Below are 72,089 nucleotides of genomic sequence, written 5' to 3' on the forward strand. Positions count from 1 at the left end.
TAAATGAATAAAGTAATGTAGTTACACAATTTGAAACATTGAGGCCGTTCTATTTTTCAAAGGTCATTTAACTGTTAAATGTAGTGGACTATATCACGCATTGATAGGTAGCAGGTGGAGCAAATTTTGTCAGCGGTTTTTGTTGCCGTTTGTTCGCAGTGCCTATTTATCTAAAAAAATAAGAAAATTAAAATTAAATTAAAAAAAAAATCACAATATTCGTTCGTAAAATGGGCACAAAATCCAAACACATTTCTTGACCCTTCTTCGCATAAAAGTGGGGGCATGCAGAAATCAAGATTCGAACAAGTACCATTCGCCATTCAAGGCGCACCCTCTACCGACTGAGCTAACGGGTCAGACAATAGAAGGGTGTAATTTTGAACTGAAGAATATTAAAAAAATATGAAGAAATTACAATGTTATAAAAAGATTTACCAAAATGAGTTAGGTATAACGTATGAAGCGATTTACAAATTAAGTCCAATGGCACTTTGAGAAAGAATACCTGAAGAAACCCCAAAACATTTGCTGCTCTAGCAACTAACCTAATGACCTAAAGTATTGGGTCATGTCACGATATTTTTTCTGAGGCATTATGTCCAGGTTGCTCAATTTAACATACACGTATCCTTAATGCTGTTGAGATTTTACAAGGATGGCGCTTTCACATTTCTAAGAATCCAAAAGCGCCATTAGGCGAACGTTTACGGTAATGTATTGTGTAATGTGCATGTATGAGAGGCCCATTTATTGTCGGATTTCTGTATGTAGAACACGCAGTTATTAACAATTGAGCACTTTTAATACACATTAACGTTTTAAAGCAAATAAAATTCCAAAATATGGTTTTCTGTCTTTGCTTGTCACGTGGTAAGCCTATGTTGAGTTTGCGACGGTGAATCAAGTACCCGAGATGACCTCGTTCAGTCCAACTTTCCAGAAAGTGACTTTTGCCTGAGACAGCTGCTAACAGGTGTCATGATGGAAACCTTTTTTGGTCATAGAATTGCGATTGTGAGACTGAAAATTACACAGAAAACCATTTCTGCGTTACTGTAGCCTGGTATTATTCAATGTATTTTCAATGTGGCTATTGTCTGCTCGTAATAAGCTATGGTCCATGAGATAAATTTCAATAACAATAGCATGGTCCAACACATTTCAGTGTGATTAGCACCATTTCAGTAGGAATAATGTATGGCCACTCATTTTCAGAAGTGGTTTAGTCCATTTTCAGTGTGATTGGACTGTGACCTAAATTAACAAAAGAACTCTTTTTAAGTGTAACTCTGCAGTTTCAGTGTGATTTGCATTCGCAATATTTCATAGTATGGTTGAGTTATTACCCCCCCCCCCCCCCTTAAGCTTAAACGTCGGTAAAATGAAGCTGAACATCTCCAATAAAAGTAATTACTCCCCCCCTTAAAGTTGCACTTACAACAATACAAAAACACTCAGATATTATTACACAAATTAATTTCCATTATACTGAATACAAATCAATTGATTTTACTGCAACTTTCAAATCTTGTGTTGCATTGATTTAAATGTAAGCTATGATGTCAATATTTAGACAATTGCTACAAATGAGGTGTCAAAATGCGCAGAAATAAATTCTGCTTCCAACGTATTTTACAGATTTGTAATATATACAATAGCCCGTTTTTTAATAATGGCCATTATTTTACTTCATTACTTTTTTTGAGATGTTTATGTAATCACGGTAATGTTGGTTTCTACGGCAAAATTGCATTACCCGACATCAGTCTCGTCTGATATTGTAACATGTTTAAAGTCATATATACAAAGGTTCAGTATTTAAAAAAGGCCCAAAGCGATTCTATTATCAAACGACAAGAAGGATGATTGTGTCCCATGCATATGCCAATATTATTTGTTAGTTTTCTGCTTCGAGAAAGGAGATATAATACAGAATAATCATTTTATTCAGGTTTTTACTAATTTCATATCAGTTTCAAACGGGTAATACAATGAACTTTATAAAGTCTGCACAAAAAGTAACTCAGCTGTTATAAATACGCCTATAGATTCAGAACAAATAATTGTTTTCACAATAGTTCAACATAAAAAGAATGATGATTTATTTTCACGCATTTTGATACCCCATTCGTCAAATGTCGTTCAATATTAACAACACAGTAGTGCTTTTACAGAAAAATACCCGAATTTAAATGGACAAATGGGGTATCAAAATGCGCGTAAATAAATCATCCTTCTTTTTTATGTTGAAATATTGTGGAAACATTTATTAATTCTGAATCTATAGGCGTATATATAACAGCTGCGTTACTTTTTGTGCAGACTTTAGATTGAATCAATAAGCCATTTATAAGAATATTCAGAAACTGGATAAACGTTAGTATTTTCAATTTAAACATCCCGTGACTATAAAGTATTATTTCGACTTATTTTAAAGTCATTCTCTTCTAATTTGTCACTGCTGCGAGAGATATTTTAAGGCTTGTCGTCGACACTACTGCCAGACATATTGCCGTCGACACTGCTGGGAGTGATATTTTCAGGCTTGTCCTGGACACTGTTGCTAGAGATATTTTCAGGTTTGTCCTCGACTATGCTGGGAAAGATATTTTCAGGCTTGTCCTCGATATTAATGCGAGAGAAGTCTGGGATATTTCCAGGCTTTTCTTCCACAATAATGGGAGAGATATTTTCAGTGTCCTCGACACTTTTGGGAGAGATATTTTCAAACGTGCCATTCATTTCAATGTCGACGCCATTTTCAATTTCACGACCCTTATTCTCACCACCATATGAAGGCATTTCTTCATTGGGTGCAACATTATCTATTGGTAAAACATCCTGCAGATTATATTCCGTTTTGTGATCTCTTGGGTGACTTCCTGTAGATCTTGGGCGTCTTAGAGTTTCGCGAATGCTGGTTATAAGTGTCGAATTTCTGTTACCATCTTCGTCGACTTTGACACACAAAAGCGCCCACAAGCGGTACGCTTCGATAATAAGGTACATGAAATTCTTGCCTATGAAAAACATCGAGGCTTGACTGAAAATTTTGAAGTAGAATAGGAAGAACAATCGCATACAAATAAAAGGACCATCTTGCAGAATCATCACAGTCACGATTTCCCAAACTTTGGACCTGGCAAAACGATTTAGAGTTGATCTTTTTTCTAATGCTGACCGTGCGGCAGCACTCAACCGGTGAATTTCTGTTGTATCGAAGTAGATTGGGAATTGTAGCAAGCTAACAGTCCACAATACCATCACACCAATGAGGACAGACTCTAAACAAACTCCTTCGTCACTTCTTAATCCAGCTGATAGGAACTCTAAGATGTCTGCTGCCATGACAACATGTAAAAGTACAATATTGGCCATTTTATTACCGTTAATACCATGTGAAGGCAAAATCCAGCGGCCGGCGATAAGAAAGAACATAAGGAATTGCTGTACCGTTATAGCCCAATTATCGGAGCTAAATTCCTTAAAAAAATCCTGAAACGAAAAACAAATTGATTGTAAATACTAGTAAATGTTGTATGTACATTTTGTTTTGTGTTGATATTTTAATTTAAACATATAAATTACATCTCTAGTTACATCAGTCTCTGGCGTACAGTTTTCGAGCTATAGGCAATAAGGTAAAATGTCAAATGGTCAAATTTGAAAAATGTTTTAAAAAAATGAGCGTGGATGTTAATGTATTGTCATCACAGGATCCGGTGTACATGAATGAATGAATAAATGAATGAATGAATGAATGAATGAATGAATGAATGAATGAATGAATGAATGAATGAATGAATGAATGAATGATGAATGAATGAGTGAATAATGAATTATTGAAAATGAATGAATGAATAGATAATAATTGACTAAATGAATGAATGAATAATGAATGAATGAATGAATGAATGAATGAATGAATGAATGAATGAATGAATGAATGAATGAATGAATGAATAAATGAATGAACAAAATAGTTCTTTGTTCAGATATTCTAAAAACAATAATTGAAAGAAAAATTAATGATCATCATCATTACCTCCAGGCCGTCTATCAATGATGCATTACGCCTAAACAGGTTGCCCAATTCATTGTCTTCAGTATATTTAGTAGAGCACATGATGCCGTCAACCCCGGGCCCAGTGATACGGCCCTGTAGTATCTCATACTCCATCAGCCAAACATTGGAAACCACACTGGCAATGTAGATGAAAATGCATGGCCTGAAACTGAAGGTTGCATAGATTGACAGGGAAGGGTTACATTATTTAGAATTGTTATTAGTTAACTAATGCCTGAATCTAACACGAGTTTTAACTTTGTGGCTACATAGGGTTCCGTGCATTGGTGTCCTTTGGACACAGGGTGTTGTGATGCGTCTAGTGCATTAGCGAGGTATATTAGTTTTTAGCATGTAGTTTAGTGCTTGCAATTTCTGCTTTCAGCTTTTGCTGCTGACCCCCCCCCCCGGGGGGGGGGCACTTAACACAAATGACCATACGCATACGGGTATGCTCCCCGGAAAGACCCCCTTTTGGATTTCGCAGCTCCGAAAGACCCCCTATATTTGACCAAAATATACATACTACAGTTACTGTCCGTTTTCCTATACACAATACACAGAGCTCTCACAATTGACGCGTGACCTCTACAAGTAGTGTATGTTAGAAGTATAGGCAATTGCCTAGTTAACGTCAATGTGTGAAAAATAACCGGCCAATATTTAAAGTATTCTCTGAAATTCTAGAAAAATATAGTTCTGTAACATGTCCTAAATTTTTAGCTAATTTAGGTGTTTGGAAATATTCGCACTTTTGTGTTTTAGGAAGGATATGTAAACGACAGATAACACCAATAAATATGAAGAAATTATTTCCAAACCATTATGCTTCTCATTTTCAAGAACGCTGGTTAACAATAAGCAGACCATTGTCTCATTTTGTAAACAAAAGCTCACACAGAATTGTTACCTTGTGTTCGCTTTATAATCGTTCACCCAACTGAAACTATAATACCAGCTCATTGATCATTGCACAGGTAAAGCAGAAACATGTGTAGTGTGGATTTAACCAGAGAAGATCTGATTTAATCAGTTGAGCTGTTTTCAATGAGTGTTATCTTGGTTTAATAGCTTTTAATGGGGTTTAAGTCCTGCAAAGGTCGTGGTGAATTCTACTGTAGACATGACTGCATCATGAGCTCCGAAAGACCCTTGATTTTGATCATTTCAGCTCTAAAAGACCCCAAAATTGCTTATTCCTCATATTTCTGTTTTTCGGGCCATTTTCAACCAAAAAGCCAAGAAAGACCCTTGATTTTGACTGTTCGCAGCTCCAAAAGTCCCCATTTTACTTGTTCGCAGCCCGGTTCGTAGCTCCAAAAGATTACCGGTACGCCGTCAGCTCCCAAAGACCCACCAACTTAAAATTCCGGGGGAACATACCCACCAAAAATTTTGATGTGTCCCCCCCCCCCCCGGGCTGCTGGCTAGCCGTAAAGTGAAAAGAGAAGCAGATTGCGTAAGCCTTCCCCTGCCAGTACATAGCCTCCCAGCGACAAAACACGGGTACCCCAGGGGCCCTGTAAGGGATCTCGAAGTAGCATTGGGACAAAGATGTTTTACTTTAGTAAAACCTAGATACGCTGATGCGTATACTGATGCACGGCAGTAAACGTAACCGTTCCGGCTGAAATCCAGAAATGACGTCATTTGTTCTGGTGCTGCCACTTCCGGGTAACGCGGGAGAAGAACACGCCTTTTGCAAACAAAATGGCCGACAAGTCCCGGCCCCTTTCCAGCGAAAATGCAGTTTATTTAGCCAATGTGAACATGGCACAGTGTCATCGACCCTATATCTTCATGGCAGAAATCGCCATGGTAGGTTGAATCCACAGCCACGATTGGCCATTTGGTTCAGACCTTTGAAGCTCTTTGAGACGAATAATTAGTCGAGGGACATGACTAAGGCTATTCACAATAGCCGGGTAATTGATCTTGGTTGTGCGTGAATAAGCTTGTATACCCCATTGAGGTCAATGGTCATCGACTTTTATACTGCCTAGTAGTGAGTGCAGCTGTACTACACGATGTAGTCCATACAGGACCAACGCAATATAAAATTAGAGTTTTGGTCCGATTTTGAGTTCAAAGCGCACGGCCAATTTTCAAAGCACATTCTAGCGACCATCATATCTGTTCAACACGTATTTTCAAGTGTATGAGACCACATCTGGTTTCTTGAGAAAAATTCATTTATGGGAGATATTCATCATTTTCTAACCCGGTATCCGAAGATTTTCGTCTGATATCAAAATCATGCATAGCAATTCACGTGTATCGATCCCGTGTATTCATTTTAGTGTCTCTGCTGCACCAAATAATTATTAGCCAGGCGGTGTCGGTGTGCATGGGGTCATCGCCAGAAATATTTTCCTATCATATTGGACTAACACGTCAGCTATATGGTATTTCACGATATAACAGTAATAAAAAGAAAACTGCAAACGTTCGTTCGTCGGATTTTTGACGAAGTGACCAGCTCTAATAACGTCACTATGTAAACAACATAGAGGTATAATAATTAATTAGGTAACCCCAAATATGGAAACCTCCAAAACTATGCAAATTAGGTGTTCGACGAATCAGAATACGATCAGCCCACCTCCAAAATTATGCAAATGAGTTGAGGCGGTTACGTGAACATGTTCACTAATGCGACTCTTGTGTATACCGACCTCTGTGCATTGGGACCAGAGATGCGGCGTGCAGTGGTCAAGATTACTGAAGGAGAAGTGAACTGGTACCAACTAGCACAAAACAGAGATACATGGAAACATCATGCTGAGGCCTTCATCCTGCAGTGGATTGATAATGGCTGGAAAAGTCAAAAAAGTAAGGGTTCCGTGCAGCTGGTTTGGACAAAGGTGACAGGCAGGTTAGAATTAATCGTTAGAGTGCCCTCTTTCTGTTTAACCCGACTGTCAATTCTGAAAAGTGAGATATTTTGGTTGAAAAATGTGTTTTTATTACTTTTTTATCAATGTTTCTCAATTTTACTTATGACCTCTGGTCATTTCAGCATGAAATGCATATTATTTGGATTTTCCATTTAAATACATTATAGGCAAAAAGCAGGGAGGTCGCAATAACAAATCCTTTCGTGCAACATTTTTGGACAAAGCTTCTAATGGTGTTAAAATTTGTCTACACACTCTGATCGTCTCATTTACCCCATTTACCTGGCTGTCATTTCCGACACGTGACGCAGGCTGAGATATTTGGGTTGAAAATGCATTTTTTGTGATTTAAAAAAAATTATTTACCAAAAAATGTGAATATTCAAATAGCTATAACTTGAAAGTAAATTTCAAGGTAAAGTATGAACTTCATATTTGCTGTGCAGAATACATGTCACATTTATATTCAATATTTAACAAAAAAATCTTTATATCTTGATGAAATATTTTTGGGGAAAGTTAATTTTACATGGTTAATAATGGATTTTTTTTTAGTTTAAGATATTTGAAATACAAAGGATACAAATGTGAATATAGCCTTTTAAACGTCACGTGTATCCACTTATCTTCCATTTTTCAATCTTAAATCTTTGTGAATTTTGCGATGTTTGGATAAAAACTGAGAGCCTTTCACTCACACGTCACACTGTCACACATACATACACACATAAAACATTCGGTGAAGGACAGTAAGATGTACGAATGTTAAGAAATCCCGAAAAAAAGCTAGTAAATGAAAGCTTACGTTTGCCATTCGCCATATTTGGTAAACTTCAGTGTCAACACACATTCTGGTAACAGCAACAATGGAATTAACAACATACACCACAAGTAAATAGAGTCGTAAACCGACACGACTCGCCATGTACATACTACAGCATGAGCAAAGAAGATTAGACGCATCCCAACGGCTCTAATAAATAATTCTGCTGTAATTATCGCCATAGCTGATAAAATATCTCAAGTAAAATAAATTTTAAAGGTTTCTCAAAATACAATTTTACATGAACACTAAGCATGTAATGTAAAGTAATGTAATACTGTACAAATCAATATTTTCGCGAGAAGATATTTTCGCGATTTTGTCAATTGCTCGAGAATTAAATTTCGCGGTTTTGATATTGATACAATAGAAACCTAATGCAAATGGTTATTTTCGCGAGTTTTTATTTTCGCGATTTTATGTCCACTTGCGAAATTCGCGAAAATAAAAACCTCGTGAAAATTTCTACAGGTAGAATGACCTGATTAACCTTCTGTCATAGAAATCACAATGAAGTCATTCTCAGTTTTCATGCTTGATCACCGAAGTGTGACAAGTTCAACGATACGCAAATGACACGAGTTAAAAAACAAAATGTATTCATTTCGGATATAAAACATTGCAATATTGTCAGCTCAGAGACGGAATTAATATGAGATTTACAATTTCAAAAACGCTTAAATTTAAAAACAGAAAAACATACTAAAAATTGCAAATGTTATGAGTCAAGTTTGTATAGGTATTTCACATGAAATTAATATGATTCAACTTGCATCACAATTACAAGAATGGGTCAACTTTCACATACTAAATAAGTATTGTAGTGCACACACATCAACATTATCATGCACCACATATCATGATCATTGCACATATTGAGCAATGTGACATAAATTATTACGCCACCCCTTACAATTCTTTAAAAGCAAAAGAACTTCATATAAACGAGCCAAAAAAAAAAGAAGAAAATTCCAGGGCTCATGTCGTATACCCTCTTGGATTGGGAGCCAACACTATACCAGAAATAATTTCCAAATTAGAAAGGGTGTTTTTGTTATTCTTGCACCTTTGATGCAACTTGTGTTTTTAACTTTATAGACCAATAGTAATTGTCCAAATTGCAGGCAAATTTAACTTAACCTGCATTTTCCCCCTCTGATTTATTTTTCCCTTCCCTTCTTTTTGGATTTGGTAGGGTGGTCTTAGAGGTTCATAGCAACTGTTTGCTCCAGCCGTCACTGGATTTTTTAAGTGTTCCTTTTATGATATTGTGTCATTTTTTATGTATCTTGTGTGCAATATAATATTTTTGATTTTTGAAATTCTGTGCCAGTGATATAAGTGTAATAAATAAATAAATAAATAAATAAATAAATAAATAAATAAATAAATAAATAAATAAATAAAATAACATGGAAAAACAGTGGCATGATCGACGGGAAATACAGTAAATCCCCAGCTAGCCAAAATACGTTTTTAGAACGGTAAAAAACGTTTCACTTTGGTTTCAAAAACGTTTCAAAATTGCGTTTTATAAACGTAAAAGTGTTGAGTTTTGAATGCGTTTTAATAACGGTTTCATGTAACGTTTTCAAAACGCCATTATAACCTTATAAAAACGTATCACTTTGGTTACGAATACGTTTCAATATTACGTTTTAAAAACGTAAAATGTGGCGCTTTATAAGCGTTTTAGTGACGTTTTAAAAACGCCATTATAACGTTAAAAAATTGTTAAAAAACCGTTCCTGGAGGGTGTGTGTTACCTTTGGGGAACAACAATGTAACAAACATGGAAGTTTGTATTTATACATTTTTGTTAAGCATGTTAAGTATCGCAAAACAGTTAACATTACAACAATTCTTTAGAACTTCTGCAGCAAACGATGCGACGTTATGGCTATATCCGTACATGATCCGTATAATGTTTTGTGATTAGAGTCCAGACGAAAACTCTGTAGAAAAACATGAAGCCGTTAGCTAACGTATGACCCCGACAGCTCCATGTTCCTATATAGGCTATTGTAGTTCCCGTGGTTAAGTTTCTTCTTACTGCCTGCAATATCAACATGTACTTGTCTACCCCGGTGTCTATACCTGTTTGGATTATAATAAACTTGGGCTAAAATATACACGATAATGTATATTATAGGAATATACTACGACCGCGAAACTACCCACTTTGCAGCTTGAAGTCTGTGATATTGAATATAGGCCTATACATGTAGGATGTGTTCGACTTAAATATCCAGATCCAGAAGCTCGCATTTCTTTGACATGTATGGTATATTGGTAAGCAAAAATTGAAGGAAACTCAAACTTACCCGAAAATATCACTCAGTTTTTTGGAAAATATTAGAGTATCCGATCCCATCAGTTAGTCATGAGAGTGTAATGCAGAAACAATACAAAAACTACAACGATATAAAAATAATTCCAAAAGCAAAAGAACATCATGCTGATGTGATATGTGTATACGCCTATTATACACAGACATTTATGTCATTTCTCCTCAAAATAATCCTGCAGCGGCCGAGCGACGTGTTGATTTAAAATATAATAGGCCTACTATAACTATTCAGTAAAAGTAAGATCATAAACTGCCAGTCTGTCCAGTGCGACATGTACATGTTTGTAAAGGGCGTATTACACTAAATCACTGCGCGAAAGGTGCAATGGTGATGAGTTCCGGTTAAACGTATATGGCTACTGGAGACAACGTAGTGTCCTTAGGGACCATGTTCTTCGTGAGGTTGACATGTTCTGATTTAAATGAAAGATGCTAGCCTATTAATGACTAAAATAGATATGAAATTATACAAATCGATTTCACAAGAAAAGTAGGCCCTGTCCGAATTACTGCTAACGGAACAAGTTTTAATGCTAGTTTTGGTGTTGAAATAGCGGCGTCGCTTTTCAACATTTTTAAATAAAAAACTGATTCTATAAAGTTCCCCAAAATTGAAGCTTAAATAAAATTTCAGTCCTTAATTAATACAGGGATGACGTAAAAAAGTGACAAATATTGTCACGCCTGGTAGAAAACGCCGTTTGAAAAAGTTGATTTTTACGTGCTTTTCAATGGAGAAGTTATTTGGTGGTTTACGCCCTAAACCGCTAGCTGGAGTTCAAATGTTTCAAATCTTAGACCCTATCAGGGTCAAGAACGTACCGTACGAACTCATTCCCAGTACGCGAATTGCCTGCATACGTGTTATCACTTTGCAGCCAGAGCAGAGCTACGAGGTTGAAAAGGTTATTTGAACTCTTGCAAAAACAATAAATTTACGATCTTTCATAATTACAAACGGCAATGAGACAAAGCGTTCAGAAGTTCATCGATTTTTGCAGGTCAATACAATGTATAGTAGGCATATGTTTTCCTATCAGTCTGTTCATGATACATTTCATCGAAATATTTGCACATCATTTAATAAATGAATATATGAATACAAAAGCCACCCAAGTCCATACTTTAGCCAAATTGTGTTAAGCATGGGAAATTGTTGCTATACATAGGCCTGTCATATGTATGAAAGAACAACTCAAATTCATCCTCTGTGTCTATTGAGCATGTGAAAAATAGCATGTATGAAAGAATCACCCAATTCCATGTTTGAGTCTTGTAACACATTGATTGAAATCCAGTATGTATAAAAATCCACTTGTAACACATTCATTGCTAGAGAGTGACTTTTGAAAAAAAAATGGGTTTAATAAAGGAAAGTGTGTGGTTTATATTACATGGCAGAATGCTTATCAACATTAGGCCTATACATACCTGTGTGCTTTATTTAGTATTATCTTACTAGTGGTAATCTCATTCTAACATTGTTGTCTCTGTATATGATTCAAAAAACCACCCATGAACCCCACGAAGTCCCTGAAATGCTAATCGTCATCCCTAATACAGGTTAATCCACTCATTTGCATGTAAAACTTACCATATTGACCAGGTAAATCTAACTGAAGGAATTAAAATGATACACAGGTTTTTCTCTCAAAATCACTTCCCATGGACTTGGGTGGCTTTTGTATTCATGTATTCAAATACTTATTGAGGATTAACTTTCAATTCTACATTTTGGCAACTGACTTTTACCATGATAATAATGTTGATGATGATGGTGTTGATGATAATGATGATGATGTTGATGATGACGATGATGATATGATGATGATGAATGGCAACATACGATTAATTTAATGATGACAAAATAAATTATGCCTTAACTATGTTTTTACGAACATATTTGGTTATAATTATATTCTGTTCAATATGCTTGTTTTGTGAGCATTTTGCACACGTTATTTTTTCGTTATTAACACGTGCTGGTGCAACCAGTCAGCAATCAAGAAACCAACTATTACAAGGCTACGTTTTTAAAACGCATTTAATACGTTTCACAAAAACGAAACCAAACTAAAACCAATTTAAAACGTTTTAAATTCTTCTATAATTAACTCACTCTTTCTTTCACCTATCGAATTCGATGAAGTAGTCAATCTTTGTATGTCACTGAAGTCTGGAGCAAGCAATGGTTATTTTTTTTTTTTTTTTTTCATTTTTTTTTTATTAGAAAAAGCATCGTGGCCCTAAGGCCAAATTGAGCAATTTTTACAATCATTAAAAGACATCAAAATATTACAAAATTACAAATACAAAATATATAAACAACAAATTTAAATTCAAATAATGCAAGATAAGAGATGAAAAATATTGCACAGTATATAAATGGATATTGCTACATATTAAAACATCAGCATGCAGGTGTGAGTCGGTTCCGGGAGTCGGTGTGGGTGGAAAAAGGGTACACAGGTGAAGGGTGCATGAGTGCACGCATGCAGATGCACGAACAGTGGCATGCCAGCACTCATGGTCCCTTCATCTCTGAACACATACAACACCCAACCACCACAGAAAAACAGCCACTCACACCTGCACACCCCTACTCACACACACACCCCCACAACCCTAATTCACACCACAGCCACACCACACATATCACTGGACTCAAACAAACTCCAAAAACACCTGGTACTCCCTCGTGCTCCCACTCACACATACAACTAAAGAGATCATATATAAATAATGACACCTGCATACATGTAATACATCAAAACTGTTTAAAATCACTAAAAATGGCAAGTGCAAAAGGATAACTACTGATTCAATAAATTAATAAAATATGGTACTGGACTATTAGCAAACCTGGATGTTCTGACTGGAATTTTTGATATTGCACTTGAATTGCGGAGATTTCTACCATGGGCTTCAAACCTAGTGGGGGGAATGAGATGACTAGTACGAGCATTGGTTGATAGCCCTTCAGCAAATGAATGACAGAGTAATTCTCTTCTGTTAGTTAAAAAATCAAGATTGCACGAAGTAATTGCATCATCATAAGATGTATAGTTCCAACCAAGTATTGTCCTACATGCCCGTTTTTGGATTCTTTCAATATCAGCAGATTGTTTTGATGTAATACTTGAGTGCCAAACCACAGCAGCATATTCGAGAACTGGTCTAAGGTAACTTTTAAGAACAATGGTGAGCTCATCTTGAGAGAAGCCAAATTTTTTAAAGTGCGAAGCATAAAAGACGCCTATTGGCTCTGGTTAGCATGTCATTAACCTGGGCGTCCCATTTTAGGTCATTTTGTAACCAGAGACCGAGCACTTTCGCTTTGTAAGGAAGAGGCTCATTACCAATTCTCAAATCTGTGTGTAGTGGCTCTGATCTACCAAAATTAACAAGTAGAGCCTGGCATTTGGATGGGTTTAATTTAAGGCTATTGTTTTTGGCCCACTCAGTAAAATCATTCAAATCATCTTGAAGACAGCCTTTAACATTACGATGACGGTTCTCACCAAAGGTCATGTCATCAACGTATTTCCAGTATTGTGATTTGGCATCTGTGGCAGCATCATTAATAACAATTTGGAATCCAATAGGACCCAGTTTTGTGCCTTGAGGAACCCCCCCCCCCCTTGACCGTAACATACTCAGATAAAGAATCATTGAATTTCACACACTGCTGCCTGTTGTGCAAAAAATCACAAATCCATAATCACAATTATGATGGCATCAAGCCTGAGGTTATTAAAGCAGTCAGCACCTTAATCGCATCCCCATGCTCATATTTTTCTGTCTTCTGGTTTTGTTCCCCATCCACTCAAGATCACTAAAAGTTGTTTCCATTTTTAAAGATGGTGATCGCCATAATACTTCGAATTACAGACCAATTTCAGTTCTTCCTGCTTAATTTCTAAAATTCTTAAGCACCTGGTCATTAGAGGTTGTTCAATTTTATTTCCCGATTTAATTTACTTCATGGCTTCCAATTGGTTTCTGCTCTAACCGTTCCACATAGCCATCATGGAAGTCAACGATAAAATTGTTACCAATCTCGATAACAAAAATCACGCCCTTGGTATCTTCCTGGACTTCTCGAAGGCATTCAACAAGAGTAACCATGATATTCTATTCTCTTAACTCGCCCATTACTGTATTCGTGGGAATGCCTTCGATTGGTTCAGGAGTTACCTTACTGATAGGTCCCAGTTCGTTAACTTTAATCATCACAAATCAACCAATTGCGGAGGTCCACAGGGCTCGATCGTAGGACCCTTATTGTTCATTTTATAATCAAATGACATTGTGTTTTCAAGTAAGTAAATTCTTTCATTAGCCATTTATGCTGATGACACCAATTTATAGGCTTCACATAAAAATTTCAATCACCGCATACATTCAGCTAATATCGAACTAACATGGCTCAAAATAAACAAACTTTCCCTTAATAATATTAAGAACCACGCAAACACAACACATGCTTAACGTATCATGACACTGTTTTAATCACTATTGAAAATAAACCTATATAATTATATCAATTTCAAGTGATAATTCTTGATGATTATAGATGAAGTATACAGGTATCCTTTATCGTCTTAAACACTGGTTCAACGTTATTTTCTCTTTATTCTATATTCTATTTTACCACCACACATTCAATATTGTAATAGTATATGGGCTGACAATGATAATTGCAACTTATTATGCTTAGGCCATCTTAATTAAATCCTGTGTCTCAGAGCTGCCGCGCGCGTTAGTAAAATCCGTAAAAATCATGCGCGTAGTCCTCTTTGAAAATCAAGAAATTCATTTCTTTTATCTCTTTTTATTTTTTTTTAAACAAAAAGGCGAAAATAAAACTCAAAATTCTTATTTGATTTCAAGTTTTCGATTTTTTCGCAAACTTGGACACGAAAATAATAAAAGAAAAGAATAGTAGTTTGTAGCAGTGACTCTTTTTTTCTGCTATTCCAACATTTGCAACATTGGGTATTTTTTGCACAAAATGCTTGTCCGAAATCCTGTACTGACATATAATAAAAATTAAAATAAAGAAAAAATACAGTTTAAAACACCGCATTCCGCATTAGGTTTTCAATTTCTCAAAAGCTTTGAGACATATGATTTAATTAAGATGGCCTTCTCTATTCACATCTATTTATTACCTCCCACACACACACAAACCTTTGTTTAACCGTTTAAATACACCTACAGTTTATGATATATACAAGTATCAAATTTCCCTCTTTATGTATAAGTTCAAAAATGTTTAACTTCAAAATATTTTTACTGATTATTTTTAGAAGAGTAATACCTTCCATTCTTATGGAACCAGGTCCGCTGAACTGTATAGACCTCACAACTTCAGATCTTGCAAATAACACAATTGAGTTGGAATGTTGGAACTGTATTTTCACTAGTGGCAGAAACAGTTTCAAAGTGTAAAGCGCTCCACAGACTCCGAGTATTGTACGTACAATATTGTATGCAACATATCTACGTTATTTAATCTATTGCCATTCTATTTCCAGTAATGTTTAAGTTCTAACGAATGTTTGATGACGAAAAATCGATAATATGTTACATACAATATGTAGCAGAAATATATTATCGATTTTACGTCATCAAACATTCGTTAGAACTTAAACATTACTGGAAATAGAATGGCAATAGACTAAATAACGTACATATTGTACATACAATATTTTACGTACAATAAAAAGTCTGTATACTGCTTTAGTGTCTTCGCCAGATTCCTTTTATGCTTCTTGTTATATACGCTGGCGAAGTTACGTAATTAATCGGATTAATTACCATAGCAATAGGTGAAAACAATTTTGAACATATCGCGCTGCACTACAAGCAGGTTACACTCATCACCTGTGTATATGTCTGCAATCATAGATTGAATACAATACTGGTCTTTTCAAAGATACTATTCTTACAGGTGCAAGTAATCAGAATAATATGGTTCAATGAAGAGGTACCGCCTGAACGTATCAGTGCAGCGCGGTATATTCAAAAATTGTTTTCACCTATTGCTATGGTAGTTATAATCCATAGTGTGCTTCATAAATTTAGTTCAGTTCATTAGTTCCTTAATTCATCCTTAGTTCATCTTCCTTAAATGCCATCAACCCATAAACTAAATTTTGTTAAAATAGTCAAAGAGTGAATGATGCAAAATTATTGATGTCATACTGACAACACTGATATCTTATGAATTAATTGGCTACTTTCTAAACATGCTAAAAAACCTTTTAGACCCGGAGCTCCTCTGAAAACCGTTTTTGCATATCTTAACTCTTAAAAAAAGGTTCAAAGTAGTTTATAACCCGTATTTATAACCTCAAATAGTTCTATGAAGAACTAATATAGGTTTGCGCGAAGGTCAGAAAGAAGAACAATTTCAGATATTAAAATGGTTATGTAACGGGCAGAAAGAACCTTATTAATATATTTCCAAGAACCCTTTTCTTTTGATTGTATTGTATTTAGAACCTCTTTAGAATTTCTTAAGTGTGTGAAGGGAAAAATAAGTAATTTGAAAGATTTACGTAAATGTTTAAGCAAATCGCATTTATGAAAATAGTCAATATAATTATATTATAGCAACACTATAACTGCATACTTACGTTGCCCAAGATGCAAATTCATATAGGGGTTTACCAAAGACAATTATACATAAAATCATAATTAATTATTGTAACTGTAATGACCTAAATTTTCATGGTTGGAAAATTGGCGTAAATGTGGAAAATCGGTGTTAAAATTTCTTTTTATTTTTGAAATGTCAGCCCCAATACCTACCGTACCACATTTGTCAATATGAAGCAACTTGATTTTTTACCCGCCACCAAATGATATTACCATAAATCAGTCTTAATAAACTAAATGATCTTAAAAACAAAAGTGGAAGAACACTGTAGTTCTACCTTGTTTTATGCCAGTAATTTACGCATAATATAATTATTACTACTGTTTTGTATAATGATCCGTTGTCTGAATATATATGATGTCATAATATGTGATTCAATGTGATTTGGCGGCCATTTTGAAAAGCGCCCTATATAATAGTCTTCATCTTAAGGTTATATTGAATCATGGTGCATTCCTGTACCTTTGACATTGATAAATAGTTGGAAAAAGATTCAGTTTGTAGTCAGCAGTGTCTTAATGTGTAATTAAATGGAATTTGGCGGCCATTTTGAAAAACGCCCTCTAGCAGAGTTGTTGATAGGTTACAAAATTTCTACCCTCACTTTTTGTCATGTCTCAAGTTACTCATGAAGAGTAACTTAGGGTAAATTTCGTGCACACGCAATCTGTCTCAGACAACGGATCATAACACAATTGCGATTTCTTGATAAGAAATTAAAATTATTATTGGAAATGATTATCTAATGCTCTTGAAAGTTAATATAATCTAATCTAATCTAATGTCTCAAATAATAACATATCTCATAAAATGACATTACAAATCTTTATTGTTAAATAAATGCTTATACAGGGTGTCCCATGTTTGAACAAAATATCAAAAATATATAGTCAACAGTATATCTAATTTTAATAAGTGCAATACCTGTGACTTTCATGGAAATAGCTTGATTCGTTTTGGCGTGCATGCCATTGCTATTACTGAAAATGGACGAAAACTGCATGTGTGTAATTTACAGCGCAACGGCTTCATAACACATGGATTCTTTATCACCATCGTCCCGCCGCATTGTGCAATATATTGGAGAAATCCTACATTCTTTTATACGAAATACACCAAATTTGGCACAGATGTAGAGCTTACAACGCTGAATAATTCTTGATATAGGATTAAGTGAAACATTTCAATATGACTTTGGATATTTAGGTTGAAAAACGTACTTTTTATGCGATTTTCATCACAATCTTTACCCAAAAAATGTCATTATTAGAGGATAACACTACCTCAAGGATCCCCTGCAGGAAATGTTCATTTTCTCCGTTACATAGCTGTGGGTTTGTCAATATACTGTGGCATAAATACATGCTGTGACACTAAGGACGAGCCTTCACTATACTTTTATGAAAACCCCATCTCTGCCGGCATTTAAAATGATGAGACTCACACACTGCAATAATTGTCTTGAAAACTGCCGCCAAAGAAAGAATAGTTTCAGGTCACTCAAGGTGTAACAAATCCTTTATTCCATACAAGGATTGCTTCCTAACATCATAAATAATTGATAGATATCGACTATTTAGTTGAAGTAAGAACAGGACACGAGAAATATACTGCTTAACATTTTCCAAATAACTTTGTGCTGAATTAGGGGTTCATTCATAGGATTGAGGGCATAAACAGCGATCATGCCCGAACATACCCGTTCATACATACCCAACATTCTTAGCAATTCAATACAGATGAAAATAATAAGGGTTTACAAGTTTAAATAACATTTCCATACCGTTTCCTTCATAAATTGGAAGAAAATGAGTACGTCTACTTGCAGGAAGCAGCTCGGCTCATGAGGTCAACGACCGGGAGTCAACGCGTGATACGCGTCATCTTTTGCGCTCCGCGTGAGATGGGCGCGGTGACATGCGCGTGTACGCAACACTAGCAAATCGTGGATCGTGTTAATTGGGTTCCAACGCTGTGACGCAGCTTTTTTATGCCCTGCGTACTGGTCATAAACGGAATTTATGACCAACAAAAAAGGGCACAAATCCAATCAGAAACGTCGTTATATCGTGAGTATGTATGAACAGTTAGTAATTTTACAGGTTTTCAAACAGGTAATTTTGTCAAATTTTTACACAATATCATGTAACTTCTATTAGAAACGTCCAATTTCTAAAATCTAAAATTCCCATGAAAACTAAATATATGTTAACATTAGAATGTAAAACAATACTACCAATAGTAATGCCCTTCATACCTAAAAAATACAACATTACCGGTATAAATCATTCTGGGACACCCATCCGTCGCCTTGATAGTATGCTTTTCTCCATGCCAGATCTTCTTGTGCCGCCATTATCTACACAGGAAAAACACGAAAAGTGTTCATTTATTTTCTTTAAAACTGTAAAATATGTTGCATCCTGTTTTATTATTTGGCCTATTACTTAGCATACTTTGCATATCTATTTGGAGCGATTCTTACTTTTGAGCAGGCGGTGAAATTGACGGGCTCAATAAGCTTCAATTCGCCGTAGAAGTGACGTCATAATCGGATTAACTACCATAGCAATTATAGAGGAATACAATTTTTGAATGGATCTCCCTGCGCTACAGGCAGGTTGCACTCATCAGTTCTGTATGTGTGCAATCATAGATTGAATACAATACCGCTCTTTTCAAAGATACTAAATGGTGCAGTACTTATACGCTAATATACGCTAAATAACGGATACGGTAGCGCACTATAAAGACTGGAAGGTGGTGGGGCTCTTCCAGCCTGCTGCGCCGAGCACCTCCCTTAAGGACGTCCCAGAATGGAAGGCCCAAGAGGCCGCTTGGGAACGAGAGTTGTGACACCTGACTGTGACACTCTCAATGAGTAGTGAAGGCCTTCTCGATATTTTTATACGTTGCTCGTACAATTAATTACCATAGCAATAGATGAATCCACTTTTAAATCGATCGCCCTGCACTACAACGTTCACGCGGTACCTCTTCATTGAACAATAGATGTCAAAGAAATGTTAATCACTCGCACCTGTAGGATTAGTATCTTTGAAAAGAGCGGAATTGTATTCACATCATGAACATGGAGCTATCATATCCGTGAAGGGGAATTATGAGCTTGTCACTCAAATTGACCATAAAAACGATTAAAAACAGCCGGGTCTAAACACGCGATATTCAAAATTCCCGCGCCGAAATCGTCTAGTGGAACGACGTCATGGTTATTTGTGCTCAATTGTTGTCAGCCTTCATTGTATTACTAGGACGTCATTGCAATGGACAATCTCGGTGCCCGGGAATTTTGAATATCGCGTGTTGAGAAACGGCTGTATTATATATCGTTTTTATGGTCAATGTGAAAATTAAACCACGTGATTCGTGCTTGATAATTGCTTTTCTAACATATAAGGCATAATGTTGTGATGCGTAGTCATCCTTTAATTTACCTGTAGTGATAAGAAGTTGGGAGTAATCTGGCAAGCGTCAATCTCAAGTGATCTCGTCTCTTTGCGTCGTCGATAACTTATACAGATCCAGCATGCACCCATCATTAATATTATCAAAATTGGATCGACAATGATGAAAATCAAGTTGAGTGTTGACATACCGTCTGAAATACACATCATTACACATTTTGTTTATTATTACACAAATATTCATCCGGTGTAAAAGTCATGATGGTGATGAGAGAGATAAGGAGAGTGCGACACTATCTCAGCGTCACGTTAAACTATACACACTCCATGTTTTTAGTGACGTAAATTATTTTTGAGATCATTTAAACCTCACCAAAAAGCTCAGCCGTTATAAAATATACATTATACAGTCAGTACTATAATATACTAGATTTCGCGGTTCTCGGGTCGGGCGGTTCTCGTGATAGGCCTATTTCTAATTACCCAACACCCGTTACCCATATACCTGCCCTGACGTTTTAAACTACTATGAAATGCGTATCTCAATGATCAAGACCAAACTTGACACAACAACTCTCTTTGTTTTGTAGCTGTGATGATGCTTAGGCCTACTTCGGTAGTTAGGTAGGCCTACCCATAATCTGGAAGCCCATCATTCGCTCCTTCCAAGCCCTGTCCTGCTACCACATTGAAGGACCCAAATTAGTATCTGGACATGGATATAGGCCGTTACTAAAGTAATGAAATCAATCGGGAGAAATAGGCCTATTGGTCCGATGAGATGCACCTGTTAGTCACACTGTAATGCTTTCCGATGCGCGCACTGTACTCCGCGCCCATTGATACTCCGCGATAGCACACCGCGAGCACGCGATAGTGCACCGCGCGAACGCGATAGCTCGCGGACAGAGGGACGGACGGACGGACGGACGGACGGACGGACGGACGGACGGACGGACGGACGGACACGCCATGATTAGTATTATGATTAAGCGTGTTTATATACTACAAGACTGGATTAGGTGTTCGATATTCCCCCCACTTTCCCCGTGAGTATTATATACAACGATTTATGAAAACCTACCGTCGTCATCATCAGAATCACAAGCATTACCCATCCCGTCTGAATCCGTACTTTGGTCTAAGCTATCGGGACAATTATCACAAAGATCACCAATCATATCTCCATCCCTATCCAACTGATCAGGATTGGTGACATCTGGACAATTATCACAGTCATCGCCTATAGCATCGGAATCAGAATCGGCTTGGTCATTATTGGTAACATTAGGACAATTGTCACAATCGTCACCATGGTAATCAGAATCCATATTGTTTTGGTCAGTGTTGGATGTACTGAGACAATTATCACAAAGATCACCAACCAGATCTCCATCCATATCCAACTGATCAGGATTTGTCACATCTGGACAATTATCACAGTCATCGCCTAAAGCGTCGGAATCAGAATTGATTTGGTCATTATTGGGAACATTAGGGCAATTGTCACAATCGTCACCATGGTAATCAGAATCCTTATCGTCTTGGTCCGAGTTGGGTATATCGGGACAATTATCACAAAGATCACCAATGAGATCACCATCCATATCCATCTGATCAGGATTTGTCACATCTGGACAATTATCACAGTCATCGCCTAAAGCATCGGAATCGGAATTGGCTTGGTCTTTATTTGGAAAATTAGGGCAATTGTCACAATCGTCACCAACCAGATCTCCATCCCTATCCATCTGATCAGGATTGGTCACATCTGGACAGTTATCACAGTCATCGCCTAAAGCATCAGAATCAGCATTGATTTGGTCATTATTGGGAAAATTAGGGCAATTGTCACAATCGTCACCATGGTGATCAAAATCCATATTGTCTTGGTCCGTGTTGGATGTACCGAGACAATTATCACAACGATCACCAACCAAGTCTCCATCCCTATCCAACTGATCAGGATTTGTCACATCTGGACAATTATCACAGTCATCGCCTAAAGCATCGGAATCAGAATTGGTTTGGTTATTGTTGGAAATTGCAGGACAATTGTCACAATCGTCACCATGGTAATCAGAATCCTTATCGTCTTGGTCCGAGTTGGGAGTATCGAGACAATTATCACAAAGATCACCAATTAGATCTCCATCTCTATCCAACTGATCAGCATTTGTCACATCTGGACAATTATCACAGTCATCGCCTATAGCATCGGAATCGGAATTGGTTTGGTTATTATTTGGAACTGTAGGACAATTGTCACAATCGTCACCATGGTGATCAGAATCCATATCATCTTGGTCCGCGTTGAATACTTCGATACAGTTGTCACACATATCGCCCAAACCATCACTATCCCAATCCTCTTGACCTGGGTTGGCTATGTTAGGACAATTGTCACATGCATCAGCCGCATTATCGGTATCGGAATCATTCTGATGTTGGTTCGGTATATCGGGACAGTTGTCACACACATCGCCCACACCATCACTATCACCATCTTCTTGACCTGGGTTGTCTATGTTGGGACAATTGTCACATGCATCACTCACATTATCGTCATCCAAAATATCATCCTGATTTGGGTTCGGTATATCGGGACAGTTGTCGCACACATCGCCCACACCATCACTATCACCATCTTCTTGACCTGGGTTGTCTATGTTAGGACAATTGTCACATACATCACCCGCATTATCCCCGTTATCCAAAGTATCCTCCTGATTTGGGTTCGATATATCGGGACAGTTGTCGCACACATCACCCAAGCCGTCACTGTCAGAATCCTGTTGATCTTGGTTGGCACCGTCATGACAATTGTCACATATGTCACCAAGCAAGTCAGTATCGGAATTGGCTTGATCTGGGTTGAAGTCTCCCACGCAATTGTCAATACAGTCAGGGTGCTCCATCACTATCAGTATCTGTGGTATCTATGAGAGTAATAAAATTCATCAACCACAGTCACAATCTAACAGTAGCAATCAATACACACCTAAGATTTATATGCCTAACTTTACACACCTAAGATTTATATGCCTAAATTTGGCATTCATCCAAGAATTTCGTTGTAAACTTAGTAGTAAGATACCAGTGCTAGTGTTGGTGACTAAAATCTTTAAAATAAAGGTTTGAAAGTGTTTTAGCATGCCTGAAGGATAATTAACAAATTTGGCTTGGGCTACACTCTTCAAATTAGCGGGCATTTTTGGTAGGGTCAATTAAGTTCAAAGAGGGGTCAAAATTATAAAATATCCCAATTCTTTCACACCAAATACCAAATTACTCTTTTGGTCATAAGTAAGTAATCCAAAATGTATAGTTTGTACTATCTGCGACCTTTAATTACAATACTATGTGCAGAAATGTGACACATACATGCGTAGTGTAGACGAGTGATGGAGTTGGCTACATACCGAAAAAACTCGATAGTTAGCTTACTATCGGGCGCTTTTGAAAACATGAATCTGTATATACCCAAGTCCGGCGCTTTACCAACTGAGCTAATAGGGTTGAGACAAACATTTGCAGATTTACTTGTTTGTATATAACTATATCGATGATTTGCTCATAACCCTTCACACTTTTGTGGATGGGGCTCTTCATGTTTGCATGTTTTAAACGCGCTTGATAGTAAGCACATATGCTAACTGTCGAGTTTCTACGGTAGTCTGGCAGAACCTTGGTTGAACCTGGAAATTTTGTGTATAGTTTTTTTGAGGGTTGATTTGTATAGCTGATGTTATCCTCTTTTAGAATGTGCCGGGTGAAAATTGCTCTCCTTGAGGGTTTTGAGAAATTTAAGATGGCGTAAAAATGGCCGCCATTTTATATTATTGGGCATAACTACTTTCAGATTCAACCTAGGTTTGGGGGGGGGGGGGCAAGGAATCATTTAAACTATTTATAAGGTCAGGCAGGTATTACATTATGGTAAATTCAAGATGGCTGCAAATATGGCCGCTATTTTATTTATCGGGTATAATTTCCTTCAAATTCAACCTGGCATGATGATTTTACAAGACGGATGCCAATATAGCCGTCAATTTATAGTTTTATATTTTATACCCATCTTCATATTTAAGGGAAGAAGTGCACCAAAAATCATATTTTAAACTAAACATGCTATAGGAACTTCATCTCAAAAAAAATCTCATTTGCATATTTAATTGGCGGTCATCTCGGGTTTCAAAATAGTTACGAAACACAACCGTTGATGCTAGAGTTTTTTTTTTATTGAAAGTTAAAAGCAGCAAAAAAAGTGCGGAAGTAGAATTTTTATAAAATGCTAAGTCCAAAACCTGATAACGCCAAAAATGTGACGTAAAATGGCCTCCCGTTACTCTTTTGAAGGCGCAAAAATGCAAAAACGAGAATAAATTCCTAGAAACACCTTTTAAATTTTTTATGCAAATTAGATGGCAATTTATTACATACAGCAGGTAAAAGAAGAAGGCACTTGATTTATTACAATTTGTTGTGAAGATAACATGATAAAAGCTTATTTGCTTTTTGAGATACAGATTTTTTGACTGTAGAAATGTTATGTTATCACCACTTGAAAAACAATAAAATACATAATAAATATCACTGCTTGAAAAACAATAAAATACATTAATAATACATTTGATCGCGCAAGATGCTCCACTTCAAATTTACCTGGAATGACAATGAAATATGGCCATAAATGGTTGTTTTTGCTGCACTTCTTCCCTTAACTTATGGTGGTCATTTTGATCTGTCATCTTTGGTATCGGTAGTCATATAATCCACTGCGACTTTTGTCATGGTCGGTCTGAATTACATCATATGAAATCCAAGATGGCTGCCATTTCAGCACCAGACTAGAATTGCTTTCATATTTTGGATTTCATACCTAATATCTACACAGGAGGATAACCCCTACCTGTATACTAAAAACTATTGGACACCAAAGGTAAACAAGGTACACCAGAATTTAGGAAGTTGAGGATACATACTTTCGTAACACCTATCATGACAATAAATACCAATGTTGGAACAACCCCTTGAGTGGCATCCCAAAAGCAAAGGCCCCAAGGCGCCATTTTTTAGCAAAACTGCCATCCCTGACAGAGTTGGAGGAAGTTATATTGAAGAAGAGAACAAATCTGAGAGGAACAAATCTGCTCCAGGTATGAATACTATTCCATATCTTGTATACAAGAAATGCAGAGTAGTCCTAGCAATAATCCAGATTATCCTGAAGGGAATCAACAGGAAGAAAAAAGTGCTTCTGTCGTGGAGAGTAGGAGACGCTTTCCTTATAATAAAAGAGAAAGACAAATCTAAACCAGAATTGTTTAGAAACATTACGTTAACTAATGTCAGTGGGAAAAGGGTTTTTGCAAGTGGTTGCCAATCGCCCGCTCAGTTTTATGGTGCAGAAGGGATACATAGACCAACCCATTGAAAACATTGAAAATGCCAAGCAATATGCTAGAGAAATTGTCGTGGCCTGGCTAGATCCAGTTTGCTCTTCAAGGTATCACGTTCCATCTGACATCCGTAAATTGATCCACAACTATTATGTTTGTACGAGTACATACGGAGAATTGGACAACTGACTGGTTTATGTTGGTTAACAAAGTTCTTTGTATCTGATCCAGAATGTTCACTTACTTGTGTACGTTTCAACAACACCTGTTGTCTTTATCAACACTTGATGGGTAGTGACTGCTATTGGCAACCGACGCTAGAAGTAGTTCCAGCGTTGATCTTGGAGTTGCCAGTCTTTTTTCCTTCAAGGGATTTTCTTGATCCCTGAGTTAGGAACTCATCAAAATGTGAGAGAGTTGGTACTGTCCTTCATCTCTGTTCATGGTGGTGCCCCTTCGCTTTCTGATTTCTATAGCCTCCTTTATCCAGTGAGTGTATCTATTTTGCTCTGTGCCGATGACCTCAGCTTCCCCCCATCCTATGACGTGATTCTTGTCGACGACATGATCAGTAATGGCTGACTTATGTGTAGTTGTTAACGATTCCTTTCTCCCTGCTCTGGTGGTTACCGTTTTACTCACTTTCTCCGCCTCGCTTTTATGTTCTTCAAGTCTCGTGCCAAACTTTCTGCCAGTTTCCCCTATGTAGGACAATTCGCAGTTCATACAGGGAATCTTATATACTGCATCAGTGGTGTTATTTGGATCGCGTTTGTCTTTCGGGTGTACCAGTTGTTTTCTGAGAGTGTTGTGCGGTTTCATCGCAGTAGAAATGTTGTAATTTTTCATAACTCTAGATACTCTTTCTGTGACACCCTGTACATAAGGAAGCACAACCATGCCTTTACTCCTGGTTTTATCATCAGTCTTTTGCTCACTTTCTTGGGCTTGACGCTTTGTATCTGGTCTTTGACCTTTTAAAGGTCCAGTCAGGATAGCCGCTAGACTATGCCATAGTCGAATTTTATTAAAAATATGTTATTATTAGTCATGATGAACCCATTTCGTTGAACTCAAAATTATACTGATGTTTATTAAAATTAAAGTATTCAATAGTAAAATGGTCATAAAGAGTTAAAAATATCAGACGATTAGTGACAATAAAAGTAATTGAATGCAACATTATCTTGCATAATTATAACGGCTCACTTTAATACTGAACAATTCTGATTTTGGAATCTACCAGTTTATTGATAGCGAACCCCGAAATTTCGACTATGAACTTTGAATTGTAAGCAGAACTTTACCCCCTGGACTTTGCTCTCTAAAACACACTGTCAAGCATACTTGTTTATCAGTCCATTAACCACAAGTACGCGCTAGATGTTTGATGAGAGATTAACTTTCGCGTCAACACAAAAGCGCCGCTAATACCACAGACAGCTGTTTACGGTGTAGTTAATGGTATTGGCGCGGGCCCAGACGATTTAAACCATAGCGAGGTATGGGCGACCAATCACAAGGCAGATCCATTTAAAGATGCATTACATCATCGCCAATTTTAGTTAGGCCAGAAATTGGCCTAACTCTCCATAGAGTCCCGTGTTAAAAATCTTAACCGCAAGGCAATGTCAGTAGTCCACTTGGGAAGCTAACAAACAGAGGGAGTAGGGTGACTGATCAGATGTGAAAATCTATCAATTGTGCACACATTAATTAAATCAGAGTTTTAAGCTTAAATACAATATCCAGAGTATGCACAATGGGCAAGTGGACTACGGGTAGTCTAGATAGCCGCATGTTCTGAGGTCTTCTTGCACTTTCTTCTGTTCTTCCACTTTATCCTCCTCTTCTGTCACAACACTGTCTTTCCTGTTATACAAAGTGCGTATCACTCCAAGCTTTTGATGCAGAGGGTGATGAGACTGATAGTTGAGGTACTGGTCTGTATGTGTTGGCTTGCGGTAGACCAGTAACTTTACGGTGCCGTCTTCTTTTTTCACAATCAACGTATCCAGAAATGGAAGGCTGCCTTGAGATTCTTGCTCAAAGGTGAATTTTATTGAACCCGACTTGTACACTTGGTTGATATGTTCGGTAAGACGCTGGACACTGTCTTTGTTTATAACTTCCAACACGTCATCCACATAACGCAACCATAGCTTAGGTCTACAGTCTAGGGGTGCCGTGGCATTTGCCTGCTGTTCCAGAGCCTCCATGAATATATGGCTGCAATCGGGGATAAAGGGCTGCCCATCTCAGTACCAAAAAGCTGGCGGTAAATCTTACCTCTAAAGGTAAAATATGTGGTAGTTAGTATGAACTCAAAAAGTTCTACCACATCCTTGCTGGTTAGCTTAAACCCTGTCTCTCTGTTGTAAACACGCAATATGTTTTCATTCTCAAGTCTGCGTTGAACAATGTCTAATACTTGGACGATAGGGGTGTTGGTGAACAAACTAACTACGTCATGCGAGTTGAGAATGTCTTCTTCATCTATGACCACTTTAGCTAGATCTTCAGACAATTGTTTGGAATTCTTGACATGATGTTGAGTGTTACCAACCAATGCACCTAAAATATCAGCGAGCCATCTCGATGTGCTATACCCGATCATGCCGATGGTTGATGTATAGTCTACGATTGGACGCAATGGGGTGTTAAGCTTATGGATTTTTGGCGTACAATATAATCTGGGTACATTTTCTGCCGTTCGATAGAGCTGTTTATACTTCAATTCGGTGATCTTACCTTCCTTCTTGAGACCTGTCAACTTGGTAACTAATTTCCGTTTGTACCTCTGTGTCGGATCAGCCGGTAGTTCCTCGTACGTCTTCTTGTCTCCAAGCATGGTAGTAACTTTCTCTTCATATTCAGCTTTGTCCAATACAACGGTTGATTTGCCTTTATCTGCAGGTAATATTATGATATCCTCCACTTTCTTCAAGTCTTTAATAGCTTTCCTTTCGTCTTTGGTGATGTTTTGTTCCGGTACTTTCGATGATTTCAGCGTGCTTGCTATTTTACCACGAAGTTGGATTCTATCGGCCTGCGGTAGGTGGGTGCACGCCAATTCGGTTGCTAACACGAATTCCTCCGCGCAAATTTAGACCTTTTGACAAAGCGCTGGTTTGTGCAGGATTTAATTTGTATTTCGAGAGATTGATGACCCATTTTTTGAGTTGGGCGCCCGATAGATCGATGTTTGAAGCCTGGGACTTTTTGTTTCTCGCGGCGGTTTTCTCACTCAGAATCTCTAACTTCTGTAGATGACGTCGTTTAGTATCCTGGAAAGTAGTCTCGCCGACGGTCGTCAAGTGACGCTTAATTCTTTGTCCCAACTCAGATTTCGCGGGAATGTTTACATCTTTCAACTGATCTTTCTTGGCTTTTAAGTTCTTGATTTTATAATTTACCACACGAATTCTCTCTCTGATAAGACCTTTTTCCGCGCGTTTAATTATCTCCTTGGCTTTGTTGGTATTTAGCGGACAACGTAGTTTCAAACTGGGCGGGGTAAGCTTTTGGTCACGGCAGCGGAGGATATAGACTAGATGGTTTCTATGTCTCTGTACCTTTTTCTCACAATTTTCCAAGTCACGTAGTTGTTTCACCGTGCTTTGTCCATACGATTAATCGAACATGATTGAACAGATTCATCAGAATCGGTATAGTAAACTGGTTAACAAAGTTCTTTGTATCTGATCCAGAATGTTCACTTACTTGTGTACGTTTCAACAACACCTCTCTCACATTTTTGATGAGTTCCTGACTCGGGGATCAAGAAAATCCCTTGAAGGAAAACAGACTGGCAACTCCAAGATCAACGCTGGAACTACTTCTAGCGTCGGTTGCCAATAGCAGTCACTACCCATCAAGTGTTGATAAAGACAACAGGTGTTGTTGAAACGTACACAAGTAAGTGAACATTCTGGATCAGATACAAAGAACTTTGTTAACCAGTTTACTATACCGATCCTGATGAATTTGTTCAATCATGACTGGTTTATGTTCCAGATAGGATTATTCCCAGGTTACCCTCTATCAGTAGTGCTCTTCCATGTTGTCTTTAACCTTCTGGAATATGGGATGACAAACAAATCCGCACTAGCAGAGCGTTCAAGACAGAATCTTGGAACACGATATATTAATGACTCAAGACAGACTCCAGAAATGTGAGGATTGGAAAGTGGTATTGTATGGACAAAGGACAAAGACCCGATAATATTCCCGCCAAAAATAGTGCCCAAGTCAAGGAGACCAGACATAAGCATCTACTCACCCAGTGAAAAGATCTGACGATACCTGCAGACGATACCAGGCTTGAGCTAACGATAACTGCAGAAAAATATGTGCAAATATGTTGAAGACCTTCAAAGGGTTCTAGTATACACGCCCGGCCCAATGGACTCTATCCAAAGAGACTAAGAGGCCAAGAAGGGGCAATAACTTGACCCGTTGGAGTTAAATACTTCTACTTCTATTCTCACCAACTGTTCCTAGTCTTTAGTATCCTCGGCCAAAGCAGGCAGTTCAGCTAGCCTTCAAATCAACTCCAGTTAGGTTTAATGCTGATTCCAGCTGCATGGTAGGGTTAGAGGCGCCGGATCCCGTCCGCAGGCAGGTCAGCTGGCCGTGATATCTTTTACTTGTTCTGATTCTTTCAAATGAACTCCAGTTAGGTTGAATAGTGCTGATTCCAGCTGCATGGTAGGGTTTGAAGCGACGGATCCCTTCCACAGGCAGGTCAGCCGTGATATCTTTTACTTGTCCTGATTCCTTCAAATCAACTCCAATTGACTAGATCTGGGGGTACATATACACACATCTGCCATTTGGCGGTGATGGCGTATCCCCATTATGGGCAAAATCCAAGGTTTTCAATTTCAATAGTCACACCAAATGTTGGTTTCTTTCTGTACCAAAACCTATGTATACATACGCATTACCATATTAGGTTAAATATAAAGTAGGTTATGTTACCAATATGGCAGCTATATTGGCAGCCATCTTGGATTTGCCATTACGTAATCCCTACCTGACCTTGAAAATGGTTTATTTGGATGACTTGACCCAAAAACCCTATGACTAAAGACACCAAAATTATCATTAAAGGTTAAATTTGAAGGAATTAAGTTATAGCCAATAATATAAAATGGGGGCCATTTTGGACGCCGTCTTGAATTTCTTTAAGCCCTCAAGCGTGAGCAATTTTAACCTGGCAGATTCTAAAAATATATATACACCCCTGCCTATCTAAATCAATAAAAAATGTTTACATATCTATATATTACAATCTTAGGGAGTATTCATAAATACTTGGTGGGGGTTGGAAAATGTGGTAGAGGGATCAAAAAAATTTGGATACTAAAAAGGGGGATCAAAAAAAATTCAGTCATTATTAAGGGGGGATAAAAAAAATTTGAAGGTAATGTATGAGAAGGCATGCACATTCCAAATTCCAAAAAGTATTCAATTGTGTACTCTCAAGCTTCAAACTCGTTAGACAGACTTAATCAAATTGCTACTTTACCAAGTGGCACTTTTAAGGGTTCAAATTAGTTAATAATGTTACATTTTTACGATGAGTTTAACATGATTATTCGAAATTATGATACTGAAATCTTACCGACACATGCTGTTATAGTGAAGCACTCAAGGGGGGTTTTATCGCTGAAAGTCAAAATGTATACAAAATACGATTTAAGCAGTCAAGTCAATCTCAATCGATTAGGAGATTTGAGTTTGAAATATCACTGGACAAAGAACGTACTGCTAATTATCTCGTTGTAACCCGTACGAGACTCGGAGAGTTCATCCTGGCTATGAAGGTCAATTGTGGAATGTACAAGGTACAGTCCACACCGACATCGCTCGGTTAATAATTACATTATACAGCAGAGACCCTGAAATGAATACCCGGGATTGATACACATGAATGTGCTATGCACGATTTGATATTAGACGATAAATCTTTGGATACCGTGGTAGAAAATAATGAAAGAAGAGTGCGTCTTGAACTCAAAAACTGACAAAAATATTCTGATTTTATATGTGCCGAACTATAGTGCAGCGTAGGCTAGCTGCACTCACTTGTGCAATCAGTCTATATAAACGCATATGACCATTGACCTCATAATGGCGTATACATGCTCACTCACACACAGAGAGGTCAATTTCCAGGCTATTGTCAGTAGCCTTAGTCAGATGTCCCTCGGCTCATTATGCGTCTCAAAGGTCGGCACAAAATGGCCATGCGTGGCTGTGGATTCAACCTACCATGGTGATTTCTGCCATGAAGATATCGGTGCGATGACACTGTGCGGTACCTGAGTTGTTGTTTAACGGTTTTGGAATGATATGAGGCCGTAGTGTAATTATTAGAAACAAATACCAGAAGTGTACAGCGATCGTATTGTGTTCTAATAATCGCAATTGCAGCGGGATTGCAACGATCATAGCTTTACCTACTGCTAACGTGACTTACATGGCCGTATTTCCTACTCATTGTCAATAGAGAGAACCAGTGAGGGTGCACTATGCCATCTGTCTCGTTGTACTATAGTGGTTGTGCATATGACGTATCATACTGTAAATATGGCGGACTACTCAAACGCATTCAACAAAAGCATGATTGTAATCTACCGCGACAGCTCGTCTCACACACATAACAAAATGCACTGTAGTCAAAATAGGTGGATGACAACATTTAATGGCGGAACCCCTTTGTTCGAAACAATGGTACCACTTTTATGAATAGCCTGTCGCAATCTCTAATCGGCATCAAACGAACAATGCATTACATAATCTATTGCTACTCTATGACTATTGAAAGCTCTTTGGCAGGGCCTGTATAAATACCATTGCACACAAAAGAGAAGCTATTCCTGTGGTAATTATGGTATCATAATAAATAACTTACCATTGGTCTTCGGCGAAATAACATATCAGAAATTCTCCAGCTTCAGTTGGGGTTCCAGCAATAGTTATGAACTTCTCGTTGGGAGTGCCGTCATCTTGGATTGCCGAAGCTGTAAAACCTGTAGGCAGTATCGTTCCAATAGACGTGATTCTGAAAGCGATTAACAAATTAAGAAATATTAGACATCTAAAACACAGCAAGCTTTTCAAAGGCAATAAACAAAACATGTTTTCTGGATTTTTGTGAACGATAAATCAGATTCAGATTTTTATTCAATATACACTTTTTACAGCAACGGTATGCACTTAGGCCTACATGAAGATGAGAAATGATTGATATACTCAGAATTGGACGGCTAAAGTGTACAATAATAACGCTTAGTGTTCATAAAATGAACATAAAATGAACACTATAATGTTTAATCGTAATTAAGCGCCCATAAAAATCAATAAGCACGTTTTGCTACATGTTGCACAGGTGTTCAAACATTCCCGCGAACATTTAGTGTACTTGTTTTGAACACTGTATGAACATCAAACTATTCCCGGCCGCGAACTTTTTTTCCGTAGTTAACATTTGAATAGGAGGCAGTTTTAAAAGACCTACATAGTGTCCCTTTTTTTTCCGTAATTGACATTTGAATAGGAGGCAGTTTTAAAGACCTATATACATAGTGTCCCCAATTCCAGATGTGTCAAAACCCAGATTCAATCGTTTTATTAGTAATATGTCTTTATACCTGATTCAATCATCCTTTACATAATATGTCTTTTTATATATAATGTGCTTTTGCTCTGTGTCTTGGTGTCATTGGTGACAAAACCTGGATTCAAGTATTCTGTATATAATATGTCTTTTTATATTATAAATATAATATGCTTTTGCTCTGTGTCTTGGTGTCATTGGTGACAAATCCTGGATTCAAGTATTCTGTATATAATATGTCTTTTTATATTATAAATATAATATGCTTTTGCTCTGTGTCTTGGTGTCATTGGTGACAAAACCTGGATTCAAGTATTCTATATATAATATATCTTTTTATATTATAAATATAATGTGGTTTTGCTCTGTGTCTTGGTGTCATTGGTGACAAAACCTGGATTCAAGTATTCTATATATAATATGTCTTTTTATATTATAAATATAATATGCTTTTGCTCTGTGTCTTGGTGTCATTGGTGACAAAACCTGGATTCAAGTATTCTATATATAATATGTCTTTTTATATTATAAATATAATATGCTTTTGCTCTGTGTCTTGGTGTCATTGGTGACAAAACCTGGATTCAAGTATTCTATATATAATATGTCTTTTTATATTATAAATATAATATGCTTTTGCTCTGTGTCTTGGTGTCATTGGTGACAAAACATGGATTCAATCATCCTATATATATTATGTCTTTTTATATTATAGATATAATGTGCTTTTGCTCTCTGTCTTGGTGTCATTGGTGACAAAACCTGGATTCAATCATTCTATATATATTATGTCTTTTTATATTATAGATATAATGTGCTTTTGCTCTCTGTCTTGGTGTCATTGGTGACAAAACATGGATTCAATCATCCTTTATATAATATGTCTTTTTATATTATAAACATAATGTGCTTTTGCTATGTGTCTTGGTGTCATTGGTGACAAAACCTGGATTCAAGTATTCTATATATATTATGTCTTTTTATATTATAAATATAATGTGCTTTTGCTCTGTGTCTTGGTGTCATTGGTGACAAAACATGGATTCAATCACCAGGTAACATGGTTAAAACCCCACCTGACCCAAACATAATAGTGTTTATTATTTGAGATGTTAACTGCGGTGTACTGTGTTTCCTGAATAGACAGCACATGGAATACATTTTTTAAGACTTGAATTACTTGACTTCTAATGGTGGATTTTTGTGTACAGAAATTTCTTGCTTGAAGCAAATATGACACAAAAGAATTTTTGAACATGTCCGTGTATTCAAAAAGTGTTACATGGCTTTGAACGTGTCCATATGACACCATTTTGAACACAAGATTTAGCATTCAATGTTCAAAGATGAACACACAATATTTTAGAGGACAAATAACAAGTGTTCAAAAGGTGAACACACCATGGTTATAAATGATACCGCAGTGATTGGAACACTTGGAGAGGAGTAACAACATAAAGAACATAAACGTTTAAGAATTGGAATGTAATCCAACTGAGTCATCAGAATTTGAGGAAAGGTGCCAGATTTTGAGAGAATCACACAAAGTTAATGTTACACCAAAACGTTTAGAACCCCCTAATCGTTCCATTTCAAAGTTATTCTGACCATTTTATAAAAACAAATATATTACTCATTGAGCGTGTTTATAGTGAATATACCGCATTTTGAGTACACCGTATACGAGAATCCTTGTATATATACCGATACCCTTGCTGTTTATAGTGAGACAGTTACCGCACAAATTATATACCAACTAAAATGATCGTATATTTGCAATGACCCCGAGGTCACATGGGGAATGTGTAAATATTGTGGTGCGAGCTATAAACAGCCCATTCAACAATATGATCATGGCGTCTGTTTTGATAACTCTTGGGTGTGAGAATCGTTCCGAATGTCCTGCGCGCATCCTACGCACCATGAAGAAGCTCCTCGTCGTCGTCGTGGTCCTATGAGTCATGACTGACCCTTAATGACCCTGTTGATGATGGTATTCCAGCAGCTTCTGTCTTGAGCCAGACGGTGGGCTGCGACGAGAGACAGGCCTGTTAATTGATTAATTCCATCCGCCCATCTAAGCTTCTGTCTACCTCTTTTACGACTGCCTTCTACGTGACCTTGCATAATTATCTTCTCAATGCTGTCACCATCTCTTCTAGAAATGTGGCCAAAATACGCCAGTTTAAAACGATCTATTTTTTGGCACATGGAAGCATGGTCTCCAATTTGGTTTCTTACAAATTCGTTGGTCTTATGTTCTTTATATATACGGTATACTCAAAATACGGTATATTCACTACAAACACGCTTAATGAGTAATATATTTATACTGATGTGTTTATAGCGCAAATATCTCGCGACAATATCCTTCGGTTGAGAAGGATATCGATGTACCGTACATACATATACTGCTAGTGTTTATAGTGGACAAGTATCCGGATAAATTCTGACCGGATAAAAATTGTACCGCAATGTACCGCACATCTGCTCCCACTATAAACACGTTCTTTTTAAAGGGAATTTTATTTGGATTACTCGGCGGGGTTTGATACCATAAATCTGATCACAACATCTTCTTCGTCACCCGAACTCTGTAAACACCACGGTAATCTGTTATTCTCTGCTGCTGACCTAAAAACAATTTACCATCTGAAACTCGCGAAAACATCCCTAAACTCATTATTTTAAATCAATGATTGTGTTATTTTATTTCTTCATGTTTTTTTGTTTGTTTTTTTGGGTTTTTTTTTTTCAATAAGAGTAAGAGACAAATTGAGCCAATTGACCTTTTCGGTAAATCCCATAACCCTTTGCGAGTACACCTAAGAACTCGTCATTTTGCGTCACGCCGCTCTGCGCCGATGCGCACATCGTTTATCGAACATCGTTACTGCGCATTACAAGTCGGCGTGACGTAAAATGACGAGTTCTCAGGTGTACTCGCAATGGGTTATGGGATTTACCGAAAAGGTCAATACCAAGTTTTATTATTGCTTCTTGTTCAACATGGGGAAAAGTGCCTTTATTTACTGCATAAAATGGTATGAACCATTTTGAATAGTTTTACAGGATTGTCCGACGAGAGCTTTGTGCACGCGAGCGAAACAAGTTTCTAAACCAGCCTTTTCTTGATTTTCTTTCAAATTCGGCCACCATTTGGGAAAAATGTTACCTATATTACACCAAATCTAATTTGAAAAAGGTGGAGAAATTCGTTGAAATTTAAGCAAGAGGCGACAAAAAACTAACTGTGTTTACATCTCGTAACGGTAATTTTTGGTGTTTGCCATTCAAAAATAAAAACGACTTCAACAATATGAAATGTCCTTCGCAACCGACAGGCTCTAAATTCAATGAACTAAACATCTCAAAAAAAGTAACTAACCCCCCCTTCAATAATGACCATTATTCAAAAACGGGTGATTGTATAATTACAACTCTGTAAAATGAGTTGGAAGCCGAATTTATTTCTGCACACTTTGACATCTCATTTGTAGTAATTGACTAAATATTGACTTCACAGCGTACATTTAAATCAATGTAACCCAAGATTTGAAAGTTGCAGTAAATTGTATTGATTTTGTATTCAGTGTAATGGAAGGAAATCTGTGTAATGATATCTGAGTGTTTTTGTATTGTAAAAATTTGTATGTAAGTGCAACTTTCAAACTTCAGATTTATAATACAAAAGCCCCTATTTGAATAATGGCCATTATTTAAGGGGTTAGTTACTTTTTATGATATTTATGACTTTGCTAAAGAGCGCTTACAAATTCATAATTATGATGTTTAGTGCCCCGGGGTCTTCGAACCCCATAGCGACCGTGATCTACAGCTATGGTTCATATATGGTCGAATCCAACCAAAAGTGTCCACGGGCCAAAAATAAAAGTCCGAAATAAAAATGTCTCCACAATTTTTTCCTTTTGCCCATTGATTGATGACATATTGGCCTTATAGGAACCAAAAGTGCCATTACTAATCTTGAAAAATAAATCCAGGACGTGTGATAGTAAATGTGATATCAAAACCCAATGTTACCTACGAATACCACTAAGATGCTTTCACTATCGCAATACTAATCAACCTAAAACAAATGGAATATTCCCATTAACGTTTTTTTCGTGTAATGTAGACCACAGGGTGTCAGAAAAATGCTAGCTCAACCAGAAAATATTTGTTTTCATTTTTATAACGCGATCAATATGATCTTAGTCAATTTATTCTAGTTTATTTTTGGAAATGAAGTTTAGGTCAGTTTCTGTATTTTATTTATCAAATGAGTATGAATCAATTTACACATTGTATAAGAACGAGTAGGATATATGTTTTCAAGAATATTAGGAATTATAAGCATACACCTAACGCTTTATACAATGAAAAGGTGAACAAACCCGGGTATTCGTAGGTAACATGAGCGATTTAACAATATCTATATTGAGTTTAGAGGTTTAAAGTTTGCTATTATGGTAATGAATTAATAAAATGGTAGTTTTAGATCTCTTTCAGATGGTACGTCCAAATGAATAAATGCTATTACCTTAGATCAAAAATTTTTCGATGCTTTTAGCAAGATTTTGACCACTTCATTTTGATATACAATAGTTAATCAGCAATTTTACATAATAAATAATTGTTGAATGAATCCGTATATGGGTAATAATAGTGTCCTGGGGTACCGCTTAAAGTTTTTGACAATTAATTTCCATTGGTAGCGACACTTCATTACACATGTCATGTATTATGCTGTATTCGTAAGTAACATTTCAGTATTTGTAGGTAAGAATTAGACTTTTGGTGGATATCCCAATCAAAACTTCATTTTATAAAGCACTTTGAATGTATCATTTTCTTTATGTGCGTTTATTGATACTTTAGACCCTATCATGTATTAATAATGTCGGTTCACAGCGGTTGAAAGAGTATTGAAGTAAGAAACAAAGGCACTAAAGTGACTTTAATTTGCTTAATTGCACACAACTCGCTTAAAACCGTTATTGCAGACTTGTGAAGTCCATCTTGGAGTCAGTTACGTCTTGTGGCCTTTCGTTTGAGGGCAACTACAATTAGCTTTATACCAGGGTCCATCATTATGTTGTCTAGATCATGAGACAATGAGAACAGTCGTTTTTCCATGGTATTCGTAGGTAACCTTAGCGAAAACGTCAAAAGTTACCTTCGAATAAATCAATTTGGACACAAATTACTCAGACACCAGAAGGTCGGTAAACATTTAAAATGAAGCACACAGGACAGTTGACAAATCCAAGTATTTATCCCTTCTAATCTTCTTTGAATCTGATTTTTCTTTCAAATGAGCAGACCGTCGTCTATTTCAGTACATATTTTCAACAATTAAGCCGTATTCAGTTTTGCATGGTGGGCATGTATGTGAATTCGCAACTTTCATTGACATATGATTTGATAGCAAACATACAGGCCTTCGTTATGTACCAATATGGGCATTGGCATGAATGGCGGTGTTTCACAATACTGTCATGATGTCAAATTGTATTCGTAGGTAACATTCGGTTACCGAAATTTGCCTACGAATACTTGCTTTTATTGTTGACATCTCAGAAATATTTAAACGCAGGCTATTGAAACTTGGTAGAAATAAAGAGTGTATTACCCTGCACCTATTGCTTAACTATTGTTTACTATTCTCTCACTTTGTGGAAATGACACAGCTTTTAACATGTATTCGGAGGTAATGCATATTTTTTACCAAACCTACCTTTGTGCCATTTAGAATTTCTGGCAGCTAAACACAATAATAAAGATGCCCGAATGCAATGCATTTCAATATTGGACATATCAAAGCTTGTATCAATTGCGCATTTATTAGTGATTTCCATTTTTTAAAGATATATATAGTGCTATGAAAAATTGTATTCGTAGGTAATGTAAAAAAATACCACTCAAAAAATGATCACAAAAAATTCATAATTATGTACAAATATGTGAAAAATTGAACAGGCAATCTTTGAATACACGCCTTTCAGGAAATCAATTTAGATTCAATCCAATGACTTCTTTTCATAACTGATTTAGACGTTTTTAAAAATACCTTAAGAAATATTTTGAAAAAATGGGTAAAAATAGCATGTTTTGGGGTCTCTGTGTCTAAGTTTTTCACAGAAGGGGGTCTTATTATATATGGCGCGAAGCGTATGATCAAGGCGAATAAACACAATACAAAAATGAATGCCAATTGATTAATACTTTTAAGTTATGGCCCTGAACATGCCGTGTACACTTTTCGTTGGATTCGACCATATATACTTTATGTGTTTTTTACTACGCAAACCGCGGAATTAAGGGTACTGTTGGTCGAAGCTGCCAAAAAAATCGATTTTCATTATCTGAATCAATATATAATTGAAAAATAACACTTTTGTGTTTTGCAAAAGTTCATTCTACAAATCATATACTTTGAAAACTTGCTTAATTTATTGTTGTTAATGAGTTATGTGCGTTTTACAAAAGTGTTGTTGTTTCAGCCCTCAAGAACCACAGGACCTACAAAAGTATTTCTGTGATATTTGAATTCTTCTACACGCTCGCTATGAATTGAGCAATGCAATTTTTGCTAAAGCTCACTACCATTCGCAAGATGCTGTTTTTTTGCAGCTTCGAGCAACAATACATCGTATACCCTTAAGCCGTGTAATAGGTTAATATTCTTACGCAGGGTTTGCACCATTTGCATTTGCTCTAATTTCCTGCGTAAAAGGTTGGTTAATTTGGACTGCCACCTTACTACCGTCAACTGGAGTCGGCGACACGATGGATGGTTTAACACAAGAACAGGTAGCGTGACAAGGACAGGGCCCATCATCGACATTAATGAGGAACTGCAGCGGGATTGAGCTGAGGTACGTGTCGGAAGAAGGTGTAATGAAGTCCTGTATTTCCAGGGCAACAACTATAAAGCCAGTAGTTGATTCTGTTACTGTCAACACGCAATTGTTCTGAAATAGTAATAATATTGAATAATAATTAATACTAACATACATAGTGTAGTTATTCTGCACAATATGATTCGACCTTTGTAGTACTTAAACCTGGTTAACAGGAAATTACTCCAGCAAAATCAATCGATAAAGTCTAGCACATCCTCCACATTGAATGGAGGACTGTACCAAATGGCACTTGCCAATCAATAATCACCCACTTGAAATCCCCTGGCTCGCTTCACTGACCAAAGTTATGGACAGATATGGAAGTTGTTTTTGCTGTTATTTGTCACTTACATATCAGGGAGGTACGAACAGATGCCCCAACTACTCAGTTTTTAGCCTGCATGTAATATATACATTATTCTTGATTGACATCAAGTACAAAATAAGAGAGCGGTCCACAAGTGAGTGATAGTCACTAAAAGTTGCATTCGATTTACACAGGTAATTTTGCAGGCCATGCGTGCCCTTCCTTACTAAATCACCAAAGTGCGAATATTTTCAAACATCTAAATTAGCTAAAAATTTAAGACATGTTACAAAACTATATTTTCTAGAATTTCAGAGAGTACAAAACATATTGGCCGGCCATATTTTTCACACAGTGACGCTAACTAGGCAATGCCCTATACCTATAACATACACTGTCACGCGTCAATGGTGAGAGCACTGTGTATTGTGTATAGGAAAATGAACAGTAACTGCAGTATGAATAACAACGTTATCATTGTCGTTGCACGACGCTTTCTTATAATTATATTATTTTCCTAGGGTTTCTGCATTCCATCCTTATATATGCCGGTGCATTAATGGGGCATTAATCAGACCCCAACCATCGCATCACAATGATAGTGAAAACGTGCCCACGAATGGCATTATTCGGCCTTCGTTTCACGAATTTTCGGCTTTTTCACAATAATTTTTTTACACAATAGGCACCGAAATGGATCACCAAATGGCTTCAATTGGGCCTTCCTTTTGCACAAGTTTCTCACTTATTAGGGAGCACATCCCCCTCTGAGGGTTTTGGTTTGCGGCAATTATTTAAATTTTCTACATCCGCCACTGACTGTCCCTCCCCCCCCCCCCCCCCCCCCCCCCCCCATCCCCGCTTTCAAAATATGGTCCTGATATGGTCATACCCCGTATGACCATTTTGGCTCCAGATGTCGCATGCCAAGGGCTATAAAGGCCAAAATGATAAAACTCGGGGATAAAACAAAGGGCCGATCGTTTGTCAGTTTATAAAGCTGTTTCAGGGCTCTAAATTGGTAATCTCATTATTAGTCGGGATATGCGACTGAAATCACGTGACGAAACCGGATGTAGCCTAGGTCTAGACAATAGGCGGCCATTAGCGGCCATTTTGTTTCCAACATGATGTTATTCACGTGTCGTTATACTTTAGTACACAAATATATAAGTTAATAAGTTTACAATTTTTAAATTATATTTTGAACATACAATATATTCTGTAGTAAATCGATCAAATGACGGTGAAGTAGGGTGATTCACAAAAAATGAAATTGGTATTTTTCAACGGGACACCCCCTCATTTTGTTCATTTTGGTAATAAAATTATACCTGCAAAATATGAAAAAAATTCAAAAAAGTTTAGGGGGTGCTACCGGTCTATGAACTTTTGTACACAAAGTCAATGGGATTTTTGGTCAAAAATTTCAAACGCTTATTTCAGGGCCTAAAAAGTCTACCAGGCTTGCAAAACTGAAGTAAATGTTCAATGATATACCTAACTTTGTGAAAACATGGTTTTTACCAAATTAAAGTTCATAGTTGACTGTAATAATAAAAAATGTTTCAAAAGTGACAGAGGGAGTGTAGCTCAAGAAAAGAATACCCTGGGATATCCCCTGGAATCCCACCAGGCACCCCAAATTTATACCTTATTGAACTGAACTGTTGATAAAAAAAAGATTAAAATTCTTCACATATTAGTTTACCCCAATGGTGATACCAGCTTTTGAAATCTTATGTAATAGTAACTATCAAAATCCATACATCTGTATCAGGGGTGGTCATTATGGCCATACCTGATGAAGATTTGTATTGTTTGAATTGAATGACCACAGGAAGGATTAGATTCACCAACAACATTTATTTTCATTATAGACTTTTTTATAGTCTATATTTTTTTCATTTCAGCTTAATTTAGCAGTTGTCATGGTTGTGTGTAAATTACTATTACTATTAGATACGTTGTAATAAAACATGATTTTAAATATTTGTATATTAATTTTCTCTGAGGGCTTGCAGCAAAATTGATATTTTATTTTCCTTGGTATGGGTTTGTGGCTAGTAGTCAGGTAATGATGAAGGCGATGATGATGATGATGATATGATGATGATGATGACGACGACGACGACGACGACAACGACGACGACGACGACGACGATGATGATAATGATGACGATGATGATGATGATGATGATGATGATGATGATGATGATAATTAATACACAAAGGACAAAGAGGAACAAACATGCCTAGCATGTAATTCTATTTTTATCATGGAAAAATTTGACCTCTTATCTTCTCGCAAACTAAAATTATGCATATTTTATCTCTTCAATAAACATTGTAAAAGTCGATTTGGCCTTGGCACGTGGGCCTCATCCTCTATAACAGCAGGTTTACTTTCTTGTTGAATGGAGGCCTCGAGGTCACTGAACTGTGTATTTGGAGATGATGGCTCATAGCACACGTGTTAAGCAAAAACATACATGAGAAGTAAGCAGGTTACTGTGAGTGATACCATAGAAACGTGCTCTTTGTTTAAACATTACAAGTAACATGAGTGGCAAACATTAATGTTTCATATTGCTTGCAACCCCCCCCCCCCCCAAAAGCAAGGTTGGAGCCAATACTAGACCAATTGTCCGTTCCTGTCTCAGTATCAAAACAACATTGACTGGGTGGGTGCGGGAGGGGGGTTGAAAATTTATTACTAAATTAAATCCTTCATCACTGCCATCATCGTCACCATCACGACTCATCATCATCATCATCATCATCATCATCATCATCATCATCATCATCATCAACAACAACAACAACAAAAACAACAACAACAACAACATCAACATCACTATCATCATCATTATCATCATCATCATCATCATCAACATCAACAACAACAACATCACCATCATCATCATCATCAATAACAACAACAACAACAACAACACCATCATCATAATCATCATCATCATCATCATCATCATCTACACCATCATCATCATCACCATCATCATCATCGTCGTCGTCATCATCATCATTTACACTATAGCCACACAAATAGAAATCTTACATTAACTGCAAGTCAACAGAAAAACAAAATATTTAAAACAAATTATTGTTTTATTACTGCGCGCACAGTTTGCAACAACAACATCAACTGCCAGATTGTGCTCAATTGAAAAAAAAATAGATTTTTTAAAGTCTAATATGAAAAAAATTTTGTTCACCATGGTTGAAAAGAAATGTATATAAATTGGGGTCACAACATTGGATAGTGGCCAGTTCAAAACTACACCTTGTGCAAGATACTTGTGACAAGAGCTAGAGTGGCTAAGACACTTTTACTACTGGATTACACATTAAACATTACACTACACTTACATAAAATTACAAACCTACACACATTCAACACTTGAATAACATAATTTAATTTACAGTTACAAACCTACATACATTTTCAAAAAAAGAAAGAACTAGAGCCCCATAAACACAACTTTATATTAGCCAAGTACCATAATATTTTGGCTGTTCAAGCAACAGTTTTCACAAAAATGCAATTTTCTGGAAAGCGGGTTAAGGGATCCAAAATGAGCGTTTATTGCGTTTCGACAGTATTTTTTGTGGGACATGAGAGCACCTCAGACCTATCGAATTGCATTCTGAATACGAAGCATGTCTTTCTGATATCAAATAATTTTCATTTTTAAAAATCACAATATAATACAAATTTTATGACAAATTATAAAAATTTGATATTTTTAAAAATTTTGATATATAACAGTCCTCGAAGTAAATTATATAAATCTAATGATATATTCTTAAAGTGTATGTAGCAGGGAGGAAAAGCCGACAGTCAATTGAAAATTTTGACCTTTCATATTGAAGATATGGATTTTTCCCAAAAAGACCTAATTTATTTTTTGTGTTTTGGAAAAAAAATCCATATCTTTAATACGAAAGGTCAAAATTTTCAATTGATCGTCGGCTTTTCATCCCACCTACATACACTTTAAGTATAAATCATCAGATTTATAAAGTTTACTTCAAGTACTGTTAAATATCAAAAATATCAATTTTAATGATTTGCCATAAAATGTGTATTAAATTGCGAATTTCAAAAATCAAAATTATTTGATATCGGAATGACATTCTTCATATTCAGAATGCAATTCGATATGTCTGATGTGCTCTAATGTCCCAAAATAAATACTGTCCAAACGTTCATACCCCAGCCCTTAACATTTTTACAATTTTCTTTAGCATTTATTTTAAGGACATTACTCACACTATGATCAAATATTTTTGGCACAATCAGGGAAAATTAACATGGCTTTTTTGTGTTGTAAAGAAAATGGCTCATAATCCCATTGACTTTGTGTACAAAAGTTCATTGACCGGTAGCACCCCCTAAACTTTTTTGAATTTTTTTCATATTTTGCAGGTATGATTTTATTACCAATATGAACAAAATGAGGGGGTGTTCCGTTGAAAAATACCAATTTCATTTTTTGGGAATCACCCTATTGTTCAGGTATTATAGGCTTGATAGAATTAAACCGTCTGACCCATGGCGCTATTAAAGATGGAGAGGCAATAGATTATGTAACGCATTGTAAACTTGTGCCGATTTGAAATCTGACAAGCTATTCATCGAAAGGTACCTTTTGTTTGGGACAAAGGGCTTCGGCCATTAAATCGGTAAGCTGACCCGACAGTGTATTAACGCTTTACCTAGCAGACTACTGTCAATAAGTGATCAAACGAAAGTCGCGTGAAAGCGCGTACTATAACGAAAAGTACCTTTTGTTGTCATACCACTCAAGGGTGTGATTGAGTAGCCGTAAGCACAAAAGGCACACATTAGCTGCTGATGTACAGTTCGTTGTCACCCTACTGAATTTAGGTGCTTCATTTAAATAAATTGAATGCGCTTGCTGAATGATTACACATCAAGGCTGCCATGTCTGCATGTCTATAGTACTGTATAATGGTAATAGCTACGTATACATGTAACATATAATAAGTATACCGGTATAGGCCTATATAAAGGTTGTTTCACAAATTGACATTTTATTTTATTTTAAGAAGGAGAATGTCATAAACAGTGGCGTACTGAAGGGGGCAGCTCTTCTGTGAGAGGTCTTGGGAGGGGATGAGGGAGGTAGAGGTGGAGGAGGGGATATGAAGAATGAGAGGTGGACTGGCGGAAGAGAGAAAGAGGAAGAAATAAATAAATAGATGTAAATAAATAGAAAGGTAAGGAAAATGATAGGAATGAGAGGGGACAAAAAGTAAGAGGGGATGAAAAAGGGAAGGGTGATAAGAAGAGGGAGTGATACTTTAGCAAGGAAAGAATAAGTACAGAGAAAGGAAAAGAAAGGAATGACAAATAAATTTGGGCCTTATAATAATTATTATAGAAACTAAACACAGCCTCCCCCATAGGCCTAACACTAACAGCACTATAGGCAGCCATTCGATGATGTCAATGCATTTATGCGTTACGTATTTAAAACGCCCAGTCAGATGTATTTTACACCTGCCAAGCACAAGTCACCCAATTTCGAAAATTGGACGTTGAATGTACACTCTCATGAATATTGATTGGCAACATTTTCCAATGTCAGCCAGGGCTATGACACTCACCTCATTTGCATGGCAAAATTACCCGTCTCCTCTGCAGCCAATTTGGTTTCGCTCCATCGAAATCAAGCTGGTCATGGAGGAGACTACTCTCCTTTGTGTTTGTTCATTTGTGTATGGAGAGCCCTTTTGGAGTCTATAATGACTTAGGCTACGCTCTCAGCTAGAGTCCGACGCTGCATTGTACTAGAAATACCTTTTTTGTGAAATCGCTATAGAGCCAATCGGGAACACGTATTCGTTTTGAAAATATAGCATTAAAATTAGCATCACCCTTGTGGCCCCCGTGCAGTGGAAAACCTTAATTCTTTCATTAAAAGGAAATGAAAATTATTTTTAAAAAAACACGGATCTACCTGTGCACCTATAAAATGGGCACAGCAATTTGTCTCAAATATGAATGAATTTTAAGAAACATACGGGATATGATGAATATTGACCTGACGCCATGACAGTAGGATCTATTAGTCGTTTTATATACAATGTATATACCGTATTGTCATAATACCAATATTTGTCATTATATATGATGAGTAATATTTAGCAACGTAAATGTGCAGTTCATATGCACAAACGAATACTGATCTTTATGATATTCAGGTTTTTGCACATCACATATAACATGTCACATAGGAGGTCATACGTATTGACCTTCATCTATTGTATTTGTTCATCTGTGTATGGAGAGGATTAACACCATTAAAACTCCATCAGTATTAGGGCGTAGTTCAGTGAACTCACCGGATTGCTGTTCCAAGTACTTTGATAATACAGATAATATGTATTAATGGGTCGAGGCGATTGCATTGAAAAACCTAATACATTATTCATAACAGTTACGTAATCAATCGATAGTGCGGACACTTTTCATTTGCAAACCACCAAAGTTCGTGATCTTTTAGCGTTGGAAAAGAAACCACGTGAATAGAGTGCCCTCACAAGAATATCAACTCTCTGTGTCAGCGCTCAAATCGGACACAATAGAACAATAGACCATTCAGTGCGTTGGTCTGACTAGCTAGTAGTGTCCTCCGCCGTCAGTGTGATTCCAGTCACTCCCACATACCGTGTTACGAAGGTGGACGAACACGCATGCGTTAAAAATGATGTGGCCTAGGTCAAACAATAGCGTGACCTGGGTTCCCGACATTGAACTCTCACCCTCCTGATACAGCATATCCATGTGTAGAGGTCAGTGATCTTATCTCGTTCGATGCACCCATGCCTCTATACATGGCGGGCTCGCACGTAATAGGATAGTCGCCGATTGAAACCACTGATATGGCAGAAGCTCAGTGAGTACAATATCAATCACCTGTTCGTGGTATTGATTCTTTTGTACTCCATGAACTAATTAATTCAATTTTAATCACACCACTCTTTGCCATACATACATTCTCCCAGCCACATTTCCCTAACATAATATGAAATTTAAAAAAAAAATTAAATTTATTTTGTCAGATGCGCCGGCGGGGTTCGAACCCACCATACTGCAGTTACTGTCCGTTTTCCTATACACAATACACAGTGCTCTTACCATTGACGCGTGACCTCTACAAATAGCCTACGTTAAAAGTATGGGGATTTGCCTAGTTAACGTCGCTGTGTGAAAAATAACCGGCCAATATTAATAAAAGTACTCTTCTAAAGTTCTAGAAAATATAGTTTTGTAACATGTCCTAAATTTTTAGCTAATTTAGATGTTTGGAAATATGCGTCCTTTGGTGTTTTAGTGTATGTTATAGGTAATAGTACATTGCCTAGTTAACGTCGCTGTGTGAAAAATAACCGGCCAATATTAAAAGTACTTTCTAAAATTCTAGAAAATATAGTTTTGTAACATGTCCTAAATTTTTAGCTAATTTAGATGTTTGGAAATTATGCGTACTTTGGTGTTTTAGGAAGGATATGTAAACGACAGATAACACCAAAAATATGAAGAAATTATTTCCAAACCGTGTTAAGTCTGCAAACCACCATGCTTCTCATTTTCAAGAACGCTGGTTAACAATAAGCACGTATTGTCTCATTTCGTATACAAAGACCACACAGAATTGTTCTCTAGCGCTCGCTTTATAATCGTTCACCCAACTGAAACTATAATCCCAGCGCATTGCTCCATTGTACGTGTAAAGCAGAAACATATGTTGTGTGTATTTAACCAGAGAAGATATGATTTAATCAGTTGAGCTGTTTTCAATGAGTGTTATCTTGGTTTAATAGCTTTTAATGGGGTTTAAGTCCTGAAAAGGTCGAGGTGAATTCTACTGTAGACATGACTGCATCATGCGCTACACTGAGCCGCTATATGTACTCATATACAATATTGACATAACACCAGCGCCTTAGACCGCTCGGCTATCAGGGCTTGATGGGTTCATGATGAAAATATAATCGCAACTTCATTACTTCAACATACCACGTGACAAGCAAAGACAGAAAACGTACCATATTTTGGAATTTTATTTGTTTAAAAACATTAATGTGTATTAATAGCGTTCAATTGTTGATAACTGCGTGTTTTATATACAGAAATAGGACAACAAATGAGGCTGTACACGCACAATAGTATATCGATTTTGATTCACACGTGCGCTACGACCTCGTCGTGTACTAAAAGCATAGATTATCAATGTGGCGTGGCCTACCATTTTTCTTGCAGCTTCTTTTATACACGTCGATGTTTTTATCAATTATACAATTAATCCACATTAGACCCCTAATTTTATTTCAGGAAATAAAAGATTAGATTACCATAAAAACGAAACAGTAATCATTGTTGGGGTCTAATGTAATTTATACATGGAATTTTCAACGTTTTTTCTATCGCCATTCTCGCTCAATTAAAAAAATATTTTGGCGTATATAAAATTGAAATAAAATTCTCTGCCTCATAAACGACATCAAATGTGCCACAATTGGGTATCACGAATCGTTATGTGCAGTTAATATTCATATTTTCTTTTATACAGAGGATGCTTCAGTTTTGACAGGAAACATATTTTCTTGAAAACCCTCTCACTCGGTTATTTTGAAACGGTAACCACGCTTCCCTAGAATGTGCAATAAATTAGCATTAAAATTTTTCTTATTCTAACAGCAAGCGTTTCTAAAATGCGGTATGGCGAAATGTGGTGTAAATTTTAATGTATAGATGAGTTGACTCCGCACGCATCATCACAATTTCCATTGTTTTTTGCCTGGCAGTATGCCCGCGCTTCATATTATGCTCAGAGCTCGTGTTGTTAAAACTCCCGCCACATCACAATAAGGCTATTGAACAGTGTAGTGTTTGCATGGGGTTTACTCAAGCATATCGATATACCAGTCCCTTGCCTTTGTTGATAAACATTGAGGTCAACTCATCTATACCTTTATACAGAGATGGACGGGGAATTCTTTTTTACTCATCAGTGAGGCGATTTTTTTGCCCGTTTTTTTGGCCGCTGCCTGCTATCCATGTATTAGGGGTCAGTGTCTAGACCTAGCACACATCATCCGAATTCGTTACGTCATTTCCATTTCCTTTCCCTAATTTATTCAATTATTCAATTTCCCTATTTCCATGTACACAATATAACAATGTTGTTACCGGTAATAAGTCACTTATTACCGCTAATAAGTCACTTATTACCGCTAATAAGTCACTTATTACCGGTAATAAGTGACTTATTACCGGTAATAAGTCACTTATTACCGCTAATAAGTCACTTATTACCGGTAATAAGTCACTTATGTCCGACCGTGTGAACACGACTGTAGTTCCTTACCTCATCAATTTGTAAAACAGCTGCTGGTGGTTGTACGCCATCTCCTCCAGGTCCCTCACCCCACCTACACCGTGTGTCATCCCCATCTGGATCAGAAACTTAAAAAAAAACCGCATGGAGTGGCACAAACTCAAACAACACACATTTCTAAACGAGTTATACATTCCACCTTATACATGTAGTACAGGGTGCTATGGGCTTGGGAATTTCTTTTGCTACATTAGGCAAAAAAAATAATGCTATAGCTGTGTTCACACATGCACTTATTACCGGTAATATTTTATCTAGGTTTATGTCCGATCGAATTAAATATTTAGTCGGCAATAGCGCTATGTCCGACGTGTTTATGTCCGATGAGCCTATTACCGGTCATAAATCACTCCTTTCTACAGGAGCACCATCAGAAAATTTAACCCGATTTTAAAGGGGTTTTTTTTCACTGAAAATTCCAATAAACGCCCCTCTTTAGGAAAAATTACAGACAATACGGTAGGTATGTCATGTAAGAAAAATGCAAATTCAAAAGTTCCAAAATTTAGGCCAATTTTATATTTATGTAGGTTCTTCTTCTTATTATTATTATTATTGTTATTATTATTATTTTTATTATTATTATTATTATTATTATTATTATTATTATTTATTATTATTATTATTTTAGTTTGACAAAGTAGTCCCATGTTACAGTAGGCATGTCATGTAAGAAAAATGAAAATTCAAAAGTTCCAAATTTTGACCAATTTTGTATTTATGTAGGTTCTATTATTATTATTATTAATAGACTTAGCTCTATATCGTACTTTATACAAGTAGGCCCTACATGGTGGACATCAATATAATTGCGACCTGCCCTATATCAGCAGCAAAAATGTTAGTCTTTTTTAATCAAATAAACACTATCTGTAGTAATCTTGTCACTCCCTATAGTTAAAGACAGAGATAAAAAGAATTTATCGCGTCTGACGTCACTGTCAATTACGATCCTTGATTGGTTTACACAGGTTAATCAGCGCGTAAAAGGAAGACCGATCTATCTGGTGCTGATCGGAGAAAAGGAATAGCAGCAAATGGCGAAAAAATACGTACTTTTACAAGGCAAAAAGCAGCTTTTCTAGGCATTGTGGACATGGTGCCTTCGGTTATGAAAGTTTCCTACTATAAAGACCTAACTTTTGAGATGGTTTGCATGTCGAAAGGTGCAAAATTAACAATAAGGCGCCGGCTATAAATCCGCGTTCAGCAAGTCATCATCACGACACTTGTAAAACAAACCGTGCTCCAAGATTTGTCTAAAGCCTTCGACACAATTGATCACAGCATTTTGTTATACAAGTTAGAGTATTATGGGTTCAGGGGAAATGTATTAAATTGGTTTACAGATTATTTGTACAATAGGAAACAATATGTATATTACAATTCATGTAAATCCAGCTATATGAGCATTTCGTGTGGTGTACCTCAGGGGTCGATTTTAGGCCCATTACTATTCATACTGTATGTTAATGATATTGTAAATACTACCTCTGTTCTAGAATTTGTTTTGTTTGCGACACTACTATTACCTATTCACACCCAGACATTATATCTAAATTTGATCTCATTAACAAGGAACTAGAAGAGGTCAATAATTGGTTTAAAGCAAATAAGCTGTCTGTAAATGCAAGCAAGACAAATTACATGCTACTCGGTACAAGTCGTAAAACATGTATTTATAATGATAGCGTTAACATTGTATTGGATAACACGAATTTGGAAAGAGTTAAAAATACAAAATTTCTTGGAGTAACTATTGACGAGAACCTGACATGGAAAAATCATATCGATAACATTGCAAAAAACATGTCTATTGCATTTTGTTCGATCTTGCCTTTTAGGCTCATGCTGTGCAATATCTTGTTTGTCATTTTTACACTGGTTTTAATAATTGTTTTAAAATTGTAAATTCAAATATTGTTCTCATATTTTACAAATGTATGTGCTTTTAATACCATGTTTTGTAAAGCGCCTTGAGTTCTTTTGATGTAATTGCGCTATATAAGAAATAAATATTATTATTATTATTATTATTATAGGAATCATTAGCAAAATTAAACATTTCGTACCTGAGCATATTCTATATTCATTATATTGTACACTGATACTTCCTTATGTTAATTACGGTATTATAGCATGGGGCAGCACTTGTAACACATACTTAGCTAAACTTTTCAAGCTGCAAAAGAGGGCACTTCGAATTGTATCAAATAGTCATTACCTAAGTCATTCCGCTCCTCTGTTTTAGAACTATAAAGTACTTAAGGTTAGCCGAAAGGTTTTTCATGCGCTTGATTTCAGAGGGCGTAAGTTCATAACAGAAACAGCCATGCAGAAAATGAACAAGCGTACCGGGAGGTATAAGCTTACTTTAATAATTATAATAGAATATCGATCCACAGTCAAGACATGAAACTTGGCTCAGCTCGTGCCCGGGAGCTCGTGATGCGGGGGCACAAGCCGTTTTCGGCAATTTTCATGAGGATTTTATCAATTTTAAAATCGATTGGGGGAACTTCCTCTGGTCCCTATGCCCGCCCCATGAAGATACGCCACCATCTAGAAAATGGGTTGATATTAAATTTATAGAGCCTTGATATCTTTGATGAAATAAATAAATAACATCAACAACAACATCACAATGCAATTATTTGTAAATCGAATTTGGGAATATTCAACAACTTAGCAGGCCTACAAATTTCTGAATTATATAAAGTGAAAAACAATCAATCACCATAGTCAGCGAATCAATCAAATATACAAAAACTATAAAAGAAAGGAGCAAGAAAGAATAAAGAAATAGTGAATAAAAAAAAGAAAGAAAGAAAGAAAGAAAGAAAGAAAGAAAGAAAGAAAGAGAGAGAAAGAAAAAGAAAAAGAAATGAAAAAAGAAAAGGAGAAAGAAAAGAGGGAAGAACAGAAGTAAAAATGAGAAAAGAGGAAAAAAACGAAATTTCAGCCACACGGGGACTCGAACCCACAAAATTTAATCATAATAGATTCAAAGTCTAACGTTCTATCCGCTAGGCCACACATCAGCTTACGCAATTGATTGTCCTCGAAGGGGATATATAATTATAATTTGACGCAATGACGTGATTGCAATTGCGTCCGCATAATGGCTCTTAGAATAAACACGCATGTCGGCGCTGAAATTTTGGACGAACCCGATGGAGAAAAACCTCGTTTTTTGCAAAACTAGCTTCAATTTGGAGTAAAAATGAAATGGAATGGCAATTGGCAGAATGTTGAGAAATAATGTAGGTATTCAGATGTCTAAATTAACGTCCCGTAATCAAGATATCGATAATTTCACAAACCAGCTTTTTCTCAAGCAAATTCTCCAAAATTTCCCAAAAAAACTGGCTTTTAAAATTTAATCGGTACTGTATTTGGTTCTTCCCCATGGCAACATTATTTCTTTGATCGATTTGTAGTACAATACAAAAATGAAGAAAAAAATCACTCGGCGTGGATTTATACGGAGCGCACATTTGAAAAAAAAACGTCATGGAACGTGTTTTTGATCTTGTGAACATGGTGCGTAAAAATGCTTTAAACGAAGGATTTTCAAATTTATTCTAAAAAATTGTATATAACACACACAAAAATGTTAAGCTACGTCCAATGCACCAACATTCCACTCGCTGCGATATTTGATTACTGAGAAAACTCTGTTTTAGAGAACAACTTTATACGTCTTTTATACGTCTTTTCTACGTTTTTTCGTGTAACCTTAATGTCTACGATACCTATGATCTTGAATTAAGTACTTTTATGTATAAACATTTTACAAATCAACTTCCAGAAGCATTTCAAAAATATTTTGTAAGGCAGAGTACTCTGCACAAGTACCACACGAGAAATAATGAAGATTACCAGGTTCCTAAATCTAAAACGAATTTCGCTCATAAAACCTTAAAAACAGCGGGCCCGATTAAGTGGAATTCACTTGAGAAACATATAAAGAATATCAAGACGATCAAGCATTTCAAAACCAAAGTGAAAGATAACATTATTCTTAATTACATTTAGTATTTTATCTAATTTCCTTGTACGGCTTAAAGTAATTTAATTGTGTATCGTATTATCTGTAATATATTTAATGTAGTATTGAATTTATCAACAAAAAAAAAAAAAAAATTTGCATATTCTTGATCACAAAACAGGCTTTTTTGTTTGTTTTTTGGTTAGGGTAAATGGGGGGGTTGTGTATTGACATTTTGCGGTATATTTTGTTGTTGTTGTTATTTGAAACTTTTTGTTGTTGTTAGGACAGGGGATTCTTAATACAGGCCATCCGAGAACCTCCTCATTCAATGTATGTGTTTAATTGTTGTGCTGTTATATTTTATATTTGAATGAAATAAAGATGAATGAATGAATGAATGAATGAATGAATGAATGAATGAATGAATGAATGAATGAATGAATGAATGAATGAATGAATGAATGAATGAATGAATGAATGAATGAATGAATGAATGAATGAGTGCCATACCATAGCTCACAGTCAAACAATATATAGGCCTACAGGTTGATAACCTATTACTGTCCCAATCCGCTATGCTGCTAACGGACATGATGTGAAATGATTCTGATGTTTAACCCCCATGAGAACTACCTGCAGATCTAACATTGCCTCGGATTACATGATTTCTTCACTTGGATCGCCAATCAGAATGGAGTTTTGCAAATAATTCACCCCATTTTTTTTTTTTGCGTGGTGAAATTATTCTGGTTGGTCCAATTGATAATGAAAACTTCTTTTTGACCAATAGGCAGGTAGTTCTCATGGGGTTACACACACACAGTGGGGCTTTGAGGTGGTATTCGCATTTGAAGCGCCATTTAACTTTGGTATAGGCATATAGATGATGTTGTTGATGTTGCTGATAATGAGAATGAAGTTGTTGTTGATGACAACACTGATGTTGATGTTGCTGTTTAACAAAAAATTATTTACCTGGTATTTTAAATGTCGTAGGGCAATTTCGCACAACGGAAAACACTGGGAAAATATTGGTAACTGGTGATGAGTTAATCGAGCCGATACGGCGACCAGTAAGATCTACACTGGTCTGCAGATCCCAGTCACTTGTTCCATAGATATTACTAACCCAGTTACCACCATCATAGCTGTAAAAGAAACGGAATAAGCCACACGTTCAGTCATTTCATCCGTTACGATAAGTACTTATCCAGGCACGTAACTAGCATAAGGACATGGTTGGACAGGGCCTCAGGGGGTCAGGAACCGCAGGATAAAAGGAAAAGGATAAAGTGGGGCAGCGGAATGAAGAAAGACAGACAAAAAGCGAATGAAAGAAAGAGGACAACAGAAGAAAAACAGGTAAACTTTCGAAATAGGAGGACCAGGAAAGGCTAGCAGAGGAGAGGAGAGGAGAGGAGAGGAGAGGAGGTAAAAGGAATATGGCCAATCCTAAATCCATCTCATTGGTTGCTTGGGCCAGGTGCTTGGGATCAAGTTCTTTGTGGACTCATTATACCAATTTCTCCAGGGGGTGATCAGATGTGTAGCTGAGCACCCTTAGGCATATCAAGATATCCAGGATGAAAGTTTACACAGGGGTAAAAATTCAAAATTGTTACAATTTTATTCAAACCAATTCCAAAGTGTTCCTCCGGTAATAAGAAATCAGGAAATATTTACTTTGTCCTATCTACGACTGGAGCTATTGGTGAAAATAAAGCATAAAGTATCCTTCGATTGTGATGAAAGGATAAAAGGAAAAGGATAAAATGGGGCAGAGGAATGAAGAAAGACAGACAAAAAGCGAATGAAAGAAAGAGGACAACAGAAGAAAAACAGGTAAACTTTCGAAATAGGAGGACCAGGAAAGGCTAGCAGAGTAGAGAGTAGAGTAGAGTAGAGTAGAGTAGAGTAGAGTAGAGTAGAGTAGAGTAAGAGTAGAGGGAGGGGAGGGAGGGGGGAGGGAGGGAGGGAGGGAGGGAGGGGATTAGAGGAGAGGAGAGAAGAGGAGAGAAGGGGAGAGGAGAGGAGGTAAAAGGAATATGGCCAATCCTAAATCCATCTCATTGGTTGCTTGGGCCAGGTGCTTGGGATCAAGTTCTTTGTGGACCCATTATACCAATTTCTCCAGATCAAAGCATAAAGTATCCTTCGATTGTGATGAAAATGGCCTCAAATTGTTTATCTTAGTAATACAATAAAATAAGTAATTTGCAACATGCATGACATTTTGTTACCATGGAAACACGGCAATATAATCAATGTCACAATCAATATAACTGAACATGCTGAATGGTACGGACCAACCTATGTAACCATAAGTCCTACATAATGTAAACTATTCTTCTTTTGGATTGAAAGGAAAAGTAAACAATGAAATCCACGCGGAAACTCAGTTGGGACAAATGATTGAGCGTCACCTAGCGACTGTCAGTGAGATTGCGTACGGGAAAAAACCAACGCGAATAACAAAAGGTCCTTTCATTTTATCATTGCGGGTCTGTCAGTTTTTTAGCTCAAGAGCATAAAACTTAACACAGCTCAAACAGTGTATTGTCTAAGGGACTTGATTTTGCCATTTCACCCCAGAAATATGCGTGGAGGAATTTGTACAAGCACTTGAGTCACTCCTCCCTACGTCATACAGAAATAAGGTAAATATTCTTTTATACAGAGTATGCTTCAGTTTTTACACAAAAAATGTTTCATCGAAAAACAGCCCACGCGTCAATTTCAAAAAGGCAATCAGACTTTCTTAGAATGTGCAATAAATTAGCATTCAAATCAAGTTGTTTTTCACGCATTTTAAAAACACTTGACCCAATGACGAATGTTGCTGTGCAACTGAGTTATAATGAAAGACAGAGGTAAGAGGGCGCACCACCTTAGGTAGCAGTGAAATTCGGTTAAAATGGTCGACCGCTTATTTGCCCAGCTTATTTGAGCTTGTTGCGGCTTTATTTTCTAAAGATATTGTTAAAATTCGCAAGTCTTCATCTCATTTGCTTCCGACAATCTTAAATCTCAGAGGTGAAGTTTTCATCACGTTTTGTTACCTGGAGAGGTTTGATCATTTCTCACCTCCTTTTTCAACCAAATCGACGGTAATAAATCTTGTAGCGAGGGATCAACATTTAATCACAAATTGCCTCAGGCAAAACTCACTTACTGGGAACTAAATACCACACAAGGTCATTTTTATGTAACTCATTGACCATTTGTGTTATATATACTGCCAATAGCTATATGATATCCTTGTGATCTGGTCAACTCATTGACATGTACCAACCTCAGGAGGGAATTCAATTTTTGATCAATTCTCTCCAGGTAGTGAAACGTAATGTTAGCGCGAATTTGAACAACGTCCGGTTTGAAAATAGAGGTTTTTTTAGGTTTAAATTTGTACCTTTTTTCTTTGAGGCAAGATAGCAAAAAAAGTAGATGGTCACCAATATATTCTGTTAAAAGAATAATATTTTACACGTGATAAGCTTTAATTTGATAACAAACTTTTTATCTATAGTAGCACTTAACATAAAGACCCCTCCCAGGGGAGTCGTCTCTCTTACTCTCCATAGATTGCTGTTGTCAGTCTCTCTTACTCACAGTGAGGCTATGCAATATGATTAGGGGGAAACTATTCCAGAATGAGTATGTAAATTAAATGGAACAGCCATTTCAGAGGGAGTATGTAAATTAAACGGAACAGCCTTTTTGGGGCCATTTCAGAGGGAGTATGTAAATTAAATGGAACAGCCAATGGGTATGGGTAAACTTGTATAGAGTACCCCTGGGGCTATCAGTGTACCAATTCAGGGCCCTGAGGCTGCTTAATTTGACGAGAAACGGCATGCTTTGTATTTTTACAATTGGGCCCTGGGGCCCATGACCTTGACCTCTAGGGCCAAGATGGGCAAAAGGCACTTCTACGGGTACGGCCAATGAGTGTACCACATATGGGCCCTGGGGCCTTTGTAGTTTTAGCACTAGCCTTGACAGAATGATGTGTTTGATAGGAAAAGAAGGAGGAGGAGAAGAAGAGGAAACTAGAAGGCTATATATTTGTACACAAATACGGCTATACCCGCATGTTATCGGTGTACCCAAACTTACAGTCCTTATTTGCTGAGGACTTAAAATAAAGAAATTGTAAAAAGTCGCCCAATTGGGCAGAAAATGTGTAAAAAGTGAAAGTCCAAGTCACAAGCTTTAATTGAATGTAGGTTGCACTGTCGTAGAACTTAAAATAAAGAAATTGATAAAAGTCCCCCCCCCCCGGAGTCGTCTCTCTTACTCTCCATAGGTTGCTGTTGTCAGTATCTCTTACTCACAGTGAGGCTATGCAATATGATTAGGGGAAACTATTCCAGAGGGAGTATGTTAATTAAAAGGAACAGCCATTTCAGAGGGAGTATGTACATTAAACGGAACAGCCATTTCAGAGGGAGTATGTAAATTAAACGGAACAGCCTATTTTGGGACCATTTCAGAGGGAGTATGTAAATTAAACGGAACAGCCTATTTTGGGACCATTTCAGAGGGAGTATGTAAATTAAATGGAACAGCCTTAACACTTCACGCTGGTATTTCCAATTATTATATTAATAATTATAATACGGATATGTCTGTTTAGTCCTATGTGTGTGGGGTGGGGTGGTATGTGAGTTTTAGTAACAATATAATTCTCAGGTACTACTCTGTACATGTACAAATTTTGAGCCCGGAAGCTGCTTTATTTTATGAGAAACGGCCGGCCCTTTGTTTTAACATTTGGGGCCCTGGGGCCCATAATATTTGACTTATGAGGCCCATAGATATATGTTGAAGTTTAATTCTCTAGTAATATCAGTAGATGCAAGCTGGGCGCTGTAGCTGCTTTATTTACTGAGTAACGGCCGGCCCTATGTTTTAGCGTTTGGGGCCCTGGGGCCCATATAATGTAATATATGGGGCTCACATGTACATATAACAATGTGATTTTCAGGTGCAATCTGTGTACTAACTCTGAGCCCTAAAGCTGCTTTATTTACAGATTAACGGCCGGCCCTATGTTTTAGCGTTTAGAGCCCAGGGGCCCATATTATGTGACATACGGGGTTCATATATACATATGACAATATAATACTGAAAACCTATCTGTGTACCAAATCTGAGCTCTGTAGCTACCTTATTTGCTGAGAAACGGCCTGCCCTTTGTTTTAACATTTGGGCCCCTGGGGCCTCTAGCCTTGTACATCTGGGGCCAAAATGGGCAAAAGGCACATCTACAATTTGGGGCTTATACATGTGCAACATATGAGCCCTAGTGCCCTTGTAGCTTTAGAGCTAGGCTTGTCAATCTGTTGCCCCTTATTTTTAACATTTGGGCCCCTGGGGCCCATAATATATAACATATGGGGCTCATGTATACTTGTATTTATAGAGTGCCCCTAAGGCTATCAGTGTACCAACTCAGGGCCCTGAGGCTGCTTCATCTGATGAGAAACAGCATGGTTAGTGTTTTTACCTTTGGGCCCCTGGGGCCCGTGACCTTTGACCTCTGGGGTCGAGATGGGCAAAAGGCACATCTACGGGGTAGGGCCCATAAGTGTACCACATATGGGCTCTGGGGCCCTTGTAGTTTTAGCGCTAGCCTTGACAGAATGATGTGTTTGATAGGAGAAGGAGAAGGAGAAGGAGGAGAAGGAAATGGAGAAGAAACCACAGAATGGCAATATACCCGTCCATGCTTCGCATGCGGGTATAACTAGAAGGCTATATATTTGTACACAAATACGGCTATACCCGCATGTTATCGGTGTACCCAAACTTACAGTCCTTTTTTGCTGAGGACTTAAAATAAATAAATTGTATGTGTAAAAAGTGAAAGTCCAAGTCACAAGCTTTAATTGAATGTAGGTTGCACTGTCGTAGCACTTAAAATAAAGAAATTGTAAAAAGTCCCTCCCAGGGGAGTCGTCTCTCTTACTCTCCATAGGTTGCTGTTGTCAGTCTCTCTTACTCAGGTAGTATGTAAATTAAATGGAACAGCCATTTCAGAGGGAGTATGTAAATTAAACGGAACAGCCTTTTGGGGGCCATTTCAGAGGGAGTATGTAAATTAAATGGAACAGCCAATGGGTATGTAATTTAACTGGAACAGCCTTAACGCTTCACGCTGGTATTTCCAATTATTATATTAATAATTATAATACGGATATGTCTGTTTAGTCCTACGTGTACAAATTCTGAGCCCGGAAGCTGCTTTATTTGATGAGAAACGGCCGGCCCTTTGTTTTAACATTTAGGCCATGGGGCCCATAATATTTGACTTATGAGGCCCATGGACATATGTTGAAGTTTAATTCTCTAGTGCTATCAGTAGACTCAAGCTGGGCACTGTAGCTGCTTTATTTACTGAGTAACGGCCGGCCCTATGTTTTAGCGTTTGGGGCCCTGGGGCCCATATAATGTAATATATGGGGCTCACATGTACATATAACAATGTGATTTTCAGGTGCAATCTGTGTACTAACTCTGAGCCCTAAAGCTGCTTTATTTACAGAGTAACGGCCGGCCCTATGTTTTAGCGTTTGGGGCCCTGGGGCCCATATAATGTAATATATGGGGCTCACATGTACATATAACAATGTGATTTTCAGGTGCAATCTGTGTACTAACTCTGAGCCCTAAAGCTGCTTTATTTACAGAGTAACGGCCGGCCCTATGTTTTAGCGTTTGGGGCCCTGGGGCCCATATAATGTAATATATGGGGCTCACATGTACATATAACAATGTGATTTTCAGGTGCAATCTGTGTACTAACTCTGAGCCCTAAAGCTGCTTTATTTACAGAGTAACGACCTGTCCTATGTTTTAGCGTTTGGGGCCCAGGGGCCCATATTATGTGACATATGGGGTACATATGTACATATGACAATATAATACTGAAGACCTATCTGTGTACCAAATCTGAGCCCTGTAGCTGCTTTATTTGCAGAGAAACGGCCGGCCCTTTGTTTTAACCTTTGGGCCCCTGGGGCCTCTAGCCTTGTACATCTGGGGCCAAAATGGGCAAAAGGCACATCTACAATTTAGGGCTTATATATGTGCAACATATGAGCCCTAGTGCCCTTGTAGCTTTAGAGCTAGGCTTGTCAATCTGTTGCCCCTTATTTTTAACATTTGGGCCCCTGGGGCCCATAATATATAACATATGGGGCTCATGTATACTTGTATTTATAGAGTACCCTGGGGCTATCAGTGTACCAACTCACGGCCCTGAGGCTGCTCCATCTGATGAGAAACGGCATGGTTTGTGTTTTTACATTTGGGCCCCTGGGGCCCGTGACCTTTGACCTCTGGGGCCGAGATGGGCAAAAGGCACATCTGCGGGGTAGGGCCCATGAGTGTACCACATATGGGCCCTGGGGCCCTTGTAGTTTTAGCGCTAGCCTTGACAGAATAATGTGTTTGATGGAGGAGGAGGAGGAGAAGGAGGAGGAGAAGATGAAACCCAAGGATGGGAAGATACCCTGCATGCTCTGCATACGGGTATAACTAGAAGGCTATATATTTGTACACAAATACGGCTATACCCGCATGTTATCGGTGTACCCAAACTTACAGTCCTTATGCTGAGGACTTAAAATAAAGAAATTGTAAAAAGTCGCCCAATTGGGCAGACAATGTGTAAAAAGTGAAAGTCCAAGTCACAAGCTTTAATTGAATGTAGGTTGCACTGTGGTAGCACTTAAAATAAAGAAATTGTAAAAAGTCCCGTTCCAGGGGAGTTGTCTCTCTTACTCTCCATAGGTTGCTGTTGTCAGTATATCTTACTCACAGTGAGGCTATGCAATATGATTAGGGGGAAACTATTCCAGAGGGAGTATGTAAATTAAATGGAACAGCCATTTCAGAGGGAGTATGTAAATTATCCGGAGCAGCCTTTTTTGAGGCCATTTCAGAGGGAGTATGTAAATTAAATGGAACAGCCAATGGGTATGTAATTTAACTGGAACAGCCTTAACGCTTCACGCTGGTATTTCCAATTATGATATAATACGATCTGTCTGTTTAGTCCTACGTGTGTGGGCTGGATGAGTGTGTGGGTGTTAGTAACAATATAAATCTCAGGTGCTATCTGTGTACATATTCTGAATCCGGAAGCTGCTTTCTTTGATGAGAAACGGCCCGCCCTTTGTTTTAACATTTGGGGCCCTGGGGCCCATAATATTTAACTTATGATGCCCATGTACATAATTATGTTGAAGTATAATTCTCTAGTGCTATCAGTAGACTCAAGCTGGCCACTGTAGCTACTTTATTTCCTGAGTAACGGCCGGCCCTATGTTTTAGCGTTTGGGGCCCTGGGGCCAATATTATGTGATATATGGGGCTCATATGTACATATAACAATGTAATTCTCAGGTGCAATCTATGTACAAACTCTGAGCCATAAAGCTGCTTTATATGATGAGAAACGGCCGGCCCATGGGGCCCTGGGGCCCAATATATATGACTTATGGGGCTCATGTACATATGTTAAAGTATGATTCTCAAGTGCTATCAGTAGACTCAAGCTGGGCATTGTAGCTGCTTTATTTACTGAGTAACGGCCGGCCCTATGTTTTAGCGTTTGGGGCCCTGGGCCCATATTATGTGACATGTGGGGGTTATATATACATATGACAATATAATACTAAAAGACCTATCTGTGTACCAAATCTGAACCCTGTGGCTACTTTATTTGCTGAGAAACGGCCGGCCCATTGTTTTAACATTAGGGTCCCTTGGGCCCCCAGCCTTTTACATCTGGGGCCAAAATGGGCAAAAGGCACATCTACAACTTAGGGCCCATACATATGCCACATATGAGCCCTAGTGATCTTGTAATTTTAGAGCTAGGCTTGTCAATCAATTGCACCATATTTTAACATTTGGGCCCCTGGGGCCCATAATATATAACATATGGGGCTCTTGTATATTTGTAACTATAGAGTACCCCTAGGGCTACCAGTGTAGCAACTCAGGGCCCTGAGGCGGCTTCATTTGATGAGAAATGGCGTGCTTTGTATTTTCACATTTGGGCCCCGGGGGCCCGTGACCTTTGACCTCTGGGGCCAAGATGGGCAAAAGGCACTTCTACGGGGTAGGGCCCATAAGTGTACCACATATGGGTCCTGGGGCCCTTGTAGTTTTAGCGCTAGCCTTGACAGAATGATGTGTTTGATGGAAGGAGAAGGAAAGGAAACCACAGGATGGCAATATACCCGTCCATGCTTCGCATGCGGGTATAACTAGAAGGCTATATATTTGTACACAAATACGGCTATACCCGCATGTTATCGGTGTACCCAAACTTACAGTCCTTATTTGCTGAGGACTTAAAATAAAGAAATTGTATGTGTAAAAAGTGAAAGTCCAAGTCACAAGCTTTAATTGAATGTAGGTTGCACTGTCGTAGCACTTAAAATAAAGAAATCGTAAACAATGCCGTTCTCATCAGGGGAGTCGTCTCTCTTACTCTCCATAGGTTGCTGTTGTCAGTCTCTCTTACTCACAGTGAGGCTATACAATATGATTCGGGGGAAACTATTCCAGAGGGAGTATGTAAATTAAATGGAACAGCCAATGGGTATGTAATTTAACTGGAACAGCCTTCACGCTGGTATTTGTTTTAACATTTGGGGCCCTGGGGCCCATAATATTTGACTTATGAGGCCCACGTACATAATTATGTTGAAGTTTTCTAGTGCTATCAGTAGACTCAAGCTGGCCACTGTAGCTACTTTATTTACTGAGTAACGGCCGGCCCTATGTTTTAGCGTTTGGGGCCCTGGGGCCAATATTATGTAATATATGGGGCTCATATGTACATATAACAATGTTGTTCTCAGGTGCAATCTGTGTACAAACCCGAGACATAACCCCTTCAGACACGAAGGAAGATGGCTCGATCAAAAAAATATTTTTTATGCTTATTACAACTATTTTGGATAGTAATTTGTGAAAAACTAAAAAAAATAATTACCTCATCAATTATGCAATTAGGGCATGTGTACAATTGTACACATTGTGACTAAGTGACGACGTTAACAATGATTTTTGGATACAATTGTACACATTATGACTAAGTAATGGCAGTAAAACTTGGTAACATATGTGAAGCAACAAGCTTGAACCCTTTGTTTCTTTTTTCTGTTGCCTTCATACGTCCGTATCTGTAGGCTCTTAACTCTCATTAATTTGGTATAAAATGCTAATAAACAGTTCTTGTCTTTGAAGAGACCGAAACAGACATCACACTTAATAAACTTGATTTCTGAGACTTATACATGTGCCATGAGGGCTTATACATGTGCCACATATGAGCCCTAGTGCCCTTGTAGCTTTAGATCTAGCCTTGTCAATCTGTTGCCAATTATTTTTAACATTTGGGGCTCTGGGCCCATAATATATAACAAATGGGGCTCATGTATACCTGTATATTGAGTACCCTTGGGGCTATCAGTATACCAACTCACGGCCCTGAGGCTGATTCATCTGATGAGGAACGGCATGGTTTGTGTTTTTACATTTGGGCCCCTGGGGCCCGTGACCTTTGACCTCTAGACAAAAGGCACATCTACGGGGTAGGGCCCATAAATGTACCACATATGGGCCTTGGGCCCCTTGTAGTTTTAGCGCTAGCCTTGACAGAATGATGTGTTTGATGGAGAAGGAGATGGAGGAGAAGAAACCATAGGATGGGAAGATACCCTGCATGCTCTGCATGCGGGTATAACTATTAAACGAGCATAAGGAGAATATATATGCCCTGTTGCACAGGCATATAGAAAGAAAGAAAGAAAGAAAGAAAGAAAGAAAGAAAGAAAGAAAGAAAGAAAGAAAGAAAGAAAGAAAGAAAGAAAGAAAGAAAGAAAGAAAGAAAGAAAGAACGAAAGAGACAAAGCTGTGGTCTAAGACCACAAACACAGCCGAGGTGTGCCGCCTTAATGACCTTTGACCCCAAAATTTATGAACCTTCTATAGACATTGGCTATATATACTTTTTTGACTCACCTTGTTGTTGTTGTAGTGGTATTAGTAGTAGTAGTAGTAGTAGTAGTAGTAGTAGTAGTAGTAGTAGTAGTAGTTGAGTAGTAGTAGTAGTAGTAGTAGTAGTAGTAGTAGTAGTAGTAAGTAGTAGTAGTAGTAGTAGTAGTAGTAGTAGTAGTAGTAGTAGTAGTAGTAGTAGTAGTAGTAGTAGTAGTAGTAGTAGTAGTAGTAGTAGTAGTAGTAGTAGTAGTAGTAGTAGTAGTAGTAGTAGTAGTAGTAGTAGTAGTAGTAGTAGTAGTAGTAGTAGTAGTAGTAGTAGTAGTAGTTGTAGTTGTTGTTGTAGTTGTAGTAGTAGTAGTAGTAGTAGTAGTAATAGTAGTAGTAGTAGTAGTAGTAGTAGTAGTAGTAGTAGTAGTAGTAGTAGTAGTTGTAGTTGTAGTTGTAGTTGTAGTTGTAGTTGTAGTAGTAGTAGTAGTAGTAGTAGTAGTAGTAGTAGTAGTAGTAGTAGTAGTAGTAGTACCTGAACAGATTCGTAGGCTGAGTAAGAGTCAGCGTTGCTTCACTTGTGCCTGATGACCAGTTTTCGTTGACACTGAAAGAGTTGCACGGAGTTCTTTGGTTAAGTCCAATTGGTTGAAGTCCGTTAGAATCTCCGATTAAAACACCATTATCGATCGTAGTTTGATCACAATAGTATCTGCCACGATCCCAACTCAACCGCCATTTGATAATTATCTAAATATTGAAGAAATGAGATAGCCAACGCAATTAAATTAGCTGAAAGAAAGAAAAATAGAAAGAAAGAGAGAAAGAAAGAAAGAAAGAAAGAAAGAAAGAAAGAAAGAAAGAAAGAAAGAAAGAAAGAAAGAAAGAAAGAAAGAAAGAAAGAAAGAAAGAAAGAACTAGACAAAGCTGTGGTCTAAGACCACAAACACAGCCGAGGTGTGCCGCCTTAATGACCCCTGAACCGTCCATAGACATTGGCTAATGCCACAAACCGACATCGCCTGGTAAATAATTACATTGTAAAGCAGAGAAACTAAAATCAATACCCGGGTCGATACACGTGTATCTGCTATGCACGATTTGATATTCAGACGATAAATCCTTGGGGGCAGAAAATGATGAATATCTCCGGTAATATTTTTTATTCTAAAGAAGCCAATTTCGAAGCTTGCCCTTGAATATATGTGTTGAAAGAATATGATAGTCGTTAGCTTGCGTATTGAGAAAGAACCGTGCGTTTTGAACTCAAAAACTGACAAAACTCTGATTTTATATGTGCCGAACAAAAAAATGACAGCTGTCCTCATTCGTAAACACTAGGGTCACGGAAGATACACGGTATTATAGCGCAGCGTAGGCCACTGGAGGCAGTCTAGAAGCAGATGACGTCATGACGTATACCATGCTCACAGACATCTACAGAGGACAGTCACCAGGCTATTGTTAATAGCCTCAATCGGATGTCCCCCTTAATGCGTCAAAACTATTAAACAGGTCATAACAAAATAGCCATGCGTGGCTGTGGATTCAATCTACCATCATGGCGATTTCTGCCATGAAGATATCGGGGCGATGACACTGTGTGTCAATGCATGTGTGCACTGTACACATGCATGTACACATGCATGCATGCCCATGTGTGCATGTGTGCATGTGTACACTGTGCACGTAGCATCACTCTGCTATGTTATTTGTGGCAGAAGAGACATTTTTCGTCTCGGACCGGAAGTGACCCCTTAATGACCTTTTACCCAAAATAAAAATATACCAGGTGTACACTTAGTAACATCAATACATGTATGAATATAACGTCACTGTGCTATGTTTTTCATGGCTGATAAATTTTTTTGAAGGTATATCGTTTTGTGACCCCTTAATGACCCCAAATAAAATAATACCACATATACATTGGGTAAAACCAATTCATGTGTGACCATTCCGTCACTCTCGTATGTTTTTCTTAGCTAATAAAATTTGTGAAGGTATTTGCTTTTACACTGGAAGTAACCCCTTAATGACCTTTGACTTCAAATCTGTGTGTGATCCACAGACCTATGGTAATAACAATGCATGTCTGCAAGACTGTCGTCACTGTCCTACGTAATTTGTGGGAGAAGTAGCATTTTGAAGGTATTTCGTTTGATACCGGAAATGACCCCTTAATGACCTTTGACACCAAATAAAAAATACCTCGTATACATTGGGTTAAACACAATTTATGTGTGAACATACCATCACTCTCGTGTGTTTTTCTTAGCTAATAAAATTTTTGAAGGTATTTAGTTTTACACCAGAAGTATAACTAGAACACTTTATATTTGTACACAAATACGGCTATACCTGCATGTTATCGGTGTACACAAATTTACAGTCCTTATTTGTTGAGGACTTAGGTTGCTGTTGTCAGTCTCTCTAATACACAGTGATCATAGGGCTAGCAGCATGTCTCGTTTTTTTTTAGGTTTACATGGTCCAGTAACCATAAACCATGACTGACATGTGCTAACAAAGGAAACAGTCACTGCAATCAAAATATGATCTGTGTACAGACGGATAACTGTATGGGTATCACACCTCTTCAAATATGAAGACATACTGCAAATCTTATGTTGAAAAATGCATGCACATTCAATTTAGACTCTCCCCTTCCCCACCCCCACCCCCACCCCATCTTTCAATGTTGGGAGAGTGAAATGTAGAAATAAATGACGACGATGTCCAAATCAACATTGCAATAGGGGGGCGGGGAATTGTTGGCCAATTAATGCTTTGGATAGTACACGAAAAAAAAAAAAAAAAAAATTATAATGATGACGAAATAGCGTGAAGTTTAAGTATTAGCCCTAAAATAATAGGTAGGATCAGAAGAGATAAAAATATAACAAAGTCATCAGAGGGATTCGAACCCGTGATTCCACTAAGCTATAGATTACAAATCGGTGACTTAACCACTGAGCCACAAAGAGGTCGATCATTACGTGTCCATTTCTAATGTATTAATGTTAATTTAAAATTGTTAAATGCCCCGTGACGTGGTGTGTGTGTGTGTGGGGGGGGTGGGGTGTGTGTGTGGGGGGGGGTGCTGGTCATTATTTTGCTAAAATGTCCCCCCAAGATTTGTGCACTAAAACAGGTGATTTAATTGTCATTCAGAAATACTGGAATCTGTCTACGCATGAGCAATTTCAATAATGTTATATACAGTTCTGGTAGATGTATTTGATAGGGTCTATAATAGAGGTTGTGGCTATGACGTATCATCCCGTAAATATGGCGGACTACTTAATGCATTCAACAAACGCATGATTGTAATCTGCTGCGAAAGTTCGTCTCACACATATAGCAAATGCACTACGATCAAATAGGTTGATGACAACATTTGATTGAATGGACTGCACTGCGCTTGATTACGGTGTCTTTCACCGGTTCAAATCCTTTGTTTGGAGACAATCAATAAAAGCATGCAGGGCTATATAGTGGAAATAATAGTGTACTGATCTATGTCCTAACCTCATAATAGAATAATCATGTCAAACAAATGCATTTAAAATCAGTGACCCATTGCACAGAAGGAGTCGAGGTTGATGACCTAACGATCGACAAAAATAATGTTAAAAGAAATTGATGTAATTTGTTTTATTTTAACTGAGTCGACCGTGGTAGGATTGCATGAATCCAAATTCAAAGTTTATTTTCATAACATAGTTCTCGTTTTGCAGCGGTAGAGAATTTGACTTGTAAACAATAGGTCATGAGTTCGAGTCCTCTGTTGTTTTATTTTGTTTAATCATTATTACTTTTCCTCTCCTCTCGTACGAAATGTTCCATCTTGACACAAAATTTTAAACAAAAATGATAGCAATATGGTGTTTTTTTCTTCATTTTTTCAGGTACCATAATTTTATTGTACTGCACTTAAAGCCACTCCCAAAATCCTTATGTATATACTTTAACAATACACACTTGAAATTGACTTCGTACATTTAAATTGAACATCATCATAGGGCTAGCAGCATGTCTCGTTTTTTGGCAGGTTTACATGGTCCAGTAACCATAGATGACTGATATGTGCTAACAAAGGAAACAGTCACTGCAATCAAAATATGATCTGTGTACAGACAGATAACTGTGTGGGTATCATTATAATAGAGGCGTGTCCAAACATAAGTTCACACCTCTTTAAATATGAAGACATACTGCAAACCTTATGAGCTATGCAATTTGATGGATTGAAATTCACAATACGTAATTTGATTAGGGGTACGCTATTCCAGAGGGAGTATGTAAATTAAATGGAACAGCCATTTCAGAGGGAGTATGTCAATTAAATGGAAGTCTTAACGCTTCACACATAGTATTTCCAATCATCATCTATAATTATTACTAGCGGGTACCCGCGCTTCGCGCGGGCCCCCGCTAGATGAGTAAATGGGAGCGGTTAGTAAACGGGATCGGTTAGTATAAATGATGGAAATGGTAATCATGTCAATTGGTATCGCCTTTAACAGCTCAATTATTACGCGGTTAGTGATGTGGTAGGCCTACCATTTGTTGCCTCTACTTTGCAAACGACGTTCTTTCTTTCTTACTTTCCCGTTCTTTCTTTCTTGCTTTCCCGTTCTTTCTTTCTTGCTTTCCCGTTCTTTCTTTCTTGCTTTCCCGTTCTTTCTCTCTTGCTTTCCCGTTCTTTCTTGCTTGCTTTCCCTCCCTTTCTCTCTTGCTTTCCCTCCCTTTCTTTCTTGCCCTCCCTTTCTTTCTTGCTTTCCTCCCTTTCTTTCTTGCTTTCCTCCTTTCTTTCTTGCTTTCCTCCCTTTCTTTCTTGCTTTCCTTTCTTTCTTTCTTTCTTTCTTTCTTTCTTTCTTTCTTTCTTTCTTTCTTTCTTTCTTTCTTTCTTTCTATCTTTCTTTCTTTCTTTCCCTCTTTCTTTCTTTCTTTCTTTCTTTCTTTCTTTCTTTCTTTCTTTTTTCTTTCTTTCTTTCTTTCTTTCTTTCTTTCTTTCTTTCTTTCTTTCCTCTTTCCTTCCCTTTTTACTTATTTTTTTTTTTCTTTCCCTTTTTTCTTTCAGTTTCTCTCTTTCCTGCGTTCCATTTCTCTTTCTGTTTCTTGCTTGTTCACTTTCTTTCTCTCTCTCTCTCTCTCTCTCTCTTTCTTTCTTTCTTTCTTTCTGTCTGTCTATTTCTTCTTTGTTTTCGTTTCTCTCTCCCTTTCTCTTTCTTGCTTTCCCGTTGTTTCTTTTTCTTTCTTTCTTTCTTTCTTTCTTTCTTTCTTTCGTTCTTTCCCTCTTTCTTTCCCTCTTTCCTTCCCTCTTTCCTTCCTTTTTTCCTTCCTTCCTTCTTTACGTAGGCATAAATCCCGGGATGAGTAATAAATTCCTCAATATTTCGATAAGGGCATGATCTACTGAATCACCTCCATGTTGACGCATGTATGTGGGTTCCTTTATTTCTTTCGTTCGTTCTTTTTTTATATGTGTTTCTGTTTCATCAAGTAGGCCTATACCCAGCAAACACAAAACGTTTTCGACATCATTCGCAAAAGGTTATAAAAGGTTGTCAGAAAACGTTTAAATGTCGGGTTATATAAAGGATATATTAAGAGTATAAAACGTTTTCATAACCTTAAAAAACATTTTTTGATAATCTACTGCTCAGCAAACAAAAATGTTTTACAGAAAACGTTACAATGTCGGGTTATATAAAGGGTATAAAAACGTTTTAATAACATTCCAAAAACATTCTTGAAAACGTGATACAAAACATTCTAAACAGAATGTTATTTTGGGGTTGAACAAATATTTTGCGAAAAATGTTTGCCCAAAATATTTTCAATAACGTTTTAAAAACGTTTTCATGACCTTTGTATAACCCGACATTTAAATGTTATTAAAAGGTTTTGAAAAAAACATTTTAAGAACATTTCTGTGATTTCTGGGTTCAAACATTTTAACATAATGTTATTTAAGTATTGACACAATATTTGGCAAAAATGTTTGTAAAAATAGTTTACAATAACATTTCTTGAAAACATTTAAATATATTGTTGTAGTGTGTTTTCATACAAAACGTTTTAAAACATTATCATGACCTTTATATAACCCGACATTTTAATGTTATTAAAACGTATTTACCTAAACCAAAAGCCAAAATATAACTTATTTAAAACGTTTTTAAAACGTTTTTGTGTTTGCTGGGTAGCAACATTGGGTTTCAAGAAGGTTGAGTTACATAGCGTAAATTCCGGTGTTGGGGTGGGTATAACCCCCCCAATGTTTTGATAAGGTCAATGGTCCGTACAATCACCCCAAGTTCACACATGTATAATAGATGTGGGTTTCTGACAAAATTAACCTCATTTTTGGCCAAACTAAAAGTGCCAATTTTTGCGGCCTTCGTGCGAATTTGTTCCACTTTTGCACAATATAATTCACCAGTAGGCCTAATTAGCTTGCCATAAATTATTCTGTCGCCAAGATGCTGGCTTCACTGTAGGCCTATTGCAAGAAATTGTTTTAAACGGACCCATCCCCCATGCCATGTCAAGAGAAATCTACGCCATTGTTAATGTTGCCAAAAGATGCCGGATTCACTATTAATATGCCTACTTCAAGAAATGTTTTCATCCCTCCCCTCATGTCAAAAAGAAATCTACGCCACGGATATTTAGCGGTTGCGGTTTTATACCATGCTATAATCTGCTAATAATGTCCCACACTCCCCATCGAAATTCATCACAACATGACAAACGAATAAACTCAAATTACTTTCCAATACCGTATATATGCCTAGGCCTACCTTGAATTTAAAATCTTCGGAAAGTCATCACAAAAGAAGTTTCCGAAAGTCATAATTTGCATAAACGAATGCAGTTGATTTATTATTATAGCCGTTGCAGTTACCATGCCGCATAATGCCCACTCTCCGTCGAAAGTCACCACGAACGGATAAACTAATATCACTTTCAAAATTATTAGATCACTTGGACCATTTATTTTCAAAATACGTAACTTAAAACCACCTTTGTCTCAGCCATTAATTTGTTAGTTCCGTCTAAGAGATGTGATATTTTCCGTCTTAGATGAAACTGGAAGTTTTGTTACCATTAGCGCGTCGGGAAGTTGCCACGACCTGTGCGTAATCCGCG

General features: G+C 37.3%; 4 protein-coding genes across 4 annotated transcripts; all 4 read right to left on the reverse strand.

The window, feature by feature from the left end:
• Nucleotides 1-1,562: 1,562 nt before the first annotated feature.
• Nucleotides 1,563-8,031, reverse strand: LOC140137508 (transmembrane protein 26-like). Its single transcript, XM_072159223.1, has 3 exons — nt 7,772-8,031; nt 4,049-4,238; nt 1,563-3,498 (listed from the first exon to the last, which is right to left on the reverse strand). Exons 1-3 carry the CDS (start codon nt 7,969-7,971, stop codon nt 2,479-2,481), a joined length of 1,410 nt encoding a protein of 469 aa, XP_072015324.1. The 5' UTR covers nt 7,972-8,031; the 3' UTR covers nt 1,563-2,478.
• Nucleotides 8,032-26,023: 17,992 nt separating this feature from the next.
• LOC140137092 (uncharacterized) lies at nt 26,024-26,533 on the reverse strand. The gene has a single exon (XM_072158751.1). It carries the CDS (start codon nt 26,531-26,533, stop codon nt 26,024-26,026), a length of 510 nt encoding a protein of 169 aa, XP_072014852.1.
• An 875-nt stretch (nt 26,534-27,408) lies between these two features.
• LOC140137094 (uncharacterized) lies at nt 27,409-27,852 on the reverse strand. Its single transcript, XM_072158752.1, has one exon. The coding sequence runs from the start codon at nt 27,850-27,852 to the stop codon at nt 27,409-27,411; it is 444 nt and encodes a 147-aa protein (XP_072014853.1).
• Nucleotides 27,853-27,918: 66 nt separating this feature from the next.
• Nucleotides 27,919-30,643, reverse strand: LOC140137095 (uncharacterized). The gene is made up of 3 exons (XM_072158753.1): nt 30,617-30,643; nt 27,972-28,682; nt 27,919-27,924 (listed from the first exon to the last, which is right to left on the reverse strand). Exons 1-3 carry the CDS (start codon nt 30,641-30,643, stop codon nt 27,919-27,921), a joined length of 744 nt encoding a protein of 247 aa, XP_072014854.1.
• Nucleotides 30,644-72,089: the final 41,446 nt, after the last annotated feature.

The sequence above is a fragment of the Amphiura filiformis genome, chromosome 17, assembly GCF_039555335.1.
Source record: "Amphiura filiformis chromosome 17, Afil_fr2py, whole genome shotgun sequence".
Taxonomy (NCBI): domain Eukaryota; kingdom Metazoa; phylum Echinodermata; class Ophiuroidea; order Amphilepidida; family Amphiuridae; genus Amphiura; species Amphiura filiformis.

Excerpts from the sequence above, each read along its gene's own strand:
- LOC140137508 (XM_072159223.1), bottom strand. The coding sequence starts at position 7,971 with ATGGCGATAATTACAGCAGAATTATTTATTAGAGCCGTTGGGATGCGT. Across the intron at positions 4,239-7,771 it reads AAATATGGCGAATGGCAAAC|TTTCAGGCCATGCATTTTCA; the intron begins GTAAGCTTTCAT and ends TGCAACCTTCAG. Across the intron at positions 3,499-4,048 it reads CATTGATAGACGGCCTGGAG|GATTTTTTTAAGGAATTTAG; the intron begins GTAATGATGATG and ends TTTTCGTTTCAG.
- LOC140137092 (XM_072158751.1), bottom strand. The coding sequence starts at position 26,533 with ATGGTTGTGCTTCCTTATGTACAGGGTGTCACAGAAAGAGTATCTAGA.
- LOC140137094 (XM_072158752.1), bottom strand. The coding sequence starts at position 27,852 with ATGGAGGCTCTGGAACAGCAGGCAAATGCCACGGCACCCCTAGACTGT.
- LOC140137095 (XM_072158753.1), bottom strand. The coding sequence starts at position 30,643 with ATGGCTGCCAATATAGCTGCCATATTG. Across the intron at positions 28,683-30,616 it reads CCAATATAGCTGCCATATTG|GCCGATAGAATCCAACTTCG; the intron begins GTAACATAACCT and ends CACCTACCGCAG.